General features: G+C 42.7%; 1 long non-coding RNA gene across 1 annotated transcript; it reads right to left on the bottom strand.

Moving 5' to 3' along the window:
• Positions 1 to 26,194: 26,194 nt before the first annotated feature.
• On the bottom strand, positions 26,195 to 71,498 carry LOC141127313 (uncharacterized). Its single transcript, XR_012241538.1, has 7 exons — positions 71,071 to 71,498; positions 38,500 to 38,709; positions 35,417 to 35,473; positions 32,842 to 33,068; positions 28,177 to 28,290; positions 27,922 to 28,079; positions 26,195 to 26,532 (listed from the first exon to the last, which is right to left on the bottom strand). It is a non-coding gene; the product is annotated as an uncharacterized lncRNA (long non-coding RNA).
• Between the last annotated feature and the right edge of the window lie 591 nt (positions 71,499 to 72,089).

Genomic DNA, 72,089 nt, shown 5'->3' with positions numbered 1-72,089 from the left:
ATGTCAGAAACCATGACAAATCAAACCATTTTTGAATGCCTGAGGGCATTGGGATTTTCACAGTCTCCATTGTCTGGAGTCTATGGCGTACTTACTCCATACTCTATGGCTTACTCCCCATTCAAGTCAGTGAACAATATTTTGACACCATCTACACCTAAACAACTGTTTCCACCATGGCTGAAGGTACCTGTAGACATAACATTTGCAATTTATGCCATGTTAACAAAGATATCATCCCCCACAGTTATTACCTTTCGTTCCACTTGACTCTCCCTTCTAGATTGTAAGGTCTAACAAGTAGGGCCCTCTGATCTCCTGTATTGATTTGTATTGTAACTGTACTGTCTGCCCTCATGTTGTAAAGCGCTGCGCAAACTGTTGGCGCTATGTAAATCCTGTATAGTAATAATAATAATATGAAGACAACACTCTGAAATACAATACCACAAACAAGTTTATTGAGACCACTCATAATTCAAATGGGCTATTCCATCTGGCACGTTCACTCATGAATAAGAGACAGGAGCTCAGGCCAATTGTGTACAGACTCTTAGCTTAATAGAATTGATTTCAATGTGGGATTTCAAAGTGTTGCCTCCATTTCTTTATTTGTATGCAGGGACGGGGTAAGGGGTGGGCAGAAGTGCCGACTACCCTGGGCGCATCGTGTCTTGTAGGGATGGGGGGCACCACAAATTCGTTCTACTATAAGGCTGACGAAAGGGATGGGAGGCACCACAAATTCCTTCTACTATAAGGCTGATGAAAGTAGTAACAGCGCCATCATTACTTCTGTCAGCCCAGCGCTGGAAGCAGCAAGGAGAGAGCCAGGAGGTGTGGGCTGTGCTCTCTCTCCCCCTCCTCCACATAATCTCACACATAATGAAGGGGGGGCGCAATTTGCCATCTTTGCCCTGGGCACTGGATGATCTTGTCCTGGCACTGTTTGTATGACATGCTGTTGAGGCTGTTGATGGGCTGAGGGGAGAGCTAGCACCTAATGATGTGGAAACTGGGTTCAAATAAGATCTGGAGCCAAGCTTCAGGGTAATGGATTTGCCAATTATATCAGATTTAGAAATGTCTAGCTGTCTGAAGGCTTTTCTTGATGCCTGATGGCCAAGAAGGATTGATTAGCTGGGATGAATTTCCTCATCCATTCACTATTACTAGAGTATGCTGTCCAGTTCTGGGCACCAGTCCTCAGGAAGGATGTACTGGAAATGGAGCGAGTACAAAGAAGGGCAACAAAGCTAATAAAGGGTCTGGAGGATATTAGTTATGAGGAAAGGTTGCGAGCACTGAACTTATTCTCTCTGGAGAAGAGACGCTTGAGAGGGGATATGATTTCAATACACAAATACCATACTGGTGACCCTACAATAGGGATAAAACTTTTTTGCAGAAGAGAGTTTAAGAAGACTCATGGCCAGTCATTAAAATTAAAAGAAAAGAGGTTTAATCTTAAACTACGTAGAGGGTTCTTTACTGTAAGAGCGGCAAGGATGTGGAATTCCCTTCCACAGGCGGTGGTCTCAGCGGGGAGCATCGAAGTTTCAAGAAACTATTAGATAAGCACCTGAACGACCGCAACATACAGGTATATACAATGTAATACTGACATATAATCACACACATAGGTTGGACTTGATGGACTTGTGTCTTTTTTCGACCTCACCTACTATGTAACTATTTTCTTCCTCAGTGGCAGGCCAGTGCTTGCAGCGCTCCTATTGATATCTCTATAGGCATACACATATACGTTACAACTGGTCATAACAATGTTTGTTCAGTGGCAAAACTTATGAACTAAAATCCAACATTTCTGGTGCATCATTTTAACCCATGACATGTTCTAATCAGTTTTGGATAAGCCAATGAAATTACCAGAGACTACTCAGGAGAGCCCTACTTAGCCTCTTATCATGTTTGACCAAAGTATCATACACATAAATTCATTTTATTGTCTCCTAGCACTTGAAAGTCATGAAAAAGGTTTACACAATTTAGATGATGGTGTTTTTATAGGGTCACGTGTCCATTAGGAACAATAAATATATATCTTTCTGTAGTAGTGAACCTTCCCAACTTAATTTATTAGTGGGTTTTGTATATCCCTGTATGAGACATACTCTACTGCCTGAAATATGGCTAAAACCTGTCCGGCAGTCTCACTTGTCAGTGAGAGGACAGAGCTAGACTGACAGAGGAAATGGCTCTTCTAGTCCAGGTTTGCATCGCACGGGGTAATATATTACAATTATTATGCAAGTCAAGTGCAGATTTTGTGAGCTGAGCCGTTTTAGTGCCCTTCTTTCAACACAGATCATTTATGATCTGAAACAGAAGTGTGTTAAAATTGAAGTCAAGGATACAGAGTGACTGGTTAGGGAAAGTATTGTTTCAGCACAAGAGCTCAGAGATCGGCTTGTTGCAAGGAAAGTGGAGTGAGGAGGTTAATGCACTGAAACGTGTGAGTAAGCATAAGGCATTATAGATCTTTGTGCCTAGAAATATAAGGTTGGCTGGTGAGGGAGGAAGCAAATTGATTGCTGATCAGTCCAAGGATATGGAAATGCTACCTTGTGCACTCTGTGCATTGGTTTTCTTCTTCCAGCATTGTATCTGTTGATAATGAAGAGCACAGACTGAATCTAGTGTCATGTAGTGTTCTATCCTTGTCAATATTTGTACTGACGTACCCTAATCCTTCTAACCATGCCTATATCTGCTCAAATTACTCACCCACAACAGTAAAATCAGTCTGTATATGCAGTAAAGGGGTAAAGTAAGGGGTAAATCCTCTGCATTGTTTAAAAAGGCTGCTTGATCCTTCTCTGTTCCTCCCCTTCTTCCACTGTCCCCAAGCTATCTGCTGATAGAACAGAGCCTTGGGGGCAAGCTGCACATGCTCAGTTTGGTGTGTATTGCTAGAGAGTTTTTTTTTTTTTTCTTGGGAGAGTGAATGTGATCAGCACAGGGCCAATCAGCACTGTCCAGACAGAGGGTCAGGGGTCATGCAGCCTCATAGGACAGTCAGGGGAGAATGAAAACTCCTACAAGCTTTAACCAGACACTGATAGAAGTCACAAGTTCTAACTGCTGATAAGAAAAGGTTTTTATTATTATTATACAGGATTTATATAGCACCAGTTTATATTTACTAAAATAATTGCATTCCATATGGGATCGCAGGCAGGAATGCCCGGACAAAATGAAAACTCAATAAACCAACTTTTGTTAATAAACTATTTTATTGGATAAGATTTGGCCGCGGCATATATTATTGGCTATAAACATATTTATTCAAAATAAATTAACATACGTATTTATTTCAAACACAGAAATAACTCGACACCAAATATTTAATAAAATACAGATCAGCCACTAAGACTCAAGCTGAAAAACAAATCTGACTTTAATAATATTTCAAAACACTGTCCCCCTTTACCTTTTAGTAGCAAAGGGGACCTTACCACATAACAGCCGCGACAAGGGAGGGGGGGAAGTTCCGCTGTTGATCCTCTTCAGGCGACTGGCCCCGGACCCTATAAACTAGACCCCCTGGAATTCCAGAATGTTCCAGGGGATCATATGACCCTAATTGACCTAGGGTTCTGATCTTAGGGTTTTTATTTTTTAAATTCTAGAATCCTCCAGGTCAGCTGACCTGGAAAACCAATCCCAGGCTCTCCCGCCGATTCCTCACAGCGGGGGAGCCTGGAAACTGCTCCTACCACAATCCCATAAGGAAAAGGGGAACCTTTAAGACAGGCTAATCCCCTTTTCCCCCCATTCTGTGTACTGTGGAAGATCAGATATAGTGAATGCAGGGTCCTGGGTTTAGTAACACTTGAATGCATTCCCATTGACTTACAATGGAAGGTGCCCTTTTAAAAAACTGCACCAAAGTAGCAGCATGCAGAACTTTTCAAAGTGCAGCACATCTGCATTCTGAACAGTTGCATAGGGTTTAAGGGGGAATAGTTTTCACACACTTTTGTCACCCTGGAAAAGCACGGCAAAAGCGCACCATGGTGAAAGGGGCCTAAAGTGCCATTAAGCTATACTAACCAGTCTTATTGAGGGTAGTTATGTGATTTTTATGCATTATTAGGAGTAACTGCAGGAAATGCTTATGTATATTGTGTGTGATCATTCACTTATGTGCTGTAAAAATTGAGCTTGCCTCTGCTCCCACCTCTTGCACCTCCCTGTTGTTCATTGTGGCTGCTCATCACTACGGTGACCAATAGGAGGCTGGGGAGAATTAAGACTTGTTCACGCGGCTGACCACCTCCTAACCACCCATCTAAAGAAGGGCATGCAGCTACTCAGGGCTGTACACATGCCATTAAAATAATGTAACCGCATGTTGCATGCTTGTTGAACATGACTCATTTAAGGGGCCACACCGCAACTGCATATGGATGCGGAACAGGGGTTCAGGCAATGAGGAGGTGATGTATCACATTCTCACTGCCTCTCAAACACCCTCTGAAAAGCAATCCACTGCAAATCACTTTTCAGGGGGGCAGCAAGGGAGAACAAACCCTTAAACCCTTAAAGGGCTATGGCCAAGTTTTAAGGCTTTGAGGACGGTATAGATACTAGTAATGCTGCTCTATTTTCGCAATAAACTATAATAATTTATAAACGTTGCAGAAAACATGCACAGGTGGCAATTGTTGATTGAATGTGATCAATCTGTCGTTAGACAGTGCAGATCACAGGTAAATGCAAAGTGACAATCAGAGTAGCTCTGCGCCTTGTGATCCGTGTGATGGCCAATCACAGCAATAACAAATGTAAATACTGCCTTTGTTTACTTTTGAGAGCCTGCCCCTTTCTCTGTTGTGAGATGATTGGATGAAGAGATCATAGCAGGGGAGGTGGGCGTGTAATTTACTTCATTGTGGGATCGTTTTTTAAACCTTTTACACACATCCCTCCTGTGCATCTCATCTCCGTTCTGTCTCTGTATGTTACATATAGTTAGTCAGATTGAAAAAAGACACAAATCCATCTAGTTCAACCAAAAAAAAATAATAATAATAATATCCCATAAACACAATCCTTCACCCACAGTTGATCCAGAGGAAGGCAAAAACCCCAGCAGAGCAAGTTCCAATTTGCTACAGCAGGGGAAAAAATTCCTTCCTGATCCCCCGAGAGGCAATCGGATTTTACCTGGATCAACTTTACCTATAAATGTCAGTAGCCAGTTATATTATGTACATTTAGGAAAGAATCCAGGCCTTTTTCTAAAGCAATCGACTGAACTTGCCAGAACCACCTCTGGAGGGAGTCTATGCCACATTTTCACAGCTTTTACTGTGAAGAAACCTTTCCGTATTTGGAGATTAAATCTTTTTTCCTCTAGATGTAAAGAGTGCCCCCTTTTCCTCTGTGATGACCTTAAAATGAATAACTCAACACCAAGTTCACTATATGGACCACCTACGTATTTGAACATGTTGATCATATCCCCCCTTAATCTTCTCTTCTCAAGAGTGAATAAATTCAGTTCCTCTAATCTTTCCTCATAGCTGAGCTCCTCCATGCCTCTTATCAGTTTGGTTGCTCTTCTCTGCACTTTCTCTAGTTCCCCGATATCCTTTTGAGAACTGGTGAGCAAAACTGAACTGCATATTCCAGATGAGGTCTTATTATTGATTTGTATAGGGGCAAAATGATATCTCCCTCTCTGGAGTCCAAACGTCTCTTAATACAAGAAAGGACTTTGCTTTGGAAACCGCAGCTTGGCATTTCATGTTATTATTGAGCTTATGGTCTACCAAAACCCCCAGATCCTTCTCCATTATGGATTCCCCCAGTTGTACTCCCCCTAGTATGTATGATGCATGCATATTCTTAGCCCCCATGAATATGTTAATGACTTTGCCTTCCTTTCCTGCATGTTAAGCCTCTCTTCTCCAACTTCCCACTGTATGTGACCTGAACATTAAAGTGGTTCTAAAGGCTGAAGGTTTTTTACATGTTTTGTGTGCAGCGTCTCCCCCCAGCCTCCCAATCCTTACCTGAGCTCCCTCCGATCCAGCAATGTTAACGAAAGCCTCGGCTGTCCCGGGACTCTCCCTCCTGATTGGCTGAGACAACAGTGGGAGCCTATTCACAGTCAGTCACAGCCAGTGAGCCAATGAAGAAAGAGCGGGGCTGAGCCACGGTTCTATGTGTCTTATCAACGCATAGAGCAGTGGCTCAGGCGTGAGCACACAGCGGTGCCCCCACGGCAAGCGACTTTCTCTGGGGGGCACTGCTTGAGGGAGAGGAGCGGAGCCAAGTTCTCTGGCATGGGACCCAAAAAGAAGAGGATTGGAGCTGCTCTGTGAAAAACCACTGCACAGAGGAGGTAATTATAACATGTTTGTTATTTTATTATTTTTTGTAAACAAAGCTTTAATACCACTTTAACCCCTTCATCTGCTCCCCCTGTGTATGACCTATACATTAATGATGCACAGTATGTAGAACACCATTACCAAGCTCCATATTATAAGCACCTAAATACCAGCAGGTTTCTTCATTCCTGAAAATTTTAGCAAAAAATTAGTTCACCTTGGGGTGTCTACTTTAAAAAAAAAAAAAAAGGCCATCTGACTGTGTTTTTACTGTTCTGGCATTTTCATTTAATATGTTTTGGAACATAAAGGGAGAAGTTTTTTTTTCCAATTGTTTTCTTTTATATAATAAAAAAACAGTGATTATTAAATGCTGCCAAAATAAAGCTCTATCTTAAAAAATTAAAAATAAATTGATAATTTGGGTACAGTGTTGCATGACCATGTATTGTTGGTCAAACTATCTAAACACTGACAACTGAAAAATGTCCTGTTAATGGTGGGGTTTACACAGGCTGGTACTCAAGTAGTTAATGATATCAAGAGGCACTTTGTGTGGTTTTGTTCCTACATGAGATGCACATGTAAAGTCCCTAACAGTCACATAGACCTATAAATATTAGAAAAAATAATATTTTTATTTTTGACACATCACCATATAGCCGGAGAACATTTGGATGCTGAGGCGTACATTCCATGGATAACCACACTTATTAGTAAAGTCACCACATGTAATCTGGAGCTTGTGCCCATGTGTCTGCATGCATAGCAGGCCATAGTAAATCCAATGAGTATACAATTTGCTTGCTCGTGCAAAATGAATGTGCCAGTGTTCGTCCTTAATAAATCAGATCCTAAGGCCGGGTTCACATGTGTGCGCTGAGTTTTTGCCGCAGTGTGTTTTAATGAAATCACATTGAAGATGCAGCATGCAGGACTTTGATGCGCATTCATGAAAATGTACATTCTAATAAGAGTGCGCAAAACTGCTTGTAAAACGCATTTAAACCTGCACTGTAGCAAAAATGCAGAACACACATGTGAACCCGGCCTAATGAGTGTGGATTTTATATCCCCAGACACAGAATCAAAGTAAAACAAGTCCTCGTTATGAATGGAATGGGAAATAGACTCTTTTCGTCTCATGGCCCGAAAGATGAAAACTCATTGATAAATATTAGACTTTTTATGTTTTGTGGGTTGTGGTTGAAGTTTAAAAAACTGATTTTTTTATAATTTATAGAAATATTATTCAAAAAGTGATGGCATCTTAGTTTGTGATTTCCATCAGGGCTGTACTTATGTACTGTATCTCTTGAAATGCTAACCCTTAACCAATTGACCTCTGGAAGGTTTTACCCCCATGTCATGGCTGTTTTTTGCTATTCAGAACTGTGTTACTTTAACTGGCAATTGTGCGGTCATGCAACACTATACACAAATGACATTTTTATTATTTTTTTCACACAAATAAAGCTTTTCTTTGGTTTTGGTCTCACCCCAGGGTTTTTTATTTTTTGCTATATAAACAAAAAAAGTTTTGAGAAAAAAAATATATATGTATTCTACTTTCTGTTATAAAACATACTCAATAAAATCAAGTTTTTTCATAAATTGCCAAAATGTTTTCTGCAACATGTCATTGGTAAAAAAAGATCCCAATAAGTGGATATTAATTGGTTTGTGTGAAAATAATAGTATCTACAGACTATGGTATATATATTTGAAAATTGATCAGTCCTGATGTACTGACTGCCTATCTCATTTCTTGAGGCCTTTCAAACGTCAGGACAGTACAAATATCCCCCAAATGACCCCCTTTTATAAAGTAGACAGTTGAAGGTATTTAATAAGAGGCATGGCAAGTTTTTTGAAGTTGTAATTTTTGGTCCAAATTTTTTGGAAAATAAAGAATTTAATAAATTAAATTTTTTATTTTTTTAACATATTTTCACCAGTACAGTACAGCATATGACTGGTGTGGCGGTGATAAGGGATACTGACTGGTGACAGTGTGTTAAAAAAATGAAACTATATATTTGTATTCATCTCTTTAACCTCTGCACGCCCCGACATTAGGCAAATTTGCGGCCTGTGGCTTCAAGAGGTTTTACCGGGGTGCTGCCTGCCCCGCTACAGTTTTTGTAGAGCCAACGGTTGGCTTTCTTATGAAAGCAATCAATGCGGCTAAGCAGACGCTGGATTGTTATCACAAGCAGCGGGAGGGGACCTAGAATGCTGTTTACATTCCTTGTAACAGCAATAAAAGTGATCAACTTTTTTTTTTTTAAAGAGACAGTTTAAAAAAAAAAAAAAAAAAAAAAAAAGAAACAAGAACAAGAAACAAGAAGAAAAATGTAAGTGCCCCATCCCTCTGTGCTCGAGCGCAGAAGTTAACGCGTACGTAAGTCGCACCCGCAAATGTAAACAGTGCTCAAACCACACATGTGAGGTATCACTGCAATCGTAAGAGCGAGAGCAATAATTCTAGCACAAGACCTCCTCTGTAACTCTAAACTGGTAACCGATACAAATTTTTAAAGCGTCGCCTATGAAGATTTTTAGGTTCCGTAGTTTGTTACCATTCCACGAGCGTGTACAGTTTTAAAGGATGATATGTTAGGTATCAATTTACTCAGAGTAACATCATCTTTCACATTATGCAAAAAAATTGGGCTAACTTTACTGCTTTGTTTTTTTTTGAATTCATGAAAGTGTATTTCTTTGAAAAATATTGCATTTGAAAGACCGCTGTGCAAAATACAGTGGGACATAAAATATTGCAAAGATCACCATTTTATTCACTAGGGTCTCTGCTAAAATATATATATATATATATATATATATATATATATATATATATATATATATATATATATATAATGTTTGGGGGTTCTAAGTAATTTTCTAGCAAAAAATACTGATTTTAATTAGTAAGGAACAAGTGTCAGAAAAAGGCTTAGGCATGTATGGGTTAAACATTTTATTATTTTTTTAAACTTTTTTTTCTCTTTTTCTACTATTTATTTTTTACATACTTTCATCAGAGTAGTTCAGAGTCACCATAATGTACTACTCTGGTGGGTGATCAGGGATTATTATTTTTTTTTAATCTGATTGCTGTTACAGTAATGATTATAATAATAGCAATGTTTTGAACTGTCGTGAATGGGTTACATTCATACCAGCTGTGATTACTATTGTGTGCTGTGAATGGCCCCGGTACCATGTGATAGCTGTGGGCCAATCACAGCATCACTATAGGAATCACAGCTGTTATGAATTAAATTCATTCATTCGGACACAGCAGTGGCAGGAGCAGCGCGCTGCTTGCCTCGAACCTGGAACAGGCTGGATGACGTACATACATGATCCAGCCTTCCCATGCCACTCGTCTGCAGTAAGTGTTAAGCAGTTAAAGCCTAACTCCTGGAATCAGAAAAATATATACGCTTGCAATTGGGCCCATCCACACTGCAGGGGTTAAATGCTTATTATGTCTAGGGGTGACAGAAAAAGGAGACATGCCTCATTCTGAACTCCTGGAGGTTCCCCCTAGTGGTGTGACTGCTCCTCCACAGCCTCCTATCTAAGCCTCCATGGTCACACACTCGCATCCACTGTGTACAAGGCATAGTTAATAGCCTTGAGCTGCCCACAGACTGGAACTTTTGGGAGAAGAGAGCAGCGCCACAGCGGGGGATAGGGTATTTCTGCCAGTTCCTGTACCCCCTAGATATACTGAGAATTTACCCCTTTCAGTGCAGGGGGGGCCCTACTGCATAGATAGATTTTCTGTAATTCCTGGCATTGGGCTTTAACATATTTGGGATGTGAATACTCCTATGTTTCTTTTCATCTTTTTCATTTACATACTTTGCATTTCTATTGACATCTGGGTGTACACATTCACTTATTATACCTAACTGGCTGAAATTCAATCTGTGGGTGACCCTGTTGGTACCATCTGACTCATCCAGTTTTTCAATTGACTTTTATCAAGGAAGCCAGGTTGAAAATTGTCAGCTGAGCAGTGACTGCATCCTATCAGATACAGTCACTGTTTGGGTATTCTAACAAGCAGGGCCCTCTGATTCCACCTGTATTGAATTGTATTGCAATTGTACTGTCTGCCCTACTGTTGTAAAGCGCTGTGCAAACTGCACTTTTTTAAATCCTGTATAATAATAATAATATTCTGACAGCCATTGAAGCCTACTGCCAGAGTACAATACCCAGCAAGGGAGATTCCTTCATCCATGCTTTACATCATTGGTGCTCAACCTGTGGCGCTCCAGCTGTTGTGAAACTACAAGTCCCATGAGGCATTGCAAGGCTGACAGTTACAAGCATGACTCGCAAAGGCTGAAACATGATGGGACGTGTAGTTCCGCAACAGCTAGAGGGCCACAGGTTAAGCACCCACTCCAGCATTGATGGATGGTTCTACTAGATGTCTCTTGCTCAGTCCCTGTGCTAAACAAAAGAAATCTATATGTGTGTGGCTAGCCTAAGGAGTCACCCTGTTACTCTTGCTTGACTTTATTTGTTAACAAATGCTACTTCATTACAAATATATATATATATATATATATATATATATATATATAGACATGCTGGTAGGTTAATTAGATCCTGTCTAAATTGTCCCTAGTATGTATGAATGTGAGTTAGGGACCTTAGATTGTAAGCTCCTTGAGGGTAGGGACTGATGTGAATGTACAATGTATATGTAAAGCGCTGCGTAAATTGACGGCGCTATATAAGTACCTGAAATAAATTATATATATATATATATATATATATATATATATATATATATATATATATATATATATATATATATATACACACACAGCCTTTTGTACCACCTTCCCCACCATATTAGATTGTAAGCTCTTCTGAGCAGGGTCCTCTTAATCCTCTTGTATTTTATTGTATTATAACTGTATTGTCTCCCTTTTATATTGTAAAGCGCTGCGTAAACTGTTGGCGCTATATAAATCCTGTATAATAATAATAATAAAAAAAAACAAACACACAAATATATATATATATATATATATATATATATATATATATATATATATATATATATATATATATATATATATATATATATATATATATAGAATAAAATGATTTTTCTTTTGTCTCTGTGATTATGTAGCGCCTGTTTGTACTTGTGCATTTCTGGTGCAGCTAAATGCATGAAGAGATTGTCATCATAGTCAGTGTCACTTTGCATTCTCCTACAGCAGACAGCTCAGCTCAGTGATCATGGCACAGGCTATCTAAGTTACAGCTAATGTGCAGCCAGCGAGTAGCTCCGAAGCATTTATTTTGCTCACCACTAGATGTCAGCAGAACATTTTAGGCTTTGGTTGCATATTAACATCATTAACTATTCAGTGCCTTAAACAGGCCAGTTTATTAAACAGGAAAACAAAACAGCTGGCTTGCATGGTAACCTACAAAGGAACTCTGTACCTGAGCATTACCTGAGGACACAAGTCTGTTTTTTTTGGAGGCACAGAGGTGTCAGTCCCAGGCAGAGGAGAAGGGAACGTGGTGGGGGAGGGGAGACAAATGAACACAGTGAACTGAACAAGCAGATAGAGGGCAGATGCAAACAAGAGAAGCACAATGAAATACTGGGAACAGCGCTTGGGGCCTGAGATATGTTAAAGCGCTCTTCGCCATAAATACCTGTAATTAAGTGCACTTATAAACATCTACTTGCAATGTGCTAGGCCTCGGTTTATCCTGTGAACCGATCGCTACAGACTAGGCTGTTAATTGTGGACACAAAGGACCCTAAACTGGATATGACTATTAATTAAATTTACGGCTACATACAGTCAACCTCACACTGTGCCTGACCTATGCGTTCTCCAATCACACTGCCTTTTTCATTCTTTTAACCTTGTGTTAAAATTTATTACAGCATAATACAGAAGGCGTACTTTTAGTGAGGCCCTTGGATTTGTTTCCTACTTCCTACCCTCATCCTCTCTGCTTTGTAAAAGCTCCCTCAGTTCCCCTAAAGCTTGCTAACCATGGCGGAGAGTCACTGTGAAAACATCATCCCCTCTTAGACCTTGTTCACACGGAGGCAATTACATCCGTGTCCAGGGCCATGTTTTACCAGCACGGGGAGGCATATGTATAGCAGGCAGTCCCATAGCTGTCATTTGCTGCACAGACACAGCCGCTATTCCCAATATATCATCCAGGGTGCATTCAGGGTCGTGCACCCACATTGATGTCACATTGGGAGCAGTAGCTGTGTTTGTGCGGCCAAATAGGCAGCTATTAGGGTGCATGGAACACCTGTGCATCCCTGTGCTTGGTAAAACATGGCCCTGCACGGGGCACAGATGTAATCGCCCCATGTGAACGAGGCCTTACACACCTGCAGTGAAGCATGTTTGCTATACTCACTGTGGAACCTAAGGGGTTAAATCATTGTGTAAAAAGGCTTTTTGATCCTGTCTTCTCTGATGCTCCCCTTGTTCCACTGTCCCCAATCCATCTCCTGATAGTACAGTGCCTTTGGAGTCACTCTGCACATGCTCAGTTTGGTGTGTATTGCTAGAGAGTTTTTTTTTTTTCTTGGGAGGGAGCACTGTCCAGACAGAGTATCAGGGGTCTCGCAGCCTCATAGGACAGCCAGAGTAGAATAAAAACTCCTCCTACAAGCTTTAACCACTTCAGCCCCGGAAGATTTGGCTGCTGAATGACCGGGCCATATTTTGCGATTCGGCACTGCAACGCTTTAACTGACAACTGCGCGGTCGTGCGACAGTGCACCCAAACAAAATTGACGTCTTTTTTTTTCCCCCTCAAATAGAGCTTTCTTTTGGTGGCTGTTGATCACCTCTGCGGTTTTTATTTTTTGCGCTATAAACAAAAAAAGAGCGACAATTTTGAAAAAAACACAATATACTTTTTGCTATAATAAATATCCCCCTTTTTTTTTTTTTAAAAAAGCGAATTTTTTCTCAATTTAGGCCGATATGTATTCTACATATTTTTGGTAAAAAAATCGCAATAAGCGTATATTGATTGGTTTACACAAAAGTTATAGCGTCTACAATAGGGGATACATTTATAGCATTTTTATTATTATTTTTTTTAATAGTAATGGCGACGACCTGCATTTTTTATCGGGACTGCGACATTATGGCGGACACATCGGACACTTTTGACACATTTTTGGGACCATTGGCATTTATACAGCGATCAGTGCTATAAAAATGCACTGATTACTGTAAAAATGTCACTGGCAGGGAAGGGGTTAACACTAGGGGATGATCAAGGGGTTAACTGTTTTCCCTGTGTGTGTTTCTAACTGAAGGGGGAGGGGACTGACTAGAGGAAGTGACGGATTGTGGTTTCTAGCTAATAGGAACACATGATCTGTCACTTCTCTCAGAACAGAACAGGGATTTGTGTGTTTACACACACACTTCTGTCCGTGTTCTGTTTCTCATGCTCGCGATCGCTCGTGGCCGGCGGTCATGAGCATCGGCACCCCCGCAGTTCAGTGGCGCGCGCGCCTGCTATACCGATCATGTGAGCCGACGTATAGCTACGACGGTTCGCGGAATAGTGCCGACCTGCCGCAGTAAAATGACGGCGGCTGGTCAGCAAGCGGTTAAGCAGACACTAATAGAAGCCACAAGACTGTTATATATTGCAGATGAGAAAAGGTATTTAGCAGTTTATATTTACTAAAATTTTTGCATTTCCATGTTCTGTGTACTGTGGGAGACCAGATATAGTGAATGCAGGGTCCTGGGTTTAGTAACACTTTAAGGCCTGGTTCCCATCTGTGCAGCTGGGTCCCTCTGCGGGCCTGCACCTCCACCTGCACAGAAAACCACACTGAATGCATGCGGGTGCATTAATCCTAATGCAACGCTGCGCGCATTGGAAATAACACTGGCGCTGGGAACTGCACCAGTTCTGCAGTTTAAGGGCTTGTTGGCCCACTTTTGTTAAACAAAATTTAACAGTACATCCAGGATTCCCACACAGGGGTTTCAATGTTACACAGCAACAATGTTAACAAAAAAATACAGAGCCACCTAGCTCTCTGGTCAGCATTTCTGCTCAGGCTTTGTGCTTCGGTCCTCTTGACCATGTAAACAGCGTCCCTGTACTTCCGTGCCGTGCAAACTCTGTACTTCTCCTGGCATTCGTTCCTGCTGCTCCGGCCCTGGGGCTTGGGCCCTCTGTATGTTCTATTAGACTTCACCGTGCAGACATGCACCTTTGTTGTGACTACTGCCTTGCACCCACATAGACTCCTTGGGAGAGTGGAGTCCAGAACCCTGGTCCTGACTCTGGCTATTCCCAAAACCTGGTCCCAGGATTGGAGATTTCATCCCACCCAGATCCCAAACCATATTTTAACAACCACCAAGGAAACTGAGAAAGCAGTTTTCTCCAAATAAAACAAGCATCCTAGAGCCCCTCAATCTGACTAGTTGAGAATCCAGGGTGACATACACCATGACAGGAAACAATACTGTCACATAATAAATATATATTTTTTATATACAGTATCTCACAAAAGTGAGTACACCCCTCACAGTTTTGTAAATAGTTTATTATATCTTTTCATGTGACAACACTGAAGAAATGACACTTTGTTACAATGTAAAGTAGTGAGTGTACAGCTTGTATTACAGTGTAAATTTGCTGTCCCCTCAAAATAACTCAACACACAGCCATTAATGTCTAAAGCGCTGGCAACAAAAGTGAGTACACCCCTCCAAATTGGGCCCAAAGTGTCAATATTTTGTGTGGCCACCGTTATTTTTCCAGCACTGCCTTAACCCTCTTGGGCATGGAGTTCATCAGAGCTTCACAGGTTGCCACTGGAGTCCTCTTCCACTCCTCCATGATGACATCACAGAGCTGGTGGATGTTAGAGACCTTGCGCTCCTCCACCTTCCGTTTGAGGATGCCCCACAGATGCTCAATAGGGTTTAGGTCTGGAGACATGCTTGGCCAGTCCATCACCTTTACCCTTAGATTCTTTAGCAAGACAGTGGTCATCTTGGAGGTGTGTTTAGGGCCGTTACCATGTTGAAATACTGCCCTGTGGTCCAGTCTCCGAGGGGAGGGGATAATGCTCTGCTTCAGTATGTCACAGTAATCCATGTTCTTAGTCTGCTTGTCTTCAGCAAACTGTTTGCGGGCTTCCCTATGCATCAACTTTAGAAGAGGCTTCCTTCTGGGACAACAGCCATGCAGACCAAATTGATGCAGTATGCGGTGTATGGTCTAAGCACTGACAGGCTGACCCCCCACCCCCATCCCTTCAACCTCTGCAGCAATGCTGGCAGCACTCATACGTCTATTTCCCAAAGACAACCTCTGGATAAGATGCTGAGCATGTGCACTCAACTTCTTTGGTCGACCATGGCAAGGCCTGTTCTGAGTGGAACCTGTCCTGGTAAACCGCTGTATGGTCTTGGCCACTGTGCTGCAGTTCAGCTTCAGAGTCTTGGCAATCTTCCTATAGCCTAGGCCATCTTTATGTAGAGGTGCCATGTTGAACTTACAGTGACCAGAGTGAGAGCGATAACACCAAATTTAACACACCTGCTCCCCATTCACACCTGTGACCTTGTAACACTAACTAGTCACATAACACCAGGGAGGGAAAATGTCTAATTGGGCCCAATTTAGACATTTTCACTTAGGGTTTACTCACTTTTGTTGCCAGCGGTTTAGACATTAATGGCTGTGTGTTGAGTTTTTTTGAGGGGACAGCAAATTTACACTGTTATACAAGCTGAAGACTCACTACTTTACATTGTAGCAAAGTGTAATTTCTTCAGTGTTGGCACATGAAAAGGTATAATAAAATATTTACAAAAATGTGAGATACTGTATATATATATATATACACACACACACACACACACACACACACACACACACACACACACACACACACACACACACCATTTCTATTCAAGTAATCAAATACCAATAATAAAAATAATCAGAAGATAGTTGGAAAAACAGTTTGCAGGTTATGTTGAATTTGTAAGAAAAATGGTACTATAATAAAATACACTATATAAGTAGTTCTATAAACCTTCAAACAAATTATAAAAATGTCTAAACCACCTTACCACCACCCACTGCACTTATACTGCAGCAGTGTGGCTGCTCTACACCAGATCACGTACTTAGTACATAATCCGACACTTCCGGGTCTGGGGCACACATGCACACCGCCGGCGACCTGCTCTGCGGGTATTGCGGACTCGATGTCCGCCAGCATCCACCGATCATTAGGCAGAGAGCCAGGATGACAATCTGCCTATGTGAACAAGGCAGATCACTGTTGTTAGTAGGGAAGGTAGTTATCCTATGTTCCTGCAAAGCAGGAACATGGATCAGTGACTTCCCCTAGTAAAAGTATCTCCCACGCAGTACACAAACATTGGTTAGGCACACGGTTAACCCTTTGATCGCCCCCAATGTTTAACCCCTTCCCAGCCAGTGTCATTAATACAGTGATCAGTACTAAAAATCATTGTACTAGGGACACTGGTCCCCAAAAAAGTATCAATAGAGCCATTTGGTGTCCCGACTGTCCACCACAATATCACAGTCCGCTATAAGTCACTGATCGTCACCATTACTAGTAGAAAAACAATCCCATAGTTTGTAGACGCTATAACATTTGCACAAACCAATCAATACATGCTTATTGGAATTTTTTTTACCAAAAATATGTAGCAGAATACATATTGGCTGCCACTCACCCAACAAAATTAATTCAAAATACTGACAATAATTTACAAAGCAATCCACAACTCTTCTCCCAGACACATCACTAGCCTAGTCTCAAAATACCAACCTACTCTTCCTCTTCGTTTCTCCCAAGACCTCCTGCTCTCTAGCTCCCGCATCACCTCCTCCCATATTCGCCTCCAGGACTTCCCCCGAGCCTCTCCAATCCTCTGGAATTCCCTACCCCACTCTGTCAGACTGTCACCAAATCTATCCACTTTTAGGTGATCCCTGAAAACTTCTCTTCAGAGAAGCCTATCCTCCCTCCACCTAACAGCTGCAGTTCTATTTTCTTCATGAGCTCATCCCCCACAGCTATTACCCTTTTGTATAACTTGACCCTCCCTCCTAGATTGTAAGCTCTAATGAGCAGGACCCTCTGAATCCTCCTGTATTGAATTGTATTGTAATTGTACTGTCTGCCCTAATCCTGTAAAGCGCTGCGCAAACTGTCAGCGGTATATAAATCCTGTATAATAATAATATTGGCCTAAATTGATGAAGATTGTTGGACTTTTTTGTTTATAGCACCAAAAATAAAAACCGCAGTGGTGATCAAATACCACCAAAAGTAAGCTCTATTTGTGGGAAAAAAAGACATAAATGTTGTTTGTGTACAGCATCGCATGACTGCGCAATTGTCAGTTAAAGTAACGCAGTGCCGTATCGCAAAAAATGGCCTGGTCATGAAGGGGGATAAATCTTCCAGAGGGCAAGTGGTTAATCATAAAAAGCAAGTTTTGTAGTATAACGTATCAACATAAAGTACATACAGAAGAATACATATAATACTTTAGATAAGGATGATAAAAAAGTAATAGATGTCATTTAATACCAAGAATTAATATTTTCCTAGTTGTTTTGTCCAAATATATCAAATGTTCAGATGGTAAAAAGATTCTATATATTATTTGGCTTTCTCCTAGTTTTTTTTTTGCCAGTGTCCAATCGGCTAAAAACATAAAACCCATGGTCTAAGAATACAAGTCCTGTGATTTATACTGTACGAATAATATCATGCTTTATCTGGAGTTCCACTTCAAATTTATATGAAGTCAGCATCAGGCAACAGCTCTTATAGTTTGAAATATTCATCCAATCCTCTGAATGAATATTGCCACCAAAAATCAGTCAACCTCATATAGTTGTGCCAGAATAATAATAAAATTATAACTAAGATTAGAAAATGTCCAGTGAAATTGGAGATATCTTTGTATCATTTATAGCATAAGCATGGGAAATCTTTAGGAAATGCTTCAATGAATATCAGACCCAAACCATAAAATGGTTTTAATGGATCACTGCATTTTTGAAATGTAAAAATAATTTACAATTGTTAGACCTTCTAAAGATTTTTTTTTTTAGCAAAAATGTGAAAATTTGAATACCAAAAACCTCCAAGGCCTGTTTAATTTGGAATCATCTGTAAAGAAGAAGTATGTGAAAGCGCCTGTAGAGCAGAGTGTTTTTCCGTTATGCTGGTTCATTAAAATAGATCACAACCTACACAGCAACCATCATGAAACACATTCAATCATCATGAAAATGTAATATTGTGGATTATTACAGCGGTTCTGCTTTCCCTTGGTTTCACTTTTCTGTCTTAATTACGTTCTTTTCTACAAAATAACAATCATATGTTTACAAAGGTCAGGTCAATGGCTTTATATTACAATCAAGGTGAGACGGCTGTTTGACAAGAAGCAGTATTATAAATTGAGCCAATAAATGCCACATTTCCAATCTTCTTGTATATTTATGTAACAGAACATGGCTAAATATGTTTCTTCTAAATCTCTGCAGAAGCACCCTGTTAGAAGCTCTAGCACTGTGATGGTGTCACTGTCACTCCACTAGATATAATAAAGTCATTGGAAGTTCTATGCTTGGTGTTTGTGCATAATAAAACGTCAGATAACATGGAGCCTCTACACACCCCATTACTGCAACAGAGAATGAACATATGCCGTGTACACACACGGTCGGATTTTCAGACGGGAAATGCTGGATGTGAACTTGTTGGCGGAAAGTCCGACCGTGTGTATGCTCCATCGAACATTTGCTGTCGGACTTTCCGCCAACAAATGTTTGCTAGCAGGTTCTCAAATTTTCCGCCAACAAAACTTTGTTGTCGGAAAGTCCGATCGTGTGTACACAAGTCCGTCACACAAAAGTCCACGCATGATCGGAATCAAGCAGAAGGAGCTGCACTGGCTATTGAACTTCCTTTTTCTCGGCTCGTTGTATGTCTTGTATGTCAACGCGTTCTCACATTCGTAATTGTTGCCCAACATTTGTGTGACCGTGTGTATGCAAGACAAGTTGGAGCCAACAACCTTCCAACAAAAATCCACGGTTTTGTTGGCGGAAAGTCCGATCGTGTGTACGCGGCGTTAGAGTGTTATGTAGTGCCAGCCCAGGTGTGGGTTCTCTGCAGTCCCCTTAAAGGGAACATGTCACAACTGGACTTATGCAAGGATTGGAATATTCAACATAAATAATAAATATACAGTAATACCTTGGATTACGAGCATAATTCGTTCCAGAAGAATGCTTGTAATTCAAAGCACTTGTATATCAAAGTGAGCTTCCCCATAGGAAATAATGGAAACTCAGATAATTCGTTCCACAGCCACTGCTTGTCTATGCAGTCTCGCATGTGGCCAGAGATGCGGGGGCGCCGGAGACACTCGGAAACACTCGGAGATGTTCGGAGACACTCGGGGTCGGAGTGTTTATGAGTGTTTCTGAGCATCTCCGAGTGGCTCCAAGCATCACCAGCACCCTGCACCCTTGGCCAAATGCAGTACTGCACACCCCAGCGGCTTGAATACTGCTCGCTGGGGTTTTAATTAAAAATAATTAGTGCAAACTCACTCCTGCTGCTTTTACCACCAAAAACTTCTATTATTATTATTACCGCATTTATCGATGTATAACACGCACTTTTCCCCCATTAAAATCAGGGGAAAATCGTGGGTGCGTGTTATACACCGATCCCTGCTGTCTCTGAGGGAAGAGGAGCGAGCGCCGCTGAATTACACAGAGCCGCGATCTCCTGTGTACCCGGCGCTCCGTCACTCACAGCCACGCCTCCTGGCCCCTTATTGGGCCACTGTTCTGTCTATTATATGAGCAGGGCCAGGAGGCGTGGCTGTGAGTGACGGAGCGCCGGGTACACAGGAGATCGCGGCTCTGTGTAATTCAGTGCGGCTCTTCCCTCAGAGACAGCAGGGATAATCCAACACTGGCGAGGCTGCAATGATGGGAAAGGTGAGGCTGCAGATGGGCACTGAACAGGCTGCATTGTTGGTCAATTTAATGGCTGCAGATGGGACCTGAACAGGCTGCATTGTTGGTCAATTTAATGGCTGCAGATGGGACCTGAACAGGCTGCATTGTTGGTCAATTTAATGGCTGCAGATGGGACCTGAACAGGCTGCATTGTTGGTCAATTTATAGGCTGCAGATGGGACCTGAACAGGCTGCATTGTTGGTCAATTTATAGGCTGCAGATGGGACCTGAACAGGCTGCATTGTTGGTCAATTTATAGGCTGCAGATGGGACCTGAACAGGCTGCATTGTTGGTCAATTTATAGGCTGCAGATGGGCACTGAGCAGGGTGCATTGATGAGCTGTGACCCTAATTTTGCTTCAAAGTTCTTTATTTAAAATGTACGTTTTTTTCCTTAAACTTCCCTCCTAAAATTGGGGTGCGTGTTATACGCCTGTGTGTGTTATACACGGATAAATACGGTATATTTATGCTACCTTTACTATGAAGGCTACTTGAAGCTTGCACAAAGCCACTGTGTATGGAGAGATTAACATCAAGCAGCATCTACAGGATAGAATAAAGGGTGTGGGGTTCATAATCAAGCTTTCTCCACCCTAAACAGTCTCACTCCATATAATTATTTATAACAGGTTTTGTAATTATTATATGTGCTGTAACCAGGTGATCCAAAAGGAACATGAACAAAAGAACACGTTTCCTACAAATGTGAATCACACCATGGGGTTGTTTTTGTAAAGAAGAGAATGTTCGTTTAACTTAGAGAATAAGGTAAATCTGCATTCACTTCAATCATCCAACCATGTGCAGAGAAATTCAACCACTTGAGTGTTTTTTGGCTTTCATAGAGTTAGATAATGTAAATACAGATTTGCTTTATCCACTAAGCTAAGAAACCATTTGCTCAGAATCTGGTGCAGCTGTACATGGTAGCCAATCAGCTTCTAACTTCAATTAAAGGGGTTGTAAACCCTCAAGGTTTTTCGCTTTAATGCATTCTCCTGTGTTGCAGCAGCCCCTCAGAGCCCCCCATTTTACTTACCTGAACCCGCGCCCGCACGAGTGCCCCGAGGGAGAGCAGCTCTCCAACGGGGCACACTAGAAGAGGAGGAGCCAGGAGTGCTGCTGAGGGACCCCAGAAGAGGAGGATCGGGGCCATTCTGTGCAAAACCAACTGCACAGAGGAGGTATGACATGTTTGTTTAAAAAAAAATAAAAACCTTTACATATCTTTTAAAGTGGAAGTAAACCCTGGTGGGTTTTACTTCCTCTGTATTTTTCTGCAAAGGTAAAGCATAATGGGCTACCATGCATCGCATAGTAGTCCATTTTCTGTCATTTACCTGAAATCGAAGCCTGCGATGTCTCCGTTGTCCCCACTAGCAGGGACCGTCCATCTTCACCCCTCTTCCTTCCGGGGCCGCAAACTCCGGCTCTGTGACTGGCCGGAGTCACATGACTTCACTTCCGCGTATGCGCACGGGAGCCGCCAGTCACTGCATGACCCCTATTAGAAACGGCACGATCTGCCCTTTCTAAAGTATGCATGCGTCGTAGTCATTTGTGCATGCTTTTTTTGTACATATCTCCTAAACCTCCATGATATTTCAAGCACCTACAGGTAAGCCTTAATATAGGCTTACCTGTAGGTAAAAGTGGTTGTACAGGGTAAACAACCACTTTAAGCCTTGACAATAAAACTGGGAAGCTGATTGGTTTCTATGCAGAACGGCACCAGATTTAGCAGGATGCAGTTTTAAAAAATGATATAGTAAATGTGTATCACCGCGCACAAGTTATAGTAATTCAATAATACCAGTGCTACCTAAACCATATAAATAAAAGTGAAACAGTCATTAGTGATACTGACCTACTAAAATTAACATTGAGCTCCTACCACCAGAACAAGACATACTGGGGGTTATTTACTGAAACTGCACCCTATAAATAGTGAAACAGTCATTAGTGATAAACAATAATATTCCACAGCAGAAGAAACAAATTTTCAAAATTGATAGAAAAAGGTGTAAATATAAAGTGCACAAAATTGTCTATACATATAATATATTCAATTTTTGGGAGTTTACTTATATATATGTTTGTATAGACAATTTTGTTAATGTTAATTTTAGTACTGTATGTTCAGTGCCATGAAGAGCAGAAGGTGGCAGTACTGTCTGAAGTGTCCCAAAGTTCCTAAATGAAATTGTAGAAATTACTCACTCCAGAATTAAAGCCCTTAAACTATGGTTTTAAAAAAAAAAAAATACTATTTAAGTTTGCATTCTTAACTCAAAAAGTATTTTCTATTGCTCTTAGGGTCCTTTCACACTGGGGCAGTTTGCAGGCGCTATTGAGCTAATAATAGCGCCTGCAAACCGACCCGAAAGTGCCGCTGCTTTCATTCCAGTGTGAAAGCCCCGAGGGCTTTCACACTGGAGCGATGCGCTGGCAGGATGGTAAAAAAAGTCCTGCTAGCAGCATCTTCGGAGCGGTGAAGGAGCGGAGTGTATACCGCTCCTTTACCGCTCCTGCCCATTGAAATCAACGGAACGGCGCGGCTATACCGCCGGCAAAGCACCTCAGCAGAGGCGCTTTGCGGTGGTTTTTAACTATTTCTCGGCTGCTAGCGGGGGGTAAAATCGCCCCGCTAGCGGGCGCATACCGACGGTAAAGCGCCGCTTACAATAGCAGCGCTTTACCGCCGACGCCACCGCCCACCCCAGTGTGAAAGGGCTCTTAGATGTGTTTTAGTCAGAAGAAGTTAAGACAAGCTCATGTGAGCTTTTTGCAGTATTATGCAGCAAGCTCCTGGCATTTCTGTAAAAGTGATCCTTGGCAGGTGGTGGGAACGAGTCCTTAAAAGATATCAAACCTGTACATATTACCATCCATTGGAATACAGGTTCTGTATATCTCACAATGATTGTACTGAATGTTGTCCATTGGACTCTGTTCAAGAAAGCCAAAAGGTGGAATCAGTCCTATAAAAAAACAAATTACTATTATAACCAATTAACATATGAAAGGAGAGCAAGTGCTATGTAAATCTAACATGTGATGTCCACAAAGAACATAGGCCTGATTTAATATAGTGGGAAGTGAGATTAGGTAGAGGAATCTCCCCTGCCAGCTAATGTATTGAGGTAGCAACAGTAACCTATGGCTCAAATTTTGGCCGATTCATCAGAAATTGTCCGACATCCAAGCCTTGTATGTTTTTTTTTTTTTTATAGTAGTGGACGGTGGGCTTTAGTAGCTTTGTAAAACTTAAAGCAGAGTTCCACCCATTTAAAAGTCAGCTGCTACATAAAGTGTAGCGGCTGACTTTTCATAATCAGACACTCACCTGTCCCACGGTCCAGTGATGCGGGTGAACAAAGCCTCGCTCTTCTCCCCCTCCTCTCCGCAGTGCCGGCATTCTAACTGTGGGTGCCCAGCTGTGGCTTCACAGCCGGACACGCACTATGCATGCGCGAGCCACGCTACGCGCTGTGAATGGCCAGGCAATCTTCTGGGACCTGAGACGTGTCCCAGAAGATTGCAGGGAGGAAGGGGGGAGAGATGATCTTCCTTCTGGTGCCGTGGCACCAGGGGAGGAAGTGGGAGCTGGGTGACTGACTAAGGCCTTATAGGATGAAACACTTCAACTGACTTAATCTGCATTTGTTCACTGTGGCTATTCAATAAAATGAAGAAATTTTAAGAGCAACATCCGGAGTGCGGATCATTTTTTCTACTCTACTCACCCAGCGACTGTGGATCGAGCACCTGGAAGCTCTGCTATATATGTGGTGTATGGGTAGTAGCACCGACTTTTCTGTTTATATAATATAGTGGGAGCTGGATGCCTGTAAAAACAGGGTACCCGCTCCCCTCCAAAAAAATGACATGCCAAATGTGGCATGTCAGGGAGTCACCAGCACTTAAAGTGGACGTTCCATTTTTGGGTGGAACTCCGCTTTAAAATGGTTGTAAACCTCAGACATAAAATATGAACAAATCATATCCCTCTATAGTGTGTACTTCTGACAAGTTTTCCTGACACCAAGAGAAATAAGGTGACAGAAGGATTTCCAACTAATTGACAGCCTCAACTCTGTTCCTGTGTGCTGTGTGGAGGAGGTGTTTCCCTTCCCTCCAATCAGCTGTCAGGGCTCTCAACACTAAGCTCTGCAGAGTGTAGCTTCAGCTCTCCGCCCCTTTTTTCTGAACTCTCAGACAAGCTTTAAAATTCAGCAATTTGAACAGATGTAGAGAAGAGGGAGCTGCAGATAGACAGGTACAACTTGTGTAGAAGGATGTGTTTAATTTCTGTGTATCACCTGAGGCCAGGAAGTTCATGGGTATATGTAAGGATTTACAACCACTTTAAATTACTGAAAGTGCCTTAATAGGGTAAATTTACCCTTACATTCTATCCTAGCAAAGGTGGTCATCAACACAGGAACTGAAAGGAACAGATACAGCAATGCAACCACTTTCTGCCCAGCCTGTAGCAAAATGACACCCGGGTGTGACTTTCGTCGCTTGCCTTGCACGTGGCCATGCTCCTGCACTGTGGGCACAGTCTGTCAACAGCTGTCTATCAGACACCGCCCATGACAGATCACTGTACCAGACTGCTGCCAGTACCATGTAATCGCTTTGACCAATCACAGCAGGTCACACGACAGTTGTTAATAATGGATGGTTTCTGTTCATGCCATCTATTGTGTACAACAGGGCCAATCACAGCCCATCTGTACCATGTGATTAGCTGTGGCCAATCATAGCTAATCACAACAATCAGTTTCATTCAGTAAAAATGGTTCATTATACAAATGAAATTCAATATGAAATGGTATAAGCAATCATAATGTGTAAAAAAAAATCCTGATCACTTCCCCAGAGTAGTAGTGTTACTATGGTAACACTGTATTGCACTGTTCACAGTGTGTTTAAAAAAAATCGTAAAAAAAAGAGAAAGAAAAACAAACAATTGAAAAAAAATTAACCTCTTCCCGCCTGCACTATAGACGAAAGATGGTTACAGCGTGAGCCTAAATTGCTGGGAGGGTGCAGCCTATCAATGCCCATCAGTGCAGCCTAACAGTGCCCATCAGTGCAGCCTATCAGTGCCCATCAGTGCAGCCTATCAGTGCCCATCAGTGCAGCCTCATCAGCGCACACCAGTGAAGGAGAAAAATTACCTGTTTTCAAAATTTTATAACAAACTATGAAAACTGTTTTTTTCAAAATTTTCGTTCTGTTTTTGTATGTTTAGCAAAAAATTAAAAAAAAACAGTGGTGATTAAATACCACCAAAAGAAAGCTCTATTTGTGTGAAAAAAATTATAAAAATTTCATATGGGTATAGTGTTGCATGACCACGCAATGTCATTCAAAGTGCAAACTGAAATCTGAAAATTGGCCTGGGTAGGAAGGGGGTTTAAGTGCCCAGTAAGCAAGTGGCTGATTCCTTTTTTTTTTTTTTACATACGGTCACCAGTCAGTGTCCCTGATCATCGCCACACTAGTTATATGATGACGCTGTACTGCACTGGTGACAGTATGTAAAACAAAATTGTGAAAAAAAAACAATTATTTTTAAATTTCTTTATTTTCCAAAATATTATGACAAAAAATTACAACTTCAAAAAACTCGCCATGCCTCAGACGAACTACTTTCCAAAAAAGGGGCATTTGGAGGGTATGTGTACTGTCCTGAGAGCAAAACATTTTTTTTTTTTCTGTCTTTTTTAGTTTATTTAGCAAAAAACAAAAAAACATAGTGGTGATTGCCACCAAAAGAAAGCTCTATTTGTGTGAAAAAAAGATAAAAATGTCATATGGGTACACTGTTGCATGACCGCGCAATTGTCATTCAAAGTGTGATCACGCTGGAAGCTGAAAATTGGCCTGGGTAGGTAGGGGGTGAAAGTGCCCAGTATTGAAATGGTTAAATATATTCAGGCTATTACTGTTGTCCTGAGTCCTGTTGGAGAGCTTCTCTTTACGTCCCGTTCATTGGAACAGCAAGTAAGGGAAAGGTCCATAATAGGGACCTAGACAGCAAACAAATAAACAGAGTTTTTAAAAAAGACAAGGTCATTTTACATATATGGCAAAATGTCCGTTTTTGTGTAAAGCCAAAACCGTGACCCACTGATACCCACCTCCCCAGTAATCCTCAACTGTTCTTTTTTGCATTGCAACTGCCACAAAAAACCTTTAGGGTATTTTGTGGTAGTTAGAGGGAGTGACATCACCACCTCTAGGCTTTGGCACTAGATATTTTAGTGTCAGGTGCAACATAGGAAGGAACAGAGTTGGATTTCTGGAGTTGCATCAGCCCTGAAGGGACAATGTGACAAAGTGTCTTTAAAACTTTTTTTACATTATCATTTTTTATTTTTTTTCATCCAATAGCTGCTTCCACATAGCAGTAGGATACATAGAATTGTCAATGTTATGAGTAGGTTGTTCACATCCAGACACTGGATGTCTCTTCTGCAACGAAAAGCCTGGCTGCTCTCATTTTTTTAAACTGAGACTTTAGCTCTGCTTTAATTTGTTTTTTTGGGGTCATAATGGAAATACTAGAGCTTATTTGTGCAAAACCACTTAAAACCTACAAGCAGAAAAAAAAATACTTTTAAATGTACACTCTTTATTTTACACTTAGACTCACCAGCCACTTTATTAGGTACACCTTACTAGTACCGGGTTGAACCCCCTTTTGCCTTCAGAACTCCCTTAATTCTTCATGGCATAGATTCCACAAGGTGTTGGAAACATTCCTCAGATTTTGGTCCATATTGACATGATAACATCACGCAGTTGCTGCAGATTTGTCGGCTGCACATCCATGATGTGACTCCCCCATTTCACCACATCACAAAGGTGCTCTATTGAATTGAGATCTGGTGACTGTGGAGGCCATTGGAGTACAGTGACCTCATTGTCATGTTCAAGAAACCAATTTGAGATAATTTGAGCTTTGCGACATGGTGCTTTATCCTGCTGGAAGTAGCCTTTAGAAGATGGGTACTGTCACTGTAGTCAGAAAGAGATAGACATGGTCAGCAACAATACTCAAGTAGGCCATGGTGTTTTTAATTGGTACTAAGGGGCCCAAAGTATACCAAGAAAATATCCCCCACACCATTACACCACCACCAGCCTGGACCGTTGATACAAGGCGGGATGGATCCATGCTTTCATGTTGTTTACACCAAATTCTGACCCACCCATCTGAATGTCGCAGCTGAAATCAACTCATTGGACCAGGCAACATTTTTCCAATTAGCAATTTGTGTTACCAAGCAACCGAAGAGGTGTACCTAATAAAGTGGCCGGTGAGTGCATTTTTTTATGTATACAAATATTTGTACAGTTCAGATTATCTACAGCTATATTTATCTTATACTTCCATAGACAGTTCCAGTACATACAGTTGTTTGTCACTGGGATTGACTGCACAGCGCTGACGCCATCGGAAGGCCGTCCTACCAGCTCCCAATCATTGATAGTTGTCTGTGAGCTGCCCATTACAGCTCAGTCACTGTTCTAGGGTGCCAATGGAACGAGCCCCAGGACAGGACAGCAATTCCTATATGCAGTAGTATATGAGTATAGCTGTGGTAAGGGGGTTACATTTTGATTTTCAAAACCAACAGAGGAATTACAGAGTTTTAGGGTAAACTTACCACAAAGGTCATATGTGTAGAGTATGACAAAGGTGATATGTGCATCAAGGTCATATGTGTAGAGTAATCCTGGTGTTACATTCTGTGTTCTTCAGAGACCGTTGTAATCATGAACTGCATGGAAACAAGCAATTAGTAAATGTTAATATGGGTGATTTTTGTTTTGGCTCCATTTTTGTACAATGGGAGTTAAAAATAAAATATATGTTTGAATAAGTAAATGCTTATAGTAGATCTAAGCCCAATCATTAAAATCTCGAATAAGCTTTAAACTGGATTTATCATGTTAATGTTATTTCAAAAGTGATTGTCCATTATTTTAATTCTGAAGCTCTCATTGAAATAACAACTGGTGGTCCTTCCAGGAAAGTCCTTGTGCAGGTACTTCTTGTTACAGGACTACATCGCCCAGTCCCTGTGTGCTCCTGCATTGACACCCTATCACAAGCACCCTAGACAGGGACCACAAGTGGCTGTTGTACCACATATTATGCAGACATGGTCCACAGTTGGCACCATCAAGAAATACACCCTACCATCGCTGGAGTACATGTAGACAGGACTAAAAAGGGACAGGAGATCAGAACTGAGATGCAATAATGGATGAAAAAAAGTTAAACCCCCCCCTCCCCGCCAAAAAAACAGCTATTTTATTTTCCCCTGTGTCAGCGAGCAGCGACTGCAGGACAGAGGACGGAGCACCAACAATGGCTGCGACATTAGAGTCTATGGGTGACGTCACCGCTCCAGGAATTTACAGAGTCCTTTGGACTCAGCTGATCACAGATTGGGGTAAACGGCCAATCACAGCGGCCCTTTACCACGTGATCAGCTGTCAGCAAATACAGCTGATCACAGGATGTAAACACAAGCTGGATATCGGCTTTTCTTTCCTCCTGCTGACAGCGTGAGGAGAGAAGAGATACGATAACTGGCTTGTGTTAGGGACGTCGGCACTGATGAACAGTGCAGTCCCACCAGTGCTGCCAATCAGTGCCCACCAGTGCTGCCAATCAGTGCTGCCAATCAGTGTCACCTATCAGTGCCACCTATCAGTGTCACCTATCAGTGTCACCTATCAGTGTCACCTATCAGTGTCACCTATCAGTGTCACCTATCAGTGTCACCTATCAGTGTCACCTATCAGTGTCACCTATCAGTGTCACCTATCTTATTAAAAACTGACCACACTAAGCAGGAGAACACACCATGATGAGTTCTCTAGCTCTGCTGGGAACTCAGCCTGCTCTCCTCCACTGATCAGATTTGTCCTGACACCCCCCCCCCCTTCCTGCGCAGACTTTCACTGGGAATTTCAGTGTGCTGATATTTCTCCTCTCCCACCTCTTATGCAGCTGAGAACAGAGCAAATGTGATCATTTATAAAATAGAGAGAATTTCTTTTTTTTTCCTTTTTTGTTATATCGATACACAAATGTTTTGCCTTTAATTTCTATTTTAAATGGAATGGGTTGTTTTACAAGTTGAGGGTTTACAATCAATTTAAGGATTCAGGTTTAATTGTAATAATTCCTGGTGATCCTGCCATAAAGGTCCTTGTTCAGACACTTCCTGTTATGGGTGATAAATGTCTTCCAATTGTGCACCATGCCACATTCCCCCCTGATTTAGACGTGGGTGACACATGGCACAGGTCCACTGTTAAGCCGACCATAGATGGATTGAATCTTGGCCGGTTCAGCAGGGATCTGCCAAGATCCAATCCATCTGTGCAGGCTGGTTGTACCCAAGTTGATCCATCGATCGACTTGGGCACAAACAGCCTGATGGATTTTTTTTACATGCGATTACTGATGGCGGCTATAGCCACTAGCAGTAATAATTGTGTTCTTCTGGCCAGGAAGGCTCCCCGTCGGCAGAACACAAAAGCGCCGTGGGAGGGATTTCCCTTTCACTACTGACTGTGTTGATGGGGAAATTGAGTGGTTTATTTTCCTTCCACTTGTGTTGGAAGGAAAGAAAATCACATAATCTATGGGCTGCTTTAGAAAGCCAGTGCAGAGCAAAAACATAAAGACAATGCTGGAACACGTGCATGTAGACAAGAAATGGCTGAAAAAAAATGATCAACTACTACTTAACAACAAAAAATAAAATATAAAAAAAAAAAAAGAAAGGTGAAAAGCTGTGTTTTATGAAAAGTTGTCTGGCAATTATTTATGATACATAGATTTTTAGCAAACGGAATATTCATTAAGGGTTTAGATAGATGTACTTAAATACAGTTATATGCATGGACATATCCTAAAACATTTATAATAGGATTTCAATAAAAGTCATCATTTTTGTTTGATATTAATATTATGAACACCTTCTATAAAAGGATAAGGGACTTCTGGGTAATAGTCATTTTTGCATTTCCCCCATTTACCCAGAAGTCTTTTGTTCTGCCCTGACCACAGCCCCACATAACTACCAATAAACAGCGGTGAAGGTGGCCATGTGACAGTATTAGGGTCAGTTCACACCACATGCAGTCCAGTGTGGTTTTTTTTCTGCATCCAAAATGCATGGAAAGTAGGTTATATGGTTTTCAATGGCAAAGTTTACACCAGTGCTTGCAGTTCCAGTGTGTTCTAGTTCCAGAAAAAAAAGTAGAACATGCTGCATCTTTCCTGCACTAGACTGTACTGGAATGCTGTAAAACGCATCAGAAACGCTATGGAATGCACCAGAACGCACCAAAAATGCACCGGAACACACATGTCCTTATTTGAGGTTAAGTAAAAAAAAGGGAGGAAAAAATGCACTGGATTGCATCAAAAACGCACTGGAACGTGCATGCAGAAAAGCATCTGGAACACATCTGGACTGCGTTCCTATGGTGTGGACTGGCCCTTAGAGACATTCTCGTTCAGCTGAGCTTTTTTGGATTTTGGAGCAATTACTAATCCAGTCTGTTTATTTTGCAGTAGCTGTTCCATGGCCTGCATGGACACATCCATATAACAAGCTGCTCACTGCTGCAAAACTTGTAAGCAATGTCTCTCATTTGATAATCCCATTGATTGTGGACTGTTCTAGCATTGATTGTGAGCTGTGCCATCATTGCTCTTTCTGAATGATGGCATCATCTAAACCGCCAGCAAGTGGAGGAGCAAAGCATACAAACCTTGTGCTGGGAGAGCACGGCTCTCTGCTGGTGTGTAGTACACAATCAGACTACTCTATAGAAACTAGAGGAGGGGGGGGGAGTCCACATTGCAGATTGACAGACTGTAACAAACTATTCCAGAGCAGATAAGAACATGACATAATTGTCAGAGATTTTTGATAATGTACACAAAATAATGGGTTAAAGCCAGTGGCGGCTGGTGGGGTTTTTTTGGGGGTGGGGGGTGGCAAACAACCAACCCCCCTCCAGCGGCGCCTCAACCCCCCCCCGGCACTTATCCCATCTAAGTGGCGGGCATCCGTGCAGCGAGCATTTGGGCAGCAGGTGTTTTGATAAAATGCTGAACCTGGCAGAATGAGCAACCCACGTCACTTCCGTTTTCTTTAAACCATCACGAATTGCTGTTTATTTTCACAAATTGGTGTTTGGACACAACACCAGCAACCGAATAGAGTCTGGTGCACAATAAAGTGGAGACTGTTACTCCGCTCCGAAACTAACCAAGAAAATGGCCGCCACCGAGGCGGCAACAACTTTGTCCTCGTTAGCCACTGTGCTGTGAAAACAGCAAAATCTTCCTGTACCGGACTGTATTCGGTAGCCGGTGTTCCAAACATCAATTTGTCTAAATCAGCAATTACTGATGGTTTAAAGAAAGCGGAAGTGACGTGGTTCGATTTTCTGCCGAGTTGGCCAGTTTGTCAGGACACCGGCATCCGGAGAGCATGCATTGGCTCCTGTGTCCTCTCCTCCTCGCTTCCACCATGCGGCTCCTTCCCTCCTCCTAGGCATCCAATGGGATTGCCTGTCCTTTCAGCCAATTGGGTGACGGGTCACATACCTACTTCCTGATTGGCTGGGAGGAGGACCAGTGTAGAGAATAGCGAATATTCATTCGCTATTCTAACACACCTGGGTGGGCTGGGAGCACATTCTTTGCGCCGGGAGTCCACCCTATTTTGAAGCTTATTGGAGCCTCCCCCCACCCTGCCACTGTAATTCATGCACCTGGTGTCCTGTAAGGGGCCGGGCGCATTGATAGGAGGGGCGGCGGCATGGATAGGGAAGGCGGCGCCCGTGCGCCCTTAATGGACGGGCCACCCCTGGTTAAAATTATATTCTTATCCTCCAAAAATAATTCGAACACATCCACCACTTAATGGCCCTGCAATCTGTTTATTCATGAAATTGTTTGCTACTGTGTATTTCTGCCTCCTTGTAATGTCCTCTGTGAGCTCCCAAACCTCTCCTTTTTCCCTCTCACTTCTGTTTGTTTAGAATAAGCAGCACACGTTAGTCGCGGTCATGTGCACTGCTCTATGCACACTGCAAATCCCATAGTCCTTAGCCCATCTCAGGAACAAGCAAGGGAGGGTGGATACGTTCCTGCATACAGGGGCATCATGATAAATGAACATAGCCACTTTCTAACAGGAAGGATTAAGAAGTTAAAAAGGATCTTCACCCTACAAAGAAAAAAATTACTTTAAAAATTAAAATCTGCTAACTTTTAATAAATGGCCACCTACCTGTCCAGGGATCCAGCAATGTCCCCACCTAGGCCAGTTCTTCGCCAGTCTTCAGGTCTCCAGCGCCGACATGTATACTGTGCGAAGCCGGCTGTGACTCCTTACAGCTTTGCAGCCAGCTTCCCTCTGCGCATGCGAGAGCTACTCAGCGCTTTGTACGCGGTCCAGCAGTCTTCTGAATGCTTTATGAATGGGCCCACTGCCTACCCGTGATGTGTCCCAGAAGGCTGCAGGTAAAGAGAGGGAGGGGCGAAATTCTGCTTGGATTACCTAGAAGTAGGAGTGGGTACCTATCAAAAAAAAAAAAAAATTGAATGTGCTGAATGTGGTAGAGGAGGGGGGAAGAGGACATAAAACAGAACTTCCCCTTTGGGGTGATTTTCCCCTTTAAGAATACATACTTAATTAGTATTCTTTAACCCTTTCCCTGCCAGGCCCTGTGCTCCATTTTGTACACTCATTTTGTACACTCAGGTGGCCAGACCATTTTTGCAATTTTTCCTTTGTTTTTTATTTTTCACTTATAGCACGTAAGTAGAATAAAAAGAAGGCGCTACTGATTTTTTTGGACCCCGCAGTATTTGCGCATATGTTTATCAAACCGATATATTTGCAAAAATACACTAAAACCATTATTGGCAGATAAAAAAACAGCAAATTTTACAAAATTCCTACTAAATATAAAAGCTTAACCTGTATTGAGTGAATAAATAACAAATATTTGTAACTTTTAAATTGCGCCTTTTTTGCAAAATGGTGAAAATTGAAGACGCAAAAGTGTAAATATCCAAATTTCTCTAAAAATCTGAAGGTTTTCATTTTTTCCCCTACAACTTTCAGAATTTGTGAAAGACCCCCACAAACCATATATGTTCTGAAAGCATATGACCTCTAAAATAAAAAGAAGGTGCTACAGGTTTTTTTAGACCCTGCGGTATTTGCGCAAATGTTTATTGAACCAATATATTGGCAAAAAATACACTAAAACCATTATTAGCAGTTAAAAACACAGCTAATTTTACAAAATTCCTGCTAAATCCTTACGAAATATAAAATTTTAACCTGTATGGAGTTAATAAGTAACAAAAAGTTTTTATTTTTACATTGCGCCTTTTTATAAAATGGTGAAAATCGAACGTACGCAAAAATGTAAATATCCAAATTTCTCAAAAAATCTGAAGGTTTTCATTTTTCCCTTACAGCTTTCAAAAATTGTGAAAGTCCTGCAAGCAGCTTCTTTAAAAGGTGCTTTAGAAGCGGTGTATACACCGCTCACTTTACACCGCTCCTAAAGTGCCCCTGCCCGTTGAAATCAATGGGCAGCGCCGCCAAAGCGCCTGCAAAGTGCCGCGGCAGCGGCACTTTGCGGGTGCTTTTAACCTTTTATTCGGCCACTAGCGGGAGTTAAAAGTGCCCCGCTAGCGCCCGAAAAGCACCGACAAAAAAAAAAAATACTCTGCCAGTGTGAAAGGGCACTTTGTATTTTTTATTTAAAAAAAATAACTTTTTACTTTTTTTTTTTTAATGTCACTTAACTTTTATTTTTTTTTGGGGGGGGGGGGGGTGGTTTTTTGTGAGATATCAGAGGTCTAAACAGACCTCCGTATCTCTTTTTTTGAGACAGAGAATGGAACTGAAGATAGTCCCTTTTCTCTGTATCACTTTACTTGAATGAGAATCTGTATAGAGATTCCATTCATTCAGAAAATGACAGTCTGATACATTGTAACACTCGCGGTTACAATATATCAGCTGTCAGTGGGCACATAGCAGTGATCAGTAGTGATCGCTGCATGTGCCCTCTCTTCTACAGGGGGAGTTTAGTAAACACATGTTTACTAAAGCCCCCCCAAGCCTCATCTTCACGCCCCCCCCCCCCCCCACGCGCGCCGTGATCCCCAGCCTGACAGAGATCAGAGATCTGTGCAGGGAGAAGATGCAGGCGGAGGGAAGGGATGGAGAGATGGCGCTTGGAGCAGCCATGGATCAGGGGTGCGGGGGCAGTTGGGGGGGGGGGCGATCTGACTGGCGGGGAGACACATCTGGACCCCCCAAGTCCCATGCAGCACCTGAAGCCGGTAGGAGTGGAAGAGGAGGGAAACCGGCTAATGATAGTGTCTGCGGTGAGCCGGTTTGCGAGGGGGGGGAGGGGAGTTGGATCGGGTGGAGGGGAGGTAATTAGTACTGGGGGGGAGAAGGGGATAGGAGAAGAGAGTGGGGGGGCAGTTTTAGATGGAAGGGTGCGGCGGGGGTGGAGAGGCAGGGGACAGGGAGGCAGCAGCGTGGGTGGGTGGGGGATCACATTAGGGGTTAATAATTCTGATCAGCGGATGTAATCCGCTGATCAGAGTTATAGAATTATTCAGCAGAGTCTGCTGAACAATTCTGATATAAGCTTATGGTCATTGAAGTGACCATAAGCTTATAGGAGAGGGAGAATTGAGGTCTGTACGCTGTACTGACCTGGCCACCTGCGAGCACTTCTGTACATCCGTACGGACCTGGCAGTGAAAGGGTTAAGCCTTACAGAGGAACGACGGTAAATAAAGAGTGAAATAAACTGTGAGCTCATTACCTGAATATTCACCATATGACTTTTTGTCCTTAAAATGTTTTTATCTGACTTTAGTAGCTGCAAAAAAGAAAAAGAAAAAGTGAATTCTGAAACCAAAAATGTTAGTGATAATTTCAAAGTAGACTGTAACAGACTGTTGCCTTTCCTTTGTTTCAAATGATGTATTATGTGTCTGCATTGTTGCTTACTCATTCTTGCTAAATAATAGTAGATCTAAACCCAGTCACTAAAATCCAATATAAACTGTAATGTGTAATTTCCAAAGTTGGTTGTTTTCAAACTTTTTTAAATCTAAAGCTTTCATTAAAAATAATGATGTGAATGTACAATGTATATGTAAAGCGCTGCGTAAATTGACGGCGCTATATAAGTACCTGAAATAAATAAATAAATAAATAATAGCTAGTGATCCTGCCAGGAAGGTCCCTGGGCAAACACTTCCTCTTATAGGATGACAGCTGTCTTCCAATTAAAGCGGTAGCAAACTCTCTTACCGTACAGGTAAACTTATAATAAAGCTTAGAAATTGAAGGACTGGGAAAAATTTATTTTTAGGCATACATTTAAAAAATATATACGTGTATTTTTTATTTTACAAATCAATAACCAAAATTCACAAATAGGACAAAGATAAAAAAAAATTGTACATCTGTGAATATTATTATAATAAAGCTTACCTGTAGGTTAAATGAATATCTTCTAAACGTGCACCGTTTAACCACTTGCTGACCGCCAAACTGTAAATATACGTCATTACTTTGATGTTAAATACTGGGTGTATGGCAGCAGCTAGCTGCCATAACCCCAGTATCTTTATTTACAGCAGGAGATTGGCTTTGATATAAAAGTGATCTCAGTGGGGGATTCACCACAAGATCACTTTTATAGGCAGCGGGAGAGGTGCCCCCCCTCCCGCCACTTCCCAGTCATCTCCGAGCTTACCGGACCTGTCGGTAAGCCCGGAGCTGATCCGATTCATCGAACGCCTGGGCAGGAAGCTGAGCTGGGGCAAGATAGCCTCCACTGGGCTCAATGCGCTTGGAGGACCGGAGCGATGTCTGGCGTCACTTCCACCTCTCGGCCTTAAAGGGAGAATTACTTTTTTTTTTTTAATTGCTTTTAAAGGTAAATTAAAGATCTGGGGTCTTTTTAAACCCCAGATCTCTTAATGAAGAGGACCTGTCCTGCTTAGTTCTATTACAAGGGATGTTTACACGCCTTGTAATAGGAATAAAAGTGATAAAAAAAAAAAAAAAATTAAGGGACAGTGTAAAAAATAAAAATAAAAAGTAAAACAAATAAGAAAAAAAATTTAAAGCGCCCCCATCCCCCTGAGTTCACGCGCAGAAGCGAACGCATATGTAAGTCGCGCCCGCATATGTAAACAGTGTTCAAACCACACATGTGAGGTATCGCCATGATCATTAGAGCTGGAGCAATAATTTTAGTGCTAGACTTCCTCTGTAACTCTAAACAGGTAACCTGTAAAAAATTGTAAAGCGTTGCCTATGGAGTATTTTAAGTACCCTAGTTTGTCGCCATTGTACGAGCATGCACAATATTAAAGCATGACATGTTAGGTATCTATTTACTCGGCGTAACATCATCTTTCACATTATACAAAAACATTGGGTTAACTTTACTGTTTTTCTTTTAAATCATTAAAGTGTTTTTGGTTTTTTTTCCAAAAATTTTTGAAAGACTGCTGTGCAAATACAGTGTTACATAAAATATTGCAACGACCACCATTTTATTCTCTGGGGTCACTGCTAGAGCTGCACAATTCTGGATAAAATGAGAATCACAATTTTTTTGTTTCTAATAAAATTCTATCACGATCCTTGCAGGGTAACATACTGTTTATTCTCTAGGGTCTCTGCTAAAAAAAATGTATATAATATTTGGGGGTTCCAAGTCGTTTTCTAGCAAAAAATACTGATTTTAACTTGTAAGCAACAAGTGTCAGAAAAAGGTTTAGTCTTTAAGTGGTTAAACTGACCGACCGAAGTTCATTCCTTTGATCTACAGGAAATACATGTTACATTGTATCTCTTCTCTTTTCTATCTCTCCGCACTGAGGAATGTTGATAAACATTTGCCAGCTTTTGACAGCTCGGCTCTGCACTGTTTACATTGAATCACGGAAATGGCTGATTAGGATCGTGAGGGGGGTTGAATCAAGATCATGATTTTTTAACGATTAATCGTGCAGCTCTAATCCCTACTAAAAAAAAATATATAATGTTTGGGGGTTCTAAGTAATTTTCTAGCAAAAAATACAGATTTTTATTTGTAAACAATTGTCAGAAAAAAGTCTGGTCTTAAAGTGGAGATATTCTAGTGAGCAGCAGCCGGTGACGTCACCGGCGCATGTGTGCTGAAGGACCGGCATACCCGTGCCGTTCCTCCAGAGCTCCGTGGAAAGGCCGCGGGAAGAACAACATCACAGCTCCACCATTCAAGCAGCCGCTGGCTGTGAACCCAGAAGGAAGACCGGGTGAAGATAGAAGTCTCTGCAGTGGTGACAGCGCGCCACTGGTAGGCTTCGTTCCAAGGTAAGTCTTTCATAATCTGCTAGTATGTGATGCATATTAGCACCTTAAGCCTTTATCTTGCAAAGACTTTTTTGTTTTTGTTCTACATTTGAAGCCTGAACCACCTTTTTTGTAAGGGGTAGCAATTCTGTAAGGCTGCAGAGGTGCGTGTTTGATGTGGTAGAATACCCTGGCTCCTCTTTCCACTATTATGTTTACTATGCCATTGTGGTATACATGTGATATAAGGTTTAAACTGGCTATGATTTTCTTAAATTATAGGTTTATAATGTAATTATGATGTCAGAGGTCAAGGGGGGGTTCGCTTTTGATGTTTTCTCTTCTCCGATTGGTGATTTAAATTCTTGTCTATTGCATTACATTTCATTTATCACATACTTGACAAAGCGGTCCTGCGTGACTCTGAAACATTGCACTTACACAATGGGATTGCTTTAATAAAACCCTGTACTTTTAAATGGATTTGTGGTGGGCTAGCGACATACACATTTTTGCACGTTAACCAACTGGTTTTGTTACAGCACCCACCATATTCCAGGCTCATCCAGGAAAGAGTGCGAGTGGAAAATATCCATGATGATGTATTGTCATCCTGTACAAGCAGCTGTTTGAAACACATTCTGCAGACATGATCCACCATTGTCACCGTCAAGAAATCAGTCCGATGCAAAGATACACAGCCAACCTGGAGCAGGTGCATGCAGACAGGAAATGACCAAAAGGGGCCGAAGGAGGGTGCTGAGAGGGAAAAAAAAAAAGTGGAGCTATTTTATGGAAAAAAAAAATGTTTCTGATACACAGTGCATAATAAACATGTAGCAGCCAATCACATGAATTTGTAGCCAGATCCATTAAGATTTTATTTCGGATTGGATTATTATGGGTTATTATGTATTGAACATCCTCATTTATTTTTGTTCAGCTACATGAGATATCATTAACCACGTGGTAATGAAATGTTAAGGTGGTTCAAAAGCCTAATCATTTTTACCTTGCATGAAGGCTCTCCCCCCCGCCTTATACTTACCTGAGCCCTCATTCCATCCAGCAGCTATTCTCTCCCCTCACTTCCGTGTCTCACAAGCTTTGCTGGGGCACCGGGATCCACTGGCTTTTTTAGGGGAATGGGTAGGGGTACAATGTTTTCGATACTCATTCACATAGGGTGGGGGGCCTGGGGATTTGGGGGTCCCCTTGTTAAAGGGGGCTTCCAGATTCTGATAAGCTCCCCGCCCAGAGACCCCGACAACCAACAGCTAGAGTTGTCGGGAAGAGGCCCTTGTCCCCATCAACATGGGGACAAGGTGCTTTGGTGTGGGGGGGTGCAGGGCCCCCCTGCCTCAAAGCACCCACCTCCCATGTTGAGGGCATGCCTGGTACGGTTCAGGAGCATGCCAGGCTGTGTGCTCGGATAAGGGTCTGGTATGGATTCTGGGGGGACCCCCATGCAGTTTTTTTGGCGTGGGGGTTCCACTTAAAAACCATACCAGACTGAAGGGCCTGGTATGCTCTTAGAGGGGGAACCCATGCCGTTTTTCTTTATTTGGCATGGAGTTTCCCTTCAAGATCATCAGAGCACAAGTCGCATGCCAAATTCGGATCAGTTAAGACGGCGATCCGACTTTGATCCAGCTTCAGTGATATTCAATGGGCTGAAGTAGGATCAAAGTCGGACCAAAGTAGTGCAGGGACTACTTTGAAGTCGGCACGACATGAAGTCTTACTAATATGAATGGTAGATATTGGAAATCATGGGGAACGACTTGTCATGCGACTTTGCAGTCCCAAATCGTAGGACGTCGTACAAATATGAAAGGGACCTAACACTCTCCACATCTAGAGACATCGACGATCTAACACTAACCTATCTAACCCTGTAAAGAAGAAATCAGTATACATACCTTTTTTGAAGCCGATCCGGGTCGGATCGGCTTCAAAAAAGGTATGTATACGGATTTCTTCTTTATAGAGCTAGATAGGTTAGTGTTAGATCATGGATGTCTGTAGATGTAGCGATTTTAGTGTTAGGAAATCTAACAAAACAAAAACACATCTCTCTAGTGTGAATGGACAGATCTTCCCTGTCTGCTATTGTAATCTCCAAAAGGTAGCGGTGTAGGGGCGCTGGACATGGATTTTTTCAAGTCATCAAAATGTGGACAGAGTCATTACTTGGACCCAATTGGCTTGTATTTGGCAGCTCATCATCTGATTAGATGCAATCAGTGGTTGGCCGGCCATTATTCATTGGCACTTTTGACAAAAGTCGATTGTTCAATCAACTTTTGTCGAGCTGGGGCTGTCAACAAGGGCACGCATTGGCTCCAATTTTGCCCAATTCATCATTAATCTCCTGAAAGTCATGTAGCAGAGCCCTACCACATAAGCCTTTGCTTTGTTTCTGTACTGAATACAGACCGGCAGACGCACAGTTATTTGTCTGTCTATGTACATGTCTGTCTGTCTGTCGATCTACCTGCCTTTTGCTTAGGTAATGTAATTACATACTGTATTGTCTAAGCAAATTGCCCATTCTCTATAGCCGTAAATAGTCCACATACGCAGAAGCATTTTGGTTAATGCTTTCAAATATCATTGGAATGCTCTGTATTTTAATTACCAGTGATTTCCATGCACTAACTACCTTATTCTGTAGATTTATCTTTGGTTTAGCACCTATATTATCCTTGAAATAGGTGGGTTAGTTGCCTCATTAAAATGATAAACTGTTTCTTTGCACATGTAATTATACATGCATTTTCTAAGCACGGCTGCAGTGTGACATAACAGCGAGAAAGAAGACTCTGAAGTGCATCATGTTGCCGTACAAATGTAATACATGATCAGCTCATGGTAATAGTTACAGTATCACAGCTTGATAACTGCTCTGTCTTTGGTTTAAAGCCATTTGGATTTCATACTGCTGGTAATGGGTCCCTTCTGCGCACAACACTAAGCAGAAACACATCACAATGGCATCATAAATTATATACAACACAGCATGGTGACTTTGGGGTTTACAGTGACACCTACTACTATCACAGATAATCTATAGTGCAAGCTGTTATATTAAACCTCACAGAAAGTAAAGCTGATTAAATTACTGGTTCTCCAGGGGGAAGATATTGGGAAAGTATGATTCTTTGGCAAGCCGTCTTGAGATGACATTTCTACAGCTTCTCTATGGTTCCCTTGTTCTGTGGTTGCAGTTTTGGACTTGGAATTTTTCTGACCTTAAGCTTGCGCTGAGAGAGTGTTGGGCCTAATAGTGTTAGCAGTGGTGGCCCATAATGCAGGGCGCAGGGGTGCCCCCCCCCCCCCCCCCCCCCCCCATCTATGCGTCCGGCCCCCTATTCTACATGCGGGGCGCCGGACGCATGGATTCCAATAGGGTTGTTTTTTTTTTTTGAAGCACGTGATTAGAGACTGAGGCTCGAATAGGATTAAAAAAAGGGTGGGCTCGTTGTGTGACAATAGAGAATGAATATTCGCTATGGTCTTCCTGATTCTCCTCCCAGCCAATCAGGAAGCAGCTTCTGAGACCCAATTGGCCAGGGAGTCTTAGGACTCCCAATCGGGTCTCAGGACACACTGGCCAATCATGTCTTAGGACACTTCCTGTTCAGCCCGGAAGAGAACAGAAAGAAGAATGGGTCAGCTCTTCATTCCCCCTGTCTCCTAAGGTTTGTTTCTGCTGCCCAAAGGGGGGGTCCAGTGCTTGCAGCAATCACCGCCTTACCTTGTCCACCATTTGTCTCCTGCGAGGGGGGGGGGGCAGTTTGTGGTGATCGTCTCAAGCGTGGTGGGTGTGGAGGTATGCTTGCGGCGATTGTCCAACCTGGGGGGGGGGCTCGCGCTAGTCCCCCCCCCCCAAAATATTTAGCACCAACCACTACTGATTGTTAGCCTCCGCCTAAAAAAAAATGCTACTTGTCTGGCTGTTCTAGGTCTATACTTTGAGATATTGAACCCAAACAAGCATGCAGCAACCGGACTCAGAACTTTTTCTATTTGTGTCTATGGATGGATGACTCAAAGTACTGAAGACACTGGGGTTGATTTACTAAAGGCAAATAGGCTTGTTCACTTTGCAAGGGAAGATGCACTTTGCGTAGGAGTTTGCACCAGAGCTTTGCAAATGCAGTAAAATTTAATTTAGCAAAGAATACCCAATCACGTGGCAGGAAAACAAAACAGAAAACAGCATTTGTGCTTGCAAACGTTTGGATGATAGAAGTCAGCAGAATGTCACCTCATTCACTAAGCTCTGGGACAAATTCCCTTGCAAAGTGAACAGCCTATTTGCCTTTAGTAAATCACCCCCACTAGATTAGCAAGACAGCTATTAGACTAGAATTTTGCGTGATGTCTGTATGGCAGCCTCCATGGGCTAGCAGCATCTTCTATGCATGCAAATGCCTAACACACTATAAAACAACTTAGCATTAAAGTGGTTGTAAAGGCAGAAGGTTTTTTATCATTATGCATTCTATGCATACATTTTTTTTTTTTTTTAATCTAATTTCTTTATAAATAATAATAATACCAGTAATAGTAATAAAAATACCAATAAGCGTATATTGATTGGTTGCACAAAAAAAAAAAAAAAAAAAATAGCGCCTACAAACTATGGGATATTTAAATTTTTTTATTGTTTGACTAGTAATATTGGTGATCATTTTGACACTAACTGACACTTTTGCGAACCAGTGACAACAATACAGTGATCATTGCTAAACATATGCACTTTCACTGTACTAATGATGCTGACTGGGAAGGGGTTAACATCAGGGGTGATAAAAGGGTTAACCGTGTGCCTAGCTAGTCTTTTACTATACTGTGTGAGGTGCCTTTACTAGGGACAGAGATGGAATTTATTTTATCCTTTGCAGGGACACAAATTCTATCTCCCCATCAGAACAGCGATCTGCCTTGTTTACATAAGCAGATCACAGTTCTGTCTTTCTCCCTGATGATCGGCGGGTGCCGGCGGGGATCGAGTACCCGACACCTGATGATCAGTTTCCACTGTGTGTAATGACAGTGGAAGAGAGCTGCCGGCCCCCTACCCATAAGTGTCAGATCACATATCTATACGTGATCCAGTGCACAGGTGCCGCTCTGTAGCAGTAAAACTGCTATAGGGCGGAATTAAAGCGGTTAAACATTTAGACATACAATACTTGAAAATATCATGAAACACATATCCAAATAGGGTATAAGTCTCAGGAATTTCCAGAATATAAACGGTTATAAGCTCAACTTCCAGGGATGTACGTACTGCCCCCAGGCTGCTTATAGAGTTACAATCATTTATGCAACACCAAATCCAGTGGAGCCAGACCTGGGGAAGCCAACCAGGGTTCCCATCATTTTTCAAGTTTTGCTGGGCATCTAGGGTGGAGGTATATTAACTTCATATCATCATTGCGTAAAGTGTACAGCAAGAAAAGACTTGTAGCCTCCCTGGCGGTATGATTACGTCAGATTTTTGAATCTCAAGTCGGTACAATTGTTTTGCATAGAAAGTTGGCATTTTATATTTTAGGCCTGTCATTTTTAGGAATAACTCACTTTAATCTGTCCAAACAAGAGTCAAGTAGACATCTCGGGTATGATAAAGTTTGAAACACGAAATCATAAATTATAATATAATAAATAACTATAATTATAAAAAATAATAATATAATAATAATACAATACATTTCTCCACGAATCACTATCTCTCAATTCTGCAAGTGTTCTAATTTACTATCGCTGTTTTCTAGCTGGTCTAAAACCACTTTTAACGTAAAGGGACACTTTTTGGTTGCTATGGACAATCTCAAGTTTCCAGGCAGAAAGAACAGTATATATAATATAAAACTGCATGCAGGGCACTGGAGAAAGCACTGGGGACAAAAGGGATGTGAAATAATTTGATACAGATGTAATCTGTACGATTACAGTGTACTGTAGGTGTTATGTTTTTTGTACTTTTTGAATTTGCCGCTGGGCTCCGCCCCCACGTGTCGCGACAATCACAGGGAACGAAGTCCGGAACACAGAGCATCGTGCGGATGATCTGGCAGAGGAAACAGCGGGGGGGGACATCGCAGGATCCTGGTGACAAGGTAAGTATGCTGTACCAGGATTCTGCAATGCAATCCCAAGTGTGGCTCGGGGTTACCGCTAATGGTACTAAAATTTAACCCCGAGCCACACCCGGGAATACTGCCAGGAGCGTTAATACATACATCTGCCCTGCCGTACAGCAAAAATGATTCAAGAAAGGTTTGAGGAACACAACAAGTTTGAGCTGTTGACTTGGCCTCCTAATTCTCCAGAAGTCAATTCAACTGAGCATCTGTGGGAAGTGCTGGAAAAACAAGTCCGATCCATGGAGGCCCCACCTTGCAATGTACATGACTTAAAGGACTTGTTACTGACAGCTTGGTGGCAGATACCACAGGAAACTTTCAAAGGTGTTGTAGAGACCATGCCTCAAGGTGTCAGGGCTGTTTTGGTGGCAAAAGGGGACTGACTCAACGTTAGGTGGGTGGTCATAAAGTTATAGCTGGTCAGTGTGTATACATATAGGGCTCGACAGGTCGTCATGGTGACTAGAAATGGTGTCACATAGTTACATATAGTTACATAGTAGGTGAGGTTGAAAAAAGACACAAGTCCATCAAGTTCAACCTATGTGTGTGATTATGTGTCGGTATTACATTACATATCCCTGTATGTTGCGGTCATTCAGGTGATTATCTAATCGTTTCTTGAAGCTATCGATTCTCCCCGGTGAGACCACCGCCTGTGGAAGGGAATTCCACATCCTTGCCGCTCTTACAGTAAAGAACTCTCTACGTAGTTTAAGGTTAAACCTCTTTTCTTCTAATTTTAATGAGTGGCCACGAGTCTTATTAAACTCTCTTCTGCAAAAAAGTTTTATTTCTATTGTGGGGTCACCAGTACAGTATTTGTAAATTGAAATCATATCCCCTCTCAAGCGTCTCTTCTCAAGAGAGAATAAGTTCAGTGCTCGCAACCTTTCTTCATAACTAAGATCCTCCAGACCCTTTATTAGCTTTGTTGCCCTTCTTTGTACTCGCTCCATTTCCAGTACATCCTTCCTGAGGACTGGTGCCCAGAACTGGACAGCATACTCTAGGTGCGTCTTGGCGCCTGGGCTCTTGTCAGACCATTCTTACTGTTGGTCTGAATAATTTTTCCGCCCAGTGGCGGCTGGTAGGTCGGGCTTTCCCTCATCTCTTGACATGGGGCTTGGCTTTGAGGGAGCCGGAGCCCCTGACCAGCATGGGCAGAAGAAGCTCTGCTGGCTTTCATCATTCTATCATGTGCAAGCAGAAATGCAGTTTTATTTAAATTTTCCTTGTACATGATTGGGTACTTTTGCAAAGTGAAGCTTTACCTCATTTACTAAGCTCTGAAGCAACAGCACTTTGCAAAGTGCCCTTAGTAAATCCACCCCATAATCAGGCAGGAATGTGTCTCAGAGCAGGGTCTGGCGGGAGGGTGAGGGGAGTAGAGAAGGAGGCGGCGGCGACACCCGATCTGTGAAGTCAGGGGCAGACATTGGGAGGGGGGCAGGACTGAGTGTGACATGAGAGGACTTACCTCACTAAGTTTCCAATCTTTCTAATTCTCCTTTCAGTGACTGCATTTCTGTCAGCATTGACTCCTGCTTCCACCCACAGCTGCCTGTGTCCCTGCAGAGCCCTCTGGCAGAACAGAGAGGAAAGAGCGGGACCGAATCTCCAACATAGCGCTGCCTCGTCACTGTCCCAAAGAACCCCACAAGGTGCTGAGAAAAAGGACTACTTTACAGTAGTAAAAACAGGGCAAGCCTGCAAAGCAGCCAGCTAAGGAGGGACATGTTTTATGCACACAAGCTGCCCTCTGCTCTCAGACACTGCTGGGGAAGATGCACAGGAAATGCAACAGGACACGGGGGGGGGGGGGGTTGCATTACTGCACCCTTCTCCTGCACCCTTTACTCCATGTCCTGCATTCTGCACCACATGTCCTGCTGCACCCTTCTCCTGTACCCTGCACCCCATGTCCTGTGTTCTGCACCCCATGTCCTGTGTTCTGTACCCTGCACCCCATGTCCTGTGTTCTGTACCCTGCACCCCATGTCCTGTGTTCTGCACCCCATGTCCTGTGTTCTGCACCCCATGTTCTGTGTTCTGCACCCCATGTCCTGTGTTCTGCACCCCATGTCCTGTGTTCTGCACCCTGCACCCCATGTCCTGTGTTCTGTACCCTGCACCCCATGTCCTGTGTTCTGTACCCTGCACCCCATGTCCTGTGTTCTGTACCCTGCACCCCATGTCCTGTGTTCTGTGTTCTGCACCCCATGTCCTGTGTTCTGTACCCTGCACCCCATGTCCTGTGTTCTGTACCCTGCACCCCATGTCCTGTGTTCTGCACCCCATGTCCTGTGTTCTGCACCCCATGTCCTGTGTTCTGCACCCCATGTCCTGTGTTCTGCACCCCATGTCCTGTGTTCTGCACCCCATGTCCTGTGTTCTGCACCCCATGTCCTGTGTTCTGCACCCTGCACCCCATGTCCTGTGTTCTGTACCCTGCACCCCATGTCCTGTGTTCTGTACCCTGCACCCCATGTCCTGTGTTCTGTGTTCTGCACCCCATGTCCTGTGTTCTGTACCCTGCACCCCATGTCCTGTGTTCTGTACCCTGCACCCCATGTCCTGTGTTCTGTACCCTGCACCCCATGTCCTGTGTTCTGTACCCTGCACCCCATGTCCTGTGTTCTGTACCCTGCACCCCATGTCCTGTGTTCTGTACCCTGCACCCCATGTCCTGTGTTCTGTACCCTGCACCCCATGTCCTGTGTTCTGTACCCTGCACCCCATGTCCTGTATTCTGCACCCCATGTCCTGTGTTCTGTACCCTGCACCCCATGTCCTGTGTTCTGTACCCTGCACCCCATGTCCTGTGTTCTGTACCACATGTCCTGTGTTCTGTACCCTGTACCCCATGTCCTGTGTTCTGCACCCCATGTCCTGTGTTCTGTACCCTGCACCCCATGTCCTGCACCCTTATGCACCCCATGTCCTGCATTCTGCACCCCATGTCCTGTACCCCTCTCCAACACCCCATATCCTGCGCTCTGCACCCTGCACCCCATGTCCTGCATTCTGCACACTGTACTCTTCCCCTGCACCCCGTTTTCTGCACCCATGTCCTGAAGTGACCTGCACTCTTCTTCTGTACCCTACACCCAATGTCCTGTGTTCTGCACCCTTCTCCTGCAACCCATGTCCTGCGGTGACCTGCACCCTTCACCGATACCCTGCACCCCATGTACTGCATTCTGCATCGTACACCTCGCACATTACTTGCCTTGTCCCGAGCGCTGACAACCCACAATACACTTAAAAGCATAGATAGACAGACAGACAGACAGACAGACAGACAGACAGACAGACAGACAGACAGACAGACAGACAGACAGACAGACAGACAGACAGCAACTCTGGCTTTTTAGTCGGACCATGCACAAAATAAACTGTGCTTTTGCCAAAATGTTGCAATAAATGAAATTAAAACCAGTAGGGAAACAACTTGTTAAATGTACTTACCTTACACCCGGCTTCCACGCACATTGGGCCTAGGATGATGTCACGCTAAATCTGGCAAGATTACAGGGAGGGCTGAGTAGCTCAACTGTCAGGAAAAGATGCTCCTGCACTGTGCTGGACCATCATTATGTGAGATTTGATCTACTGAACACTCCCAAGGTCTAAGAAGAATGATGTCACTGGGGATTTACTAAAACTGGAGAGCGCAAAATCTGGTGCAGATTTACACAGTAACAAACCAACTTCCAGATTTTATTGTCAAAGCTTAATTGAACAAGCTAAAGTTAGAAGCTGACTGGCTACCATGCACAGCTGTACCAGATTTTGCACTCTCCGGTTTTAGTAAATCAGCCCCACTGTCTAAAGGCCTGTACACACAATGAGAGTTTTTTTGCATGCTAGTCTCATATCAAAAATGAAGAGGTTACTCAACTTACGACAGAATACAACTTTGGAAGTGATGCAATTGTATTGTATTGTATTGTAATGTATTCTTTTGTTTCCTAACACGCATAGTTTTGTTGTTCTGATTTTTTTCGGACGAAAACTGTCTTGATTAACCACTTCAGCCCCGGAAGGATTTGCCCCCTTAATGACTAGGCCATTTTTGGCGATACAGCACTGCGTCGCTTTAACTGACAATTGCGCAGTCGTGTGATGTTGCACCCAAACTGACGTCCTTTTTTTCCCCACAAATAGAGCTTTCTTTTGGTGGTATTTGATCATTTCTGCGGTTTTTATTTTTTGCGCTATAAACAAAAAAAGAGCAACAATTTTGGAAAAAAACAATATTTTTTACTTTTTGCTATAATAAACATCCAAAAAATAAAGAAAAATAATTTTTTCATCAGTTTAGGCCAATATGTATTATATAAATACATATTTTTGGTTAAAAAAAAAAAAATCGCAATAAGCATATATTGATTGGTTTGTGCAAAATTTATAGCGTCTACAAAATAGGAGATATATTTATGGCATTTTTATTTATTTATTTATTACTAGTAATGGCGGTGATCAGCGATTTTTAGAGGGACTACGACATTGCGGCAGAGAGATCGAACACTTTTGACACTTTTTTGGGACCAGTTACATTTATACAGCGATCAGAGCTAAAAATAGCCAATGATTACTGTATAAATGTCACTTGCAGGGAAGGGGTTAACACTAGGGGGCGATCAAGGGGTTAAGTGCGTCCTAGGGAGTGTTTCTAACTGTGGGGGGAGTGTACTGACACTGAGTAGAGGGAGAGAGATCGCTGTTCCTGATAACTAGGAACAGCAGATCCCTTTCTACTCCCGTCAGAACAGGGATCTGTTTGTTTACATACACAGATCCCCGTTGTGGCTCTCTATGGAGCGATCATGGGTGGCCAGCGTACATCGCGCATTGGCTCTGGCGCCACCTACGGCGGTTTGTGCAGCCGTGCCAACCTGCTGCCGTATAACGACGGCAGCTGGTCGGCAAGAGGTTAAACGAAAATCGTACAAACTGGTATCGTACGAGGAAAAAAAATTGTGTTTGTCCCTTCAGATAAATTCAACGAACGCTCGTGATCAGCTCTTGAAAGCTGTGCATTAACGATCAGATTATCGTACAATCGAAAAGCGGTATTTTTCTTCAACTTTTCTGATCGTGTGTACTAGGCTTAAGGGGTAACTCCACTTTTGTTGAGTAAAAAACATTCCCCTCTGGGTGATCTATGTACATTGCAAGCATTTTAACAAACTTTGTTGCAAATTCCTACCTTTTTATACTCTGGAGAAATCCTTGTGTGTTTGGCTGTGTCCGTGTGGGAAAGTGAATCTAATGGGAGTGGTTTCATAATTATCAATCAGCTGTGCACCTGCAGGGCTCCAACGGGGAAAGCTGCTGGGCCGGCATCCCTTTAGAAGTGATTTCCTATTGGGAGTATCTCACCAAACATGACATTTTTGTTGTAGGGGATGCCTGAAATCTGACTTGTATATTAGTGTAGACTTCTGGGAAAATCAGTGAGTCAGTCACACAAGCAGGAAATGATGTTTCTGGGGGGCGTTTTGTACACATTCTGTGTATAGAATACCTCCAGGTAGCCATATTGCATTGCATTTTCAAAAAATGACAAAGCTGAAGATTGAAAAAGAAAGGTATTTTTTTTATAACGTTCAATTACAATTAGGGATGCACCGAATGGGTTTTTTGGTGCCGAAACCGATACCGAAAATAAAAAATACACTAGGCCGAAAACCGAAACCGATACCAAAACTGACCGATACTGTAAATTACTGTTTTTAAAAAATATTTTTATACAGGAGATGGTCAGGGACTGGGGACATGGTACAGGAGATGATCAGAGACTGGGGACATGGTACAGGAGATGGTCAGAGAATGGGGACATAGTACAGGAGATGGTCAAAGACTGCAGACATAGTACAGGAGATGGTCAGAGACTGCATACATAGTACAGGAGATGGTCAGAGACTGCAGACATAGTACAGGAAATGATCAGAGACTGCAGACATAGTACAGGAAATGATCAGAGACTGCAGACATAGTACAGGAGATGATCAGAGACTGCAGACATAGTACAGGAAATGATCAGAGACTGCAGACATAGTACAGGAGATGATCAGAGACTGCAGTTCCTATGGACGTTAGTAGATAATGGCCGATCGGCCCTCTCACCTGACCCAGCGATACCTCCCCCAGGACAAACCACCCCCCTTCATTAGTACAGACCACCCAGGACAAACCACCCCCCCTCCATTGGTACAGACCCCCCAGGACAAACCCCCCCTCCATTAGTACAGACCCCCCAGGACAAACCAATCCCCCTCTATTAGTACAGAACCCCCAGGACAAACCCCCCCCTTCATTAGTACAGACCCCCCAGGACAACCCCCCTCCATTAGTACAGATCCCCCCAGGACAAACCCCCCCCCCCTCTCCATTAGTACAGACTCCCCAGGACAAACCAATCTCCCTCCTCCATTACAGTACATAAAAACAGATGGGAGAACAGGTGGAGAACAGATCACAGCAGGCAGGAGTTAAGACAGAGAGGAGGAGAACACATGTCACTGCAGGAACGGACTGCCCCCTCAGCGACGTCACTGCGCGGCTAGTCTCTCTCCACACAGAGACAGCCGCTCCGATCTCCGGCTGCTTCGCTCTCCTCCTCTGACAGGAGGAGGGAGGGGGGACGGGCTTGGGAAACATGGTGGCGGAGACCGGCGGGGAGAGCCGCCTCTCGACACAGACAAAGAGAGGAGGAGAGGGATGGAGGGGAGCACTCTGGCGCATCAGCACCCCCACCTCTGTGGCGCCTGTGTGAACTGCACCTGTCTAGGATCGGCCCTGACAACACCCCTGTAATGGGTGGCCCCCGCCAATATGTTTCGGCGGCCGAAATTTCGATGCATCCCAAATTACAATATGACTTGAGTTGCAATTGTATATGCTATATTATTTTTTCTTTATTTGCTATTTTTTTCCCCCATGAAAGTGGAGTTACCCTTTAAAGTATGGAACCTCTTGACCTGCAGCACCCAATCATAATTCAGTTCACTAAACATGGTTCCTGATCAGTTGTAATGAGTTGTTACAATTTATTATGTTGCTCTTTTCCTCACTGAATAACCCAGTTTAGTTCTAATCCTTCTCAAGTTTTGGCAGCTACACTGTGTACCTAGGCGATCCACATTGTAACACGTTCTAGTGCCTCTGACACTGGAAGTGTTAATCTAATAAAACAACTGCGGATTTTAAAGGAAAAAGTCAGATGGAAAAAAAAATATTCAGATTTACTACTTAGTGAAAAGTGTAAGAAGCCCTGTTTATAGCAGAAATGTTTTCCTAACACACAGCAGGCCACTCGCCTGTGTTATTTAACACCGTCCTCAAATTAAGCAGCATATAGATAAATATAATTGCCGGCTAAATTTCCATCCCCAAAGTGGTCTTCTGGGACATATAAGCAGGAAAATGTTTTCCTAGTAGAATTATTTGTGGGAAAGGGGCAGAATAAATCGTTTTGGATCAAGAGATGTATGAGCCAATTGTGGCTGGTGGCTTGGGATTTTATGAAGCATCTTCTCATGCCAAGTACTGGAGGACAGGGAAGTTGTAAGAGTTGGAAATTAAACTGTTCAACGAGATGCCATTAGCAGCATGGGAAACGGATTCAGAAAGAGAAGGAGAAATAAAGCTCAAATATATGGCAGAACTAGCATGCCTTTTATTCTTCTTAATGTACAGTGGATAGGATGGCAAATATGGCACCAGTGCCACCATAATTATCCCAGATCCTGCAACATTGTTCTTATCATTGTGCTATGATATGATGATAGCTGGGTGTGCATTTTTATTGTACAGTTAAAGCGGAACTAAAGCCTCTTATCCTTTACAGCCAAGGAAGCCGACATCTTGGCCTCTGTTTGATCTGCAGATGCCATGGTGCAGAACATGTGATCAGCTATGACACTAGCCATTTGATAGCTTCAGAGTTCACACTTGTGCAATTTAGACACAGCATGTGATTCACAAAGGAATCGCACCACATTCCTGTGGACATCACATGCAATGTGTGTGCGGTGCGATTTGAGCCATACATTTTGTATGGCTCAGATCGCATCTGCATCAAAATGGTGCAGGACCCTTTTTTTTTTCCCCTGCACCTGAATCGCATCACATGGGTGTTCACACCCATGCCAATGCGGTTCTGGCAATCGCACTGTGTTTTGCAATCTGTTTCGGGGTGTTGTTAATCTAACATTGACACCCGCCGCAGATCGCATTGACGGCATGTGACTGCTTTGCACTCTCCTTTATGGGGCAATCAGGTGGAAACTGACCACCTAATAGGGCTGGGAGATTTTCTTAAAAAAAAAAAAAAATGTGCGATTTTCCTAAAAAAAAAAAAATTGATTCACGATTTGAATCAAGTTTTTTTTTTTTTTGTGGACACCGCGCCGGTCCCGAGGAGCTGGGGGCAGGAGTTTTTAGGCGAGGCCGCGGCTTTGGCCTAGTCCGCAGCATCCGGTCTCGCGGACTAGGTTGAAGCCTCACCTAAAAACTCCTGACCTCAGCTCCTCGGGACCGGCGTGGTGAAAAAAAAAAAAAAAAAATCGGAAAAAAATGATTTGCTTAAATTTTGAATCGATCTGACCTCTCAACTCAATTCAAGATTTAAATCGATTTTTTCCCCAGCCCTACCACCTACCCATTTCCATCCGATCCATTGGACTGATGGAAAATAGCACCACTATCCATCTGTTTTTGGCAGACAGGATCTTTTACTGTAAGAGCGGCAAAGATGTGGAATTCCCTTCCACAGTCGGTGGTCTCAGCGGGGGGCATTGATAGTTTCAAGAAACTATTAGATAAGCACCACAACGTACAGGGATATACAATGTAATACTGACATATAATCACACACATAGGTTGGACTTGATGGACTTGTGTCTTTTTTAGACCTCACCTACTATGTAACTATGTAAGGATCAAATGGCGGCGGGTGTCAGCAGACATATGTCCACTGACATTCACTGCTCCATAGAGGAGACTGGAGGGTCTGATCAGGTCCACCTTAAAAACTGACAGGCGAAAATGATCAGACAGCCAGTGTGAAAGGGCCCTTCGGCTGTGTGGCTGTGGCATGACAGGGAGAAAATGAAAAATAAAAAATAAATTTTAATGAAAAAAAAACCCAAAAAACTATTTCCATCTTTGTGGGGGTGTAAATTGAACTGAAACCGTTTCAACCAGCTGCCCAACACTCCCTGCCCACTCACCATTAAGGATAGGGCGCCAGATCAAGCCCGCAACACCTTCAACCTCTTCTCCTCTTGGGAAGGAGATGGGAGGGCAGTGAGAACAAGCAGGGTAAACCCCCAGCGCCGTCAGTGACTGCTTGTCGCAGCTCTGGCCACCACAAGTGGGCGCCAGTTCCCCGATGTAAGCAGCTCGCTCCAGCAGCAAAGCCGCGGCCTCAATTACAGGTTAGCGCGGCATCTTAGTGGCCAGTGGCCGCATGGCGACAAGACACCTGCCGCAATCACAATTGCATTGCAAAAGTGAACTAATGGCAAGTGTTTTCTGGGACAAACATTGCATTATTCATTTGGATTTCCTACCCCGTGATGCCACTATCAACAGTGAATATTACTTTTCTGAGTGATGTGCATACGCATCTGCGGAAAAAATGGCCTGGTTTGATCATTAAGGGCGTCTCGTTTCTCTAGGACAACGCACAACCTCATACTGCTCACTGCACTACATGCACATTACAGCCACTCGGCTGTACAGCCCAGACCTCACTCCCAGTGATTTCCACCTTTTTGGACCCCTAAAAGAGTTCCTCGGAGGTCAGCATTTCAGCACTGATGAAGTGAAGCAGGGTGTCCTAGGATGGTTCAGACATACTGACAAATCCTTCTATGTCGAAGCTTTCCAGGCATTAGTTAAACACTGGGATAAGTGTATAAATGTAGCAGGGGAGTATTTTGAAAAAGAATTGCAGTTTCTGCTCCTTAAAATTTGTTCTTTTATTATATAAACTCAAAAGTTCCTGTTTGACTTGAATGCCATATATAATATATATACATACTACATACATATTATGGGGTTTGTTTACTGAAGGCAAATCCACTTTGCACTACAAGTGCACTTGGAAGTGCAGTCGCTGTAAATCTAAGGGGTAGATCTGAAATGAGGGGAAGCTCTGCTGATTTTATCATCCAATCATGTACAAGCAAAAATGCTGTTTTTTAGTTTCCTTGTATGTCCCCCTCAGATCTACAGTGACTGCACTTCAAAGTGCACTTGTAGTGCAAAGGGAATTTGCCTTTAGTAAATCAACCCCACATGTGTTACTGGTTTGCCTGGAGTTTCACTTTAAGGCCCCATTCACACCTGAGCGTAGCGTTTCCAGGCAGAAAGTCGCACAATTTTACACTGATTTTGTACAGGTCAAAGGGTCACCAATGTAAAAAGCAGAAAAACGCCCAAATCTGCCTGAAAAAAAAGTTTCAGAACTTGTTTGAGCCTGAGGCGTTTTGGAGCTTCTGGCTTCAGCCGTTTTGTAGTGGAGATGTGAACCATCTCCATAGAGAATAATTGATTTTTTCCCCTTCAGTGTTTTGTAGCTGCAGGCTTCAAGCTACAAAACGCTCAGGTGTGAATGGGGGCCTAAAAGGGGTGTTCCAGCCGTTTTTTTTTTTTTTTTTTTTTTTTTAAGTCAGCAGCTACAAACACTGTAGCTGCTGACTTTTAAATAAGGACACTTACCTGTCCAGCGAGCCCACAATGTCAGCCCCCCGAGGCCGATCCGTCCATCAGATCGGCTGCCGGCGCCGCCATTCTAACTAAGGGAAACAGGCAGTGGAGCCCTGCGGCTTCACTGCCAGTATCCTACTGCGCATGTGCGAGTTGCGCGGCGCTTTGCGAATGGCCCCGTTGTTTTCTGGGACACACACATGTCCCAGAAGGCAACAGGGCCACGCGCTGAAGAGGAGGAAGCGCCATGAAATAGGAAGAGGCAGAAGACTGCCTAGCAACAGGGGTTTCAGGTAAGTTAAAAAAAATTTTTTTTTTCAAATGTTTTTTTTTTTACATTTTTTTAAGAATATTGATGCACTTTTTTATTTTAGGGTGGCCCTCCACTTTAAGCAAAAATAAAGTGCCAGAGCAAATTCCCGATTTTGAGCCTCCAGGAGGTTGTTGACATAACATGTGAGCGAGAATGAAGGCATATTTGTATATTAGGGCAGACACACCTATGAAAGGAATCCTCACTATCACTGAGATGTCAGGGCTCCCCTTCATTGAAGGCCTCTAGATTGGCTGGGCTAGGATTATGTAACTTCTACACATGCGCACAGGAATCACTTTGTCTTGGCACACAATCATGCTGAGACTGTACACTGTGCTGCACATGTATGGCTTAGTATACAGTTTTATTTAACAAATGCAGGCTGGCTGGTAGAGGCTGATCAACATTCCTGGTTGTATCCTGTAAATGCCTATATATTTACCAATGTTATTCTTTGAAAAGGACTGTTTCCATGAACCAAAGCATCATTTTGCTCTCCAAAAGATATACTATTATTTATATAGAAGCGGGTCTTCTAAATTTTGACCCTCAATGTTGACCCTGTCCTTCCCATTACTCCATGTTGTAACCATTAAATTGGTACAGCGCCAGGATCTTGGCACCATTTAAACTTAGCACAAGTCTCTTGGCGCTATAGGAAATAAAGAAAGATGCCTTGCATCTATATCATATAAGAATATAAATAAAGGACAGGATAAGTCATTTATTGCACTGGAAAACTGCTTTTAACTTCATACATTTCTGTTTGAAATTGGATGAAGAGCTTTCACATATTACATATCACAAATAGAAAGACAGAGCGCACCGGCTCCTAGTGCAACACCATTTATTGGATAAAGATAAAAAATATCAAAGTATCGCTAAACACTCACATTGTATTCATTTAGACAAGCGCGTCTGTGTTAGGTTGTAGTGGCTCTCCCAGGTTCAGGATTCCAGGCTGGATCCAGGGCAAGCTGACAGTCTGTGTACCTAAAATTTATCAGCGTGCGGCCGCCGACAAGCTGCACATGAGCCGCCCACTCACAGCAAAGATCCTAAAAAGGAGAGACCTGAAGAAGGAGGCCATGCCCTCTGAAACGCGTTGTCATAGCAACCTTTAGCGTCATCCACCGGCTGACTTTGTTTGAGGATCACATGTACGTGTATCTGTGTGGAGTCTCCCTGCCCTTTCAGGATCCTCACTGTGAGTGGGCGTCTCACGTGCAGCTTGTCGGTGGCCGCACCTGATATATCAGGTATACAGACTGTCAGCTTGCCCTGGATCCAGCCTGGAATCCTAAACTCGGCAGAGCCACTACAGCAGAGGTCTCAAACTCAAATTGCCTGAGGGCCACATGACAAGTTTTCATATCCCATGGGGGCCGCATGCAAACTTTCAAAACTTCAAAAACAATAAACTATACCAGCAATAATATACTATACTATACCCAGCACTGGTGTCAGCAGACGCATTATTAAACCTTAGCACTGGTGTCAGCAGACGTATTATTAAACCTTAGCACTGGTGTCAGCAGACGTATTATTAAACCTTAGCACTGGTGTCAGCAGACGTATTATTAAACCTTAGCACTGGTGTCAGCAGACGTATTATTAAACCTTAGCACTGGTGTCAGCAGACGTATTATTAAACCTTAGCACTGGTGTCAGCAGACGTGTTATTAAACCTTAGCACTGGTGTCAGCAGACGTATTATTAAACCTTAGCACTGGTGTCAGCAGACGCATTATTAAACCTTAGCACTGGTGTCAGCAGACGTATTATTAACCCAGCACTGGTGTCAGCAGAGGCATTATTAAATCTTAGCACTGGTGTCAGCAGACGTATTATTAAACCTTAGCACTGGTGTCAGCAGACGTATTATTAAACCTTAGCACTGGTGTCAGCAGACGTATTATTAAACCTTAGCACTGGTGTCAGCAGACGTGTTATTAAACCTTAGCACTGGTGTCAGCAGACGCATTATTAACCCAGCACTGGTGTCAGCAGACGCATTGTTAAACCTTAGCACTGGTGTCAGCAGACGCATTATTAAACCAGCATTGGTGTCAGCAGACGCATTATTAAACCAGCATTGGTGTCAGCAGACGCATTATTAAACCTTAGCACTGGTGTCAGCAGACGCATTATTAAACCTTAGCACTGGTGTCAGCAGACGCATTATTAACCTCCAGCATTACCCCCCACCCTGCACAAATACCCCCCACACTCCATAATTCCCCCCACACTGCACAAATTGACCCACACTTTATAAAATACCCCCCACACTCCATAATTACCCCCACACTACACAATTACCCCCCATACTACACAATTAACCCCCACACTGCACAATTACCCCCCACACTCCCTAAAATACCCCCCACACTCCCTAAAATACCCCCCACACTCCCTAAAATACCCCCCACACTCCCTAAAATACCCCCCACACTCCCTAAAATACCCCCCACACTGCACAAATTTCTACCCCAGTCACCCCACTAAGGACTTTGCCTCAGTGTGATGGCTCACTCACCTCTCCTGGCAGTCAGGATCATCTGCCTCCCAAGTCCGCTCCTCCTGACTTCCACACAGGCCTAGTGACAGGGGACCCAAAGAACACAATCTTCCGCTCTGAGGTGCCAGCAGAACGCTGGATCGGGGCTGTAGTCGATCGTCGGTGCCTAGGTGTGCAGGGCGATGGGCGGATCGATGAGCGGATCCTTCCTCTGCTCTGTTCTCTCTCTGGGCTGCAGCAGCATGCAGCGGAGAGGACAGAGGAGATGGAGAGGAAAAGCTCTTCGGTGCCTCCCCCTCTACGGTGCCTGGGTGCAGTGCAAAAAGACGTTCTGGATCGGCCCTGCCTGTGGGCCATTTTTAACCGGTCCGCGGGCCGGTACTTTGAGACCCCTGCACTACAACCTAACACAGGCGCGCTTGTCTAAATGAATACAATGTGAGTGTTTAGTGATACTTTGCTACTTTTTATCTTTATCCAATAAATGGTGTTGCTCTAGGAGCTGTGCCTCTGTCTTTCTATTTATGTCTTTGCAGTTATCAGTCTTCCAGCTGGTTGATGGAGCAGCACTGCACACTATCACACCCACACTGAGTTAACCCCTTCCTTTGAACATTTGAGACTTGTACAGTTCACCGTGATCATTTGAGGATTAGACTTTATACAAAAATATCCTTTCTGTGGAATTTCCATACACATTTTTTGTGGAACTCTTGTCATGATTCTTTTTTTATTTTTGCTCTAGCGTTATGCTGGTATTTTTTTTTTTTTTTTTTAATTTTAATTTTCTTGCACATTTTACCTAAAACCCAACAAAAAAAGAAAAAAGAATTCTATGGGGCGCATGCATGCGTGCTTGCTTCTAAGCCCTGCTCTGTGTGTCCATAAAACACACAGAGCAGGACTTTGCCTCACTCTTGGCTCCCTCCTCACTGGCTCTGATTGACAGCGGCTCCTGCTGCTGTATTTGAGCCAATGTGGAGCAAGAGACTCGAGAGAGCCTCGCCTCTCCTGCACATCGCTGGATCGAGATTGGGCACAGACATGTATTTAATGGGGGCTGTGGGGGAAGCTGCATGCATGCCTTTAGGACCACTTTAAGTCTAGGAGGTTGTAGAAGAGGCCATACTTCTTACCAGACTCCCTGCTCCAGCAGGCTCCCTCGATCCATTCCCTCCACATAGAATGTGCCTGGAATTGGGTTTTAAGTGATTTTGAAACTTTTTAATGTATAACTAAAGGCAAAACTTTTTATTTAGTTTTAGACAGAGACTGAGAAATGATTAGAACACTCCTTAGTTTTTACTGCTGTCTGTGCCTCCATTGAGTAGATTCACCCTCTCTATTAGTCCTGTTTACTATTACTGTTTACTATTATTATATTAGTGAAATAAAATCCCACATTTTGGGTTGTCCTCAGAAATGTAACAGAGGGGAAATCTTTCAATAAGGACACTAGTTCTGGTGACGTGGGGATCCCCAAGAAATTCCCTTAATTTGCAGGGATTTCCTCTCACTTCCTGTTTGGCAATGGGACAGGAAGTGAAGGGAAATCTCCCCAATAAGACACGAAAAAAAAAATAAAATCTGACAGGTTAAAACCCTCCCCTACTCAATCCAAAAGGAGAACAAACGGTTTGCCTATAGTTCTACTTTAACTAATGCCCTGTACACACGATCGGATTTTCCGACAACTGTTGGATGTGAGCTTGTTGTCGGAAAGTCCGACCGTGTGTATGCTCCATAGAACATTTGTTGGTGGAATTTCCGCCTACAAATGTTTGAAAGCAGGTTCTCAAATTTTCCAACAACAAAACATGTCGGAAATTCTGATCATGTGTACACAATTCCGACACACAAAAGTCCACGCATGTTCGGAATCAAGCAGAAGAGCCGCACTGGCTATTGAACTTCATTTTTCTAGGCTCGTCGTACGTGTTGTACGTCACCACGTTCTTGACGTTCGGAATTTATGACAACATTTGTGTGACCGTGTGTATGCAAGACAAGTTTGAGCCAACATCCTTCGGAAAAAAATCCACGGTTTTGTTGTCGGAATGTCCGATCGCGTGTACGAGGCATAACAGTGTGACTTAAAGCCACATATGTGAGAAGAGCTCTTCTAACATCACTTTACCAGTCAGATTTGAGTGGATTTTTTGTTCACCCAAGATTCGCACACACCTTCCACCCAAGAGTCACACACTGCTGACCTAATTTTGAAAATGCTACTTGCTTGGCTGTTATGTTGTCCCACTGCTTGCACTAATTTCAGGGATCTGCAACATGAATACAGCGCAATAAAAAGTCAGTGGTTCTCATCTACATATATGTTCTGGGTAAGTGAATTGAAGCACTGGAGCAAGAGGGTACACATGGAAGCCATGCGCAAGCATTTTTTTTTTTTTTTTTTTTTTTTTAAGGTTTGTTTATTGCTTTTTTACATTACAAGTAAACACAAGGCCCAGTGAGCCACACACAAATAGAACTATGTACATGCGCAAGCATTTTAAGGAGGTCAACTATAGCAGTCTACATATTTTTTACTTGACAGGTGTCCTTTAACATAATTGGCCCTTTAAGGGGAGTTCACCATCTTCTCTTTCAAAAAGTTATCCCTGCAGTAATGAATGAGTAGCAGAATGGCACATTGACTGATATCCATTATCTCCATAATACAAGTAATAATGATGGTGTGTTATGTTCTTCTCTTATATGATTTAATCAGTGTAAAAAATACAATTGATTCTAACTCAGGCTTTGTACTTTTAATCAAATATAGAAATCATTATTTGTCTCCAAAGCAAAGAAACATAATTCATTTTTAAAAAGTCTGAATTATATTGTTTGGAATGCTACAATATGACTATGCTGCCAAAGCAGACAGTAATTGTATGAGACACTCCATGATAATGACTCCAATTAAGTATTGCATCTGCAAGAAGTTATTAAGCTCAACTTGTTTTTTGAGTGGGTTCTATAGTCTCCTGTCACAACCCAAAAACATACGGGTATGATAATTATCCTACCAAGATAAACCCTAGAGCAATTATGCGGTATGTACAGTATATCTGTATGACTCCTTTACATACATGGGACCTTTTATTTAGCAGCAGGGACCTATTTATGGCTGATCTAAGTATTCTGTAATGTGAAATGTATCATCACTATATAAATTTCCGTATTTATCGGCGTATAACACGCACTTTTTCCCCCTGAAATCACGGGTGCGTGTTATACGCCGATAGTGTACCTCGGAGGGGAAGGAGGGGGGACGCGCACCGCCAGAATTCACCGAGCCGTCATTTCATGTTTACTCGGCTCTAACTCGGCTCTCACGTCACACATACAGTCCCGCCTCCTCCACCGGCAGAGGTCCAGTGTCCTGTCTATCACAGGAGCTGATCCAATGCCGATGGCGGAGGTGGGACTGTATGTGTGTGTGACTGCCAACTGAGATCCAAGGAAACAGGAGATGACGGCTCGGTGATTTCCTGCATTGTTCAGGCTGCAGATGAGCATTGAGGCTAAAAATGGGCATTAATTGGGCTGCATTGATGAAATGGGATGCAGATGGGCATTGATCAGGCTGCATTGAAGAGATGGGCTGCAGATGGGCATTGATCGGGCTGCATTGATGAGATGGGCTGCAGATGGGCATTGATCAGGCTGCATTGATGAAATGGGTTGCAGATGGGCATTGATCAGGCTGCATTGAAGAGAAGGGCTGCAGATGGGCATTGATCGGGCTGCATTGATGAGATGGGCTGCAGATGGGCATTGATCAGGCTGCATTGATGAAATGGGTTGCAGATGGGCATTGATCAGGCTGCATTGAAGAGATGGGCTGCAGATGGGCATTGATCGGGCTGCATTGATGAGATGGGCTGCAGATGGGCATTGATCAGGCTGCATTAAGGCTGCAGATGGGCACTAATCAGGCTGCTTTGAGGCTGCAGATGGGCACTAATCAGGCTGCATTGAGGCTGCAGATGGGCACTAATCAGGTTGCATTGAAGCTGCAGATGGACATTGATCAGGCTGCATTGAGGCTGCAGATGGGCACTAATCAGGCTGCATTAAGGCTGCAGATGGGCACTAATCAGGCTGCATTGAGGCTACAGATGGGCACTAATCAGGCTGCATTGAGGCTGCAGATGGGCATTGATCAGGCTGCATTGAGGCTGCAGATGGGCATTGTTCAGGCTGCATTGAGGCTGCAGATGGGCATTGTTCAAGCTGCATTGTGGCTGCAGATGGGCATTGTTCAGGCTGCATTGATGGGAGATGAGGAGGCTGCAGATGGGCACTAATCAGGCTGCATTGAGGCTGCAGATGGGCACTAATCAGGCTGCATTAAGGCTGCAGATGAGCACTAATCAGGCTGCATTGAGGCTGCAGATGGGCACTAATCAGGCTGCATTGAGGCTGCAGATGGGCATTGATCAGGCTGCATTGAGGCTGCAGATGGGCATTGTTCAGGCTGCATTGAGGCTGCAGATGGGCATTGTTCAAGCTGCATTGTGGCTGCAGATTGGCATTGTTCAGGCTGCATTGATGGGAGATGAGGAGGCTGCAGATGGGCATTAATCAGGCTGCATTGATGGGCACTGACCCTTATTTTAACTCAAAGTTGTTTATTCAAAAAATATATGTTTTTTTCCTGAAACTACCCTCTAAAAAATGAAGGTGTGTGTTATACGCCTGTGTGTGTTATATGCCGAAAAAATACGGGTAATTAAATAAATAAAACAAACATTACATAATATCTGAGAAAAAAGGAAACTCGTCTATTAGGGACTATTACGATATGTAAATAATGCCAGATCATATAAAAAACCATACAGTATATCTTGTATTTAAACAATTAAACCATCAAAAATTGTAACACAATGACAAACCGGTCACAATATACTGTTTATATTAAAAATAACTTTTTTCACAGAATAAACGCGAAAGAGGTCAGTTGCGTCCTAGTGTGAAGTAATCTTTGGTCTACTCTTCTCACAGACAATGCTGCTTGTTACCGGTTTGTACACCTTCCTTATGACTATAGTAGTTTGATTAACTGCCCTATATGAAATGTGAAGCGCACACACTATATTACCAAAAGTATTGGTACACCTGTCTTTACACGCACATGAAATTTAATCGCATCCCAGTCTTAGTCCGTAGGGTTCACTATTGAGTTGGCCCATTCTTGGCAGCTAGAACAGCTTCAACTCTTCTGGGAAGGCTGTCTACAAGGTTTAGGAGTGTGTCTATGGGAATGCTTGACCATTCTTCCAGAAGCGCATTTGTGAGGTCAGACACTGATGTTGGTTGAGAAGGCCTGGCTCACAATCTTCGCTCGAATTTATCCCGAAGGTGTTCTATTGGGTTGAGGTCAGGACTCTGTGCAGGACAGTCAAGTTCCCCCACCCCAAACTTGCTCATCCATGTCTTTATGGACCTTGCTTTGTGCACTGGTGCGCAGTCAATTTGGAACATTTTTTGCATGCATAAAACCTACCAGTTAGCATTTTAATAGTCCCTAATATATATGGTTCTTTTTTTTCTCAGTTGTATTTTCCCATGGGATCAAGCCCCCAGGATATTGTTATGCTATTGCACATTAGTTCCAGCACACCCTTACAATATAAAAACATTGGGGTTGATTTACTAAAGGCAAATAGACTGTGCACTTTTGAAAGTGCAGTTGCCCCAGAGCTTAGTAAATGAGGCAAAGCTTCACATTACAAAGAACAACCAATCGCAATGCAAGGAAAAAAAAAAAAAAAAAAAACAGCATTTTTGCTTGCACGTGATTGGATGATGGAAGCCAGCAGAGCTCTTCCACATTTACTAAGCTTTGGAGCAACTGCACTTTCAAAAGTGCACAGTAAATTAGATTTTAGTAAATGAACCCCAAAATGTAATAATGTAATAACATGTAAAAAAGCAGTTCCTACTGCTGTACACAAACTATCAGTGATGTCCACTATAGACTCATCTGCTCATCTATTTAGTGCCAGTCCTATCCTGGGTTGAATGATACCCACCATGATTTAACTTCCACTTCCTGTTAGCCCAGGGTGTCAAGGACCCACCCCCACACTGCACACAAAGGGTGAAAAGGACTCAACAGGTCCAAAATACCTGGAAAAAAATATGTATTTTATTTTTTAGTGCTCTCAGGGGAGGAGGACACAAAGCCAAGAGCTGGACTTTAAAGTGATGCTGAAGGCAGAAGGTTCTTTTCATCTTACTGCATTCTATGCACCTTACAATAGGCTGCATCGCGCTGTGCTGAAGAAACGTAGGGATTGCTCTACTTTTTCTTTTCAATATAAACCAGCACATATCAGCACAACGCATCAATGTGAACTCCCATTCACATACCTAATTCTTTAGTGGTTTTTGCGTTGACATGCGTTATTCTGTTATTTTATTCTTATTGTGATTATGTTTTTTATGCTGATCTATTAACTCAATAAATTGCCGAACCAATTTCCATTTACGTTCTGTCTTGTTTATTTATGTACTACTTTAGGTTATTATTGTCTTTAGCGTGCTGCTCATGTTCCCGTGTGCTACACATTTATATTTTTTATCACCTATATTGGTCATAACAAACAGAACTCCAATACCTGAAAACTACAGAGTCCTTAATTTGGCGATCTATTATCAAAGCGCATGTGTCATTGCAGCTACAATATTATTGCAATATGCATTATAATTTATTGTTGCAATGTAATCTATTTCTCTAGGAGCCTTCAGCGGTCCGATTTCTTGAAGCATATTGCCAGAGGTATAGTACATACAGCTGACCACACTACTGGGATACCATTGCTGAGTTGGAAGGGACACATGGTAGTAAATCACTTTATGGTATAATGTACTTATGTTTTATTAATAACACACAGCCTGCAGGCATTTGTATAACTAATCTTCCTGTTATCTGCCCCTTCATTCACTTTCTAATCCCAAGAACTAATTAGCAAAATCACTTAATTCTTCCTACTTACAGATTGGCAGGGGGTTAATCCTCAACACTCACAGACCACTGACATTTGGAATCCACTATATCTCTTCTTACATAGTTCAACTTATCTGATCTACAGTATGTATCTATTTATATATTATTCATTGTACATGAATTATTATACTACTACGGAAAAGAATGTTCAGCGTGTTTATTCTTTTATTATTAGTCTCTGAGCTGCTGAAGATTGATGATCTTTGCATTTACATTGCTACTATACTACCAACCCATGTGTAACAGAGACAATACCATGATACTATCGCCAATAAAGCAGTGCAGCAGGCAATACTGATGGGGTAACCCATAGTAACTAATTAGCTTGCTGAAATCAAATCAGTAAAAATAATTGCTAAATGGTTGCTACAGATCACAATACTTAGATTTTTGCTCTAAAGCTAAAATCCACATATGATCTTTTATTGCACATTTATATTGGTCTAGCTTGGATCCATGTAAGTATGCAAACCTGATGGGCCTTGGGAAAGCCTACAATAACTGTAGTAGTTGGCCCTACTACAGTGACAGTGGTCTTCCAGGGCCGGGGCTGATTGGCTGCCCTGCTGTACATTGATCACAAGGGGCTGTTTGCTCGGGACGTTCACGTTCACGTTCACCTAATGTCTTGAATTTTTTTTCTATGTATACAAAGCATTCTCTGAGTGGACAAGGTGGAGATCGTGACGTCACAACCCCTCCTCTCCACCCTGTCTAATCAGGGAACACCTTGGAAAAATACAATACGTTTTGTAAATGCCGACAGTGCAGAGAGAGTGACCGCCTAAGGTCAGTGTGTAGGGGGAACCTAGAAGATTGTAGTTATAGTTGTAGTAGTGTCAACTACTACAGTGATTGTCAACTTCCCCAGTGATCCCTTGGGTAGGAGATATGCATACTTACATAGGTCCAAGCTGAAGTGATGTAAATATGCAATAAAGATCATACCTGGAGTTCAGTTTTTAAGGATAAATACATTTTCCTATGCTTATCATTTGCTCCTTGCCCTCCTCACCCCTAGCAGTGTGGTCAAAGTTAATACTTGCCTGTAACCCCCACTGGTAGGCTGCATTGATGGGTGCTGGTAGCTGCATTTGATGGGCGCTGGTGAGGCTGAATTTTATGGGCGCTGGTGAGGCTGCATTTGATGGGCACTTCATTAAAAAGGTAGGGTATACATGGGCAGGGCAAAGGGGGTGGAGTCAGAGGTGGAGCGGCAAAATGAGGTTTCGCCTAGGGTGTCAAAAATCCTTGCACCAGCCCTGTCTGCAACCGTGCTGCTCATGATGACTTGTCTATTTTTATTTTTTTTTTTGCACAGTGAAGGAACGACTCAGTTTACTTATGGAAGGCAAACCATTAAACATTTGCTGAAAAAGATTTCCAAGGATGCTGGGAAATCTCTTTGACTATGCACATGCTCAGGGTTGGTTGCAACCACAAATTGATTTTAGAAATACTCAAGAAATGGATCCATTTAACACAACTTCAGAAATATGGTGGTAAGATATCAACAAAGTGCTGGCAGTCATGAAGAGGTATAGATACATTTTGAGTATTGGGGTTTATATTTAACTGTTCTCATAAAGTTTAAAATAGGTGGTTTAGTGCACTTTATACAAAAATACAGTTGCTAATTATGATTTCTATAGGCCATAGGTAAAGCCGGCCACAAGTAAGTAGCTTTTTTCCATTCAGCTAGTGGGCTTCCTCTTTCCACACAAACAAGGTGGGTGGAGGAAATCCTCCTGCCAGGATATTGTATTCTGACAGGGGAATCCGGGGCTGTCAGAATACACTGATCAGCAGCTGCAGCCACTGATCAACAAAAGTTTTCCCACTTGTCCGTTCAACAGAAGTTGATCTAAATGATCAACTTCTGTTGAACAGGGGAAGCCACACACTGATCGAAATTCAGCAGCTCTCTGCTGAACTGAGCAAATTTTGATCTGTCTGTGGTTTTGCACAGAGCAGCCCAGACCATCCTCTTCTCGGGCTCCTCGCCCCTCCCTCCTGCCGAGGGCACCCGCGCCAAGCCGCGACTTCATGTCTAAATGGACACACAGAGCAGCGGCTCAGCTCGGGTGCCCCCATAGCAAACTGCTTGCAAAAAGGGGTCATTGGGGGGTATTTGTACTGTCCTGGCATTTTAAAGTGTTTTTTTACATTAAAATAACATAGATATTATACATACCTGATCTGTGCAGTGGTTTTGCACAGAGCAGCCCGGTTCTCGATTTCCCCACCGGCGCTCCTCGCCCCTCCCTCACACACCAGGCCGCAGCTCGGCCCCGCCCCTCTCCCCTTTTTGGCTCACTGACTGATTGACAGCAGTGGAAGCCAATGGCACCCATTTTTGTGTCTCAGACAATCAGGAGGGAGAGTCCCGGACAGCCGAGTCTTTTGTGCAACATCGCTGGATCAAGATGAAGCTCAGGTAAGTATTCGAGGGGCTGAGGGGTGTTGCTGCAACACATAAGGTTTTTTTAATCTTAATGAATTCTATGCGATAAGATAAAATAAAGTCTGAATTTAGAACCATTTTAAGCCAGAGTTCCTTGACAGACATTGGTATGGGTTCCTTGAGCTGTGGCTGATTGAGTTCCAACTTGCTGGTGCCTCCATAGTTCCAGGACCAATGCCACTTGGAAAAGCCAGCAGCATAACTTATCTTTTTAGCTGACTTTACGGGTTGCATTCTGACCGCCACTGTGGTTGTTTTCTTTCTTCTGACCACCAACATAAGGGGAATTTCTGCCTTGGTTTTAGTAAGGGTGCCCAAAACCTAAACATTATTTTAGAGGTTCCTGTGGGGTAAAAAGCTGCCTTAGATCATTGTCTCTGGATCTGACCAAAAATGGCTAGATTGAGCAACAAATAATGCCTGTGGGGCACCATCAGACATTGCCAAGCAAAGTCCATCTGGGGGAATAAAAAAGAAGATGTAAAAGCAATCTGCAACTTCTAGTTCAAGAACCAATGGTTTGAGCTAATGCTTTAAATGTAAAGAACTCAAAGTGGAAGTCCATGCAAAAACTAAAATCCCTGCATCTATAGACGCCACCGATCTAACACTAACCTATCTAACCCTGTGAAGAAAAAATGAGTATACATACCTTTTTGAACCCGATCCAACCCGATCTCCAGCGGCGGAAACTCTGCTAAGGACACGGCTGACAACAGCTGTGAAATTAATGGGAAGTGACGTCACCCATGGACTTACTATGGGGCTTCCGTTGTCGTCCGTGTTCTCTGCACCCACCCACACAGCAAAGCCGCCGCTGACAGCGAAGCGTGGGATCCAGTCTGATCGGCTTCAAAAAAGGTATGTATACTCGTTTTTTCTTTACAGAGCTAGAGAGGTTATTGATAGATCGGTGGTGTCTATAGATGCAGGGATTTTAGTTTTTGCATGGACTTCCACTTCAACTGTAACTAGTAAATTCACAAATAGTAGATATACTGTAAATATTATACAGTACTATATAAATAGAGAACAGAAGAGACTATCCTCAAAAGTACTTCAATTAACAGAAGTGGCTACTGATCACAGCAACACTTAGCCCTCTCCCATTGTGTGGACCAGTCCAGCCGGAAGAATTAGCATGTGAAATGCAGCTAATGATATCTTGTAATCCTCTGCTTTAACTAACAGCTCCAGAGTTTACAAAGAGCATCTTTACAAACGATTACATGGGATTAGCAGGGTACACCCTGCTGAGGAGGATTATCAGCATACAAACAAACTTTCCCCAGCCCAAACACTCTACAGACCCCTCTTGATGTCTTGCGTCCAGAGGCTGACACTCTCACAATGTCAATGACATGCATTTATACTATGCAGAAGTCCTAGCAGTGCAGCTCATCTACTGTCACTGAGAGAGTTAAACCTCCATATGCTTTCTAGGCTTCCATTTAAAGCTGTTGTCTACAAAGAAATCTAACACATGGAGCTGAACATCATTACTGCCATAAAGGGAGAAGGAAATGCCATTATCGCACTAATCTAATTTTTCCATTCCCAATGTAATCGTATCTGGAACAAGGTTAGCTTTTATCAGAGACACACGGTAAACCGGGCAAAGTGTGTATAATCTTTAATAGTGGAACTGCTGTGCTCACTGCCTAGACTTTATTTACACTTGTACTCACAGTATGCGCCTAATTCATCAATGCATTTAGATTGTAAGCTTTCAGAAGCAGAGCCTTGTATTATAACTGTACTCTCTTTATTTCGGAAACGATGTGCAAACTGTTGGCACCATATAAATATTGTATAACAATATTAGTTGCTCCTGTATTATCTTCATAATGGATACATAAATTGTGTCTAAAAATAAAAGAGAGCATACATCAATGATAGGGCGCATAGCAACCAACCATTGCTCATATTTCATCCATTCAAAGCAATCAGGACTTGTTCAAACCAGAGTGGCTTTTCTGAGCAAGTGGAAGCATGCTGACGTTGTTTGTAACAGCTTTTATGTGTATATTCTGATCATTTACGTGCTTTACGTGCCTAGTGTGGTCGTGTTAAAGTATTTCCGTTTATTTTAGTCTAGTGAAATGCAAAAACAATGCTTTTCCCTAAAATAATCAAACCACAAATACACAGATGTGCGTCATGTAAAAACGTAGAGCACGGGCACAGTACCATTCCAAGATACATAGCTGCACACACAATAGTGCAAGTAAAATTATGCTGGCCATACATGACTTGAATTTGGGCCAGTTCCTGCTGAATTGGTTGAAATTTGAAAAGTAAGTGACCTTGATGGCACTACCCGGCACAACAAACTTCACTTTGAATACTCACCCAACCGATGATTGCAACCAATCAGAAGCAGTCGCTATTCACTTATTAGAATAGCCGGAAGGGGGTATTCCCCTCAACATCCTGGATGAGGGAATCTACTGATTGATCAGTAGATTCCCTTAGCACAGGGGCTTCCAAACTGTCCAAGGAAAGGGCCAGTTTACTGTCCTCCAGGCTTTAGGAGGGCTGGATTGTGGCCCATCATTGGTTTCAATGGGAGGACTAGTGCTCCATTGTTGGTATAAACTATATAAATAGTGCCCCATTGATGGTGTCAAAAAAGGGAACGGTGCTCAATTATTGGTGTTGGTTTGTGCAATAGTGCTCCATGGGCAAGATAAAGGTAAGCAAAGGGCCGTATCTGACCCCCGAGTCCACTGCCTTAGCATTTTATGGCTAGCCCTAAAGTCACCCTATGTGCCACTTTCTGCAGGAGTGTTCCCAGATTTGCACCCCATCAATTCCCAAGAAACATCTCATTAGATAGCATACAAGTTGTTGTAGTAGACAGAACACAAAATGCACCTCCATTATTTTTACTTTTTGCAATTTTAATAGGAATGTTGGCAGTTATGAGCACTATTCCTAAATGAGCCCTTATAGAAGATCATTGCTGAAGGCAACATCACATATAGTTCTTCACCTTAATCAACCCTACTGGGGTTTAGTTTATTAGGACTAAAGTGTCATTATTTGTGCTGAGCCATGGAACCAATCATATTTATGCTTCAAGAGTTTACCATAGTCAGAATGAAAGCTGGCTGGTTGCTACATTGTATCTTTGATCTTTACACTATAAATGCCATAGTATTTCATCAATACCTGCCTGAAACTGTACTTTTACTTTCTCCATCAGCTCTTCTGCATACGTTTCCTACCTTTTGTATCACTTGCCCCTCCCTTTTACATTTTAAGCTCCTATGGGCAGTGCCCCTCCTAACCCAATCCTCTTGAATTGTATTGTAAAGCTGGCCCATAAACAGACTGCATTTTAGCAGATTCCTGCTGAATCAGACAAAATGTGTCCCATGGTTGGCCCTATTGGCATCACCCGGCTTGACAAAAGTTGATTTTTTTTAATCGACTTTAGTCAAAGTAGCTGGGCTGAAAATTCTCACACACAGCACCTGCATTGAATCATATACAGGCACTATTTGGATATTCAGATTGGTGGCGGCTGTCAGATATACACGGCTGATTCATTCATTCAGCATGGATGGTAGAATTGAATAGTTTGAGTTGGGGGGGGCGACTCAAGTCAAGTGATAGGAATTGAGTGAAATTTTAATGTGTATGGCCAGCCCAACTGTACTGTCTCCCTTTATATATAAAAGTGCTGTGCAAACTGTTATTGCTATATGAATCCTATATAATAATAATATTATTTGTATATAATTAAAATAAATATTATTATTACTGTTATTTCTATATAAATTCTGTATAATATTAATATTATTAGTATTTAATCATAATACTACCACTGTTACTAATAATAATAATAACAATGATGATGGTGGTACATCTCAGTGATTATTAGATCAATCTAGAATAAGAAGCCAGGTTTACCTGATTTTCTGTTTCCTCCAATAAAACTGTAGGACAGGCTCTCCCTAGCTGGGGACATTCCTAAGTTCCAGATGAAAGTTTCCTTCCAAGTTTTGCTCTCAGCCCCCATCAGCCTGAAATTGCTGCATCCTAAATGTGAAATCCAAGTCGCAGATCGCCCAGGAAGGTGTCCTCACCCCATACATGGAGGCGATGTAGATCTTGTGCTGGGGATCCGATGTATAAAGGTCATTGATGGGATGCAGTAAGTTCTGTATTCCTCCAATATGAGATCCCTGTGCACCCGAACCCATCTCGGTGCTCCCCGCACAGTTGTCCCGAAGCTCCTGGCTGCCCACCCCGGCCCATCACACACAGCGATACGGGACAAGTCCGCCCCGGAGACGCCGGGCAGCCAGACCACAGCACAGCTGAAACCCGAGCTACTGCCAGCCACACACGTGACCCGGAGCTGGCCAATAGCCAGGGGGATGGAGGGAGAACACGAGCACTCTGTACGTCTATTATAAGCGATAAGTAGAGGAAACACTGCTGGCTTCTATTTATAGAACTTCAACAATGGGGAGCCTGGGCTGCTGTCATCAATAATATTCCTTACATGGGAGATCCCAACCATCCCCAATAAATACAATGATGGGAGCCCAGGACCCCCTCAATAATATTCCTAATATAATCATAATAATATTCCTTACATGGGAGATCCCAACCATCCCCAATAATTACAATGATGGGACTCCAGCACCCCTTCAATAATATTCCTAATATAATCATAATAATATTCCTTACATGAGAGATCCCAACCATCCCCAATAAATACAATGATGGGAGCCAAAGACCCCCTCAATAATATTCCTAATATAATCATAATAATATTCCTTACATGATAAATCCCAACCACCCCAATAATTACAATGATGGGAGCCCAGAACCCATTCAATAATATTTCTAATATAATCATAATAATATTCCTCATTACATGATAAATCCCAACCACCCCAATAAATACAATGACGGGAGCC

Source organism: Aquarana catesbeiana, linkage group LG02, assembly GCF_042186555.1.
Source record: "Aquarana catesbeiana isolate 2022-GZ linkage group LG02, ASM4218655v1, whole genome shotgun sequence".
NCBI lineage: Eukaryota > Metazoa > Chordata > Amphibia > Anura > Ranidae > Aquarana > Aquarana catesbeiana.
The sequence above is the reverse complement of the archived record's forward strand: the minus strand, read 5'-3'. Positions and strand labels throughout refer to the sequence as shown.